Source organism: Ranitomeya imitator, chromosome 1, assembly GCF_032444005.1.
Source record: "Ranitomeya imitator isolate aRanImi1 chromosome 1, aRanImi1.pri, whole genome shotgun sequence".
Lineage (NCBI taxonomy): Eukaryota > Metazoa > Chordata > Amphibia > Anura > Dendrobatidae > Ranitomeya > Ranitomeya imitator.
The window spans coordinates 619,681,192-619,748,653 of record NC_091282.1 but is presented as its reverse complement, the minus strand read 5'-3'; positions in this window follow the sequence as shown (position 1 = coordinate 619,748,653).

The window sequence follows — 67,462 nt, the reverse complement described above, 5'->3', positions numbered from 1 at the left end:
AAGCCTAGCCTGAAATAGTGCCCAGGCCTTAAGCCTAGCCCGAAATAGTGCCCAGGCCTTAAGCCTAGCCCGCACTTGTGCCCCGGCTTTAAGCCTAGCCCGCACTTGTGCCCAGGCCTTAAGCCTAGCCCGCAATTGTGCCCAGGCCTTAAGCCTAGCCCGCAATTGTGCCCAGGCCTTAAGCCTAGCCCGCACTTGTGCCAATGCCTTAAGCCTAGCCCCCACTTGTGCCCAGGCCTAAAGCCTAGCCCGCACTTGTGCCCAGGCCTTAAGCCTAGCCCGCACTTGTGCCCAGGCCTTAAGCCTAGCCCGCACTTGTGCCCAGGCCTTAAGCCTAGCCCGCACTTGTGCCCAGGCCTTAAGCCTAGCCCGCACTTGTGCCCAGGCCTTAAGCCTAGCCCGCACTTGTGCCCAGGCCTTAAGCCTAGCCCGCACTTGTGCCCAGGCCTTAAGCCTAGCCCGCACTTGTGCCCAGGCCTTAAGCCTAGCCCGCACTTGTGCCCAGGCCTTAAGCCTAGCCCGCACTTGTGCCCAGGCCTTAAGCCTAGCCCGCACTTGTGCCCCGGCCTTAAGCCCAGCCCGTACTTGTGCCCAGGCCTTAAGCCCAGCCCGCACTTGTGCCCAGGCCTTAAGCCTAGCCCGCACTTGTGCCCAGGCCTTAAGCCTAGCCCGCACTTGTGCCCAGGCCTTAAGCCTAGCCCGCACTTGTGCCCAGGCCTTAAGCCTAGCCCACACTTTTGAGCCCCTTGAATGCTTGTTTGTTTGTTTTTGTCTTCAGCTTCATGTTGGTTATGCACATAGGGCCAGCTTTACGCTCTTCGCTCTTGTCCCGTCTGAATGCGCATGCACGACTGTAATTGGTGAAGAAGGCATTACCCATTTACGGAGGACAGACAAGAAGTGCCTGGTCGCTTGGAGCATGGGGTTATGGAGAGGCTCTGCACTGTACAACAAAGGATCTAGTCCTAAATGTCCAAGTACAGAGTAGAGGGGTGAAAGCTAGCTCTTCACCCCTATGGGTGCTTAACCCTTTGTGCAAAGAGTTGGCTGTATGCCTTAAGCCTAGCCAGCACTTGTGCCCATGCCTTAAGCCTAGCCAGCACTGCACTTGTGCCCAGGCCTTAAGCCTAGCCCGCACTTGTGCCCAGGCCTTAAGCCTAGCCCGCACTTGTGCCCCGGCCTTAAGCCTAGCCCGCACTTGTGCCCCGGCCTTAAGCCTAGCCCGCACTTGTGCCCAGGCCTTAAGCCTAGCCCGCACTTGTGCCCAGGCCTTAAGCCTAGCCCGCACTTGTGCCCAGGCCTTAAGCCTAGCCCGCACTTGTGCCCAGGCCTTAAGCCTAGCCCGCACTTGTGCCCAGGCCTTAAGCCTAGCCCGCACTTGTGCCCAGGCCTTAAGCCTAGCCCGCACTTGTGCCCAGGCCTTAAGCCTAGCCCGCACTTGTGCCCAGGCCTTAAGCCTAGCCCGCACTTGTGCCCAGGCCTTAAGCCTAGCCCGCACTTGTGCCCAGGCCTTAAGCCTAGCCCGCACTTGTGCCCAGGCCTTAAGCCTAGCCCGCACTTGTGCCCAGGCCTTAAGCCTAGCCCGCACTTGTGCCCAGGCCTTAAGCCTAGCCCGCACTTGTGCCCCGGCCTTAAACCTAGCCCGCACTTGTGCCCAGGCCTTAAGCCTAGCCCGCACTTGTGCCCCGGCCTTAAGCCTAGCCCGCACTTGTGCCCCGGCCTTAAGCCTAGCCCGCACTTGTGCCCCGGCCTTAAGACTAGCCCGCACTTGTGCCCCGGCCTTAAGCCTAGCCCGCACTTGTGCCCCGGCCTTAAGCCTAGCCCGCACTTGTGCCCCGGCCTTAAGCCTAGCCCGCACTTGTGCCCCGGCCTTAAGCCTAGCCCGCACTTGTGCCCCGGCCTTAAGCCTAGCCCGCACTTGTGCCCCGGCCTTAAGCCTAGCCCGCACTTGTGCCCCGGCCTTAAGCCTAGCCCGCAATTGTGCCCCGGCCTTAAGCCTAGCCCGCACTTGTGCCCCGGCCTTAAGCCTAGCCCGCACTTGTGCCCCGGCCTTAAGCCTAGCCGGCACTTGTGCCCTGGCCTTAAGCCTAGCCGGCACTTGTTCCCCGGCCTTAAGCCTAGCCCGCACTTGTGCCCAGGCCTTAAGCCTAGCCCGCACTTGTGCCCAGGCCTTAAGCCTAGCCCGCACTTGTGCCCAGGCCTTAAGCCTAGCCCGCACTTGTGCCCAGGCCTTAAGCCTAGCCCTCACTTGTGCCCAGGCCTTAAGCCTAGCCCGCACTTTTGAGCCCCTTGAATGCTTGTTTGTTTGTTTTTGTCTTCAGCTTCATGTTGGTTATGCACATAGGGCCAGCGACACATAAGAAACAGAAGCCACCAGAGATGTCCGCACACCACCAAGATAATATGTAAAAATTACAAAAGCTTTATTGGTAACATAATTTAAAAGCATTTAAAATCGTGTACAACACCCTCCGTACATACATAGTTATAGTTATGCCCACTGCGTGCAGCAAAGAACCATACAATAATGGAACGCATACACAACCGTGCATGAATCCTAAGTACAATATCAGTATAATATACAAGACACCATATATACTAACATGTTGTGCACAATACAAAATAATGAAAACCTGGTAGCAAAAGCCACCCCTACATAATGCATAGCCCCCGCACAATATCCCTATGGATCCAGGGAGTGCGTAGTGGAATAATATCTGAGCCAAAAAAGCAAGTGTGTCCACAATGAACCAACATACCCAGTAAGATCGTGAGCCAAGGATATACAAGGACCCAAGGGTATGTACTAAAGAGGCACCAAGAGGCCGCGACTCAGCTATGAGGCTAAGCTACCGCAGGGCAGTGATGACCGGAGGGAAAGCCCAACGCGTGTCACTTGTGCCCCGGCCTTAAGCCTTGCCCGCACTTGTGCCCCGGCCTTAAGCCTAGCCCGCACTTGTGCCCCGGCCTTAAGCCTAGCCCGCACTTGTGCCCAGGCCTTAAGCCTAGCCCGCACTTGTGCCCCGGCCTTAAGCCTAGCCCGCACTTGTGCCCCGGCCTTAAGCCTAGCCCGCACTTGTGCCCAGGTCTTAAGCCTAGCCCGCACTTGTGCCCAGGCTTTAAGCTTAGCCCGCACTTGTGCCCAGGCCTTAAGCCTAGCCCGCACTTGTGCCCAGGCCTTAAGCCTAGCCCGCACTTGTGCCCAGGCCTTAAGCCTAGCCCGCACTTGTGCCCAGGCCTTAAGCCTAGCCCGCACTTGTGCCCAGGCCTTAAGCCTAGCCCGCACTTGTGCCCAGGCCTTAAGCCTAGCCCGCACTTGTGCCCAGGCCTTAAGCCTAGCCCGCACTTGTGCCCAGGCCTTAAGCCTAGCCCGCACTTGTGCCCAGGCCTTAAGCCTAGCCCACACTTGTGCCCAGGCCTTAAGGCTAGCCCGCACTTGTGCCCAGGCCTTAAGCCTAGCCCGCACTTGTGCCCAGGCCTTAAGCCTAGCCCGCACTTGTGCCCAGGCCTTAAGCCTAGCCCGCACTTGTGCTCAGGCCTTAAGCCTAGCCCGCACTTGTGCCCCGGCCTTAAGCCTAGCCCGCACTTGTGCCCCGGCCTTAAGCCTAGCCGGCACTTGTGCCCCGGCCTTAAGCCTAGCCCGCACTTGTGCCCCGGCCTTAAGCCTAGCCGGCACTTGTGCCCCGGCCTTAAGCCTAGCCGGCACTTGTGCCCCGGCCTTAAGCCTAGCCCGCACTTGTGCCCCGGCCTTAAGCCTAGCCCGCACTTGTGCCCCGGCCTTAAGCCTAGCCCGCACTTGTGCCCCGGCCTTAAGCCTAGCCCGCACTCTTGCCCAGGCCTTAAGCCTAGCCCTCTCTTGTGCCAAGGCCTTAAGCCTAGCCCGCACTTGTGCCCAGGCCTTAAGCCTAGCCCGCACTTTTGAGCCCCTTGAATGCTTGTTTGTTTGTTTTTGTCTTCAGCTTCATGTTGGTTATGCACATAGGGCCAGCGACACATAAGAAACAGAAGCCACCAGAGATGTCCGCACACCACCAAGATAATATGTAAAAATTACAAAAGCTTTATTGGTAACATAATTTAAAAGCATTTAAAATCGTGTACAACACCCTCCGTACATACATAGTTATAGTTATGCCCACTGCGTGCAGCAAAGAACCATACAATAATGGAACGCATACACAACCGTGCATGAATCCTAAGTACAATATCAGTATAATATACAAGACACCATATCATATACTAACATGTTGTGCACAATACAAAATAATGAAAACCTGGTAGCAAAAGCCACCCCTACATAATGCATAGCCCCCGCACAATATCCCTATGGATCCAGGGAGTGCATAGTGGAATAATATCTTAGACAAAAAAGCAAGTGTGTCCACAATGAACCAACATACCCAGTAAGATCGTGAGCCAAGGATATACAAGGACCCAAGGGTATGTACTAAAGAGGCACCAAGAGGCCGCGACTCAGCTATGAGGCTAAGCTACCGCAGGGCAGTGATGACCGGAGGGAAAGCCCAACGCGTGTCACTTGTGCCCCGGCCTTAAGCCTTGCCCGCACTTGTGCCCCGGCCTTAAGCCTAGCCCGCACTTGTGCCCCGGCCTTAAGCCTAGCCCGCACTTGTGCCCAGGCCTTAAGCCTAGCCCGCACTTGTGCCCCGGCCTTAAGCCTAGCCCGCACTTGTGCCCCGGCCTTAAGCCTAGCCCGCACTTGTGCCCAGGCCTTAAGCCTAGCCCGCACTTGTGCCCAGGCTTTAAGCCTAGGCCGCACTTGTGCCCAGGCCTTAAGCCTAGCCCGCACTTGTGCCCAGGCCTTAAGCCTAGCCCGCACTTGTGCCCAGGCCTTAAGCCTAGCCCGCACTTGTGCCCAGGCCTTAAGCCTAGCCCGCACTTGTGCCCAGGCCTTAAGCCTAGCCCGCACTTGTGCCCAGGCCTTAAGCCTAGCCCGCACTTGTGCCCAGGCCTTAAGCCTAGCCCGCACTTGTGCCCAGGCCTTAAGCCTAGCCCGCACTTGTGCCCAGGCCTTAAGCCTAGCCCGCACTTGTGCCCAGGCCTTAAGCCTATCCCGCACTTGTGCCCAGGCCTTAAGCCTAGCCCGCACTTGTGCCCAGGCCTTAAGCCTAGCCCGCACTTGTGCCCAGGCCTTAAGCCTAGCCCGCACTTGTGCCCAGGCCTTAAGCCTAGCCCGCACTTGTGCCCCGGCCTTAAGCCTAGCCCGCACTTGTGCCCCGGCCTTAAGCCTAGCCCGCACTTGTGCCCCGGCCTTAAGCCTAGCCCGCACTTGTGCCCCGGCCTTAAGCCTAGCCCGCACTTGTGCCCCGGCCTTAAGCCTAGCCCGCACTTGTGCCCAGGCCTTAAGCCTAGCCCGCACTTGTGCCCAGGCCTTAAGCCTAGCCCGCACTTGTGCCCTGGCCTTAAGCCTAGCCCGCACTTTTGAGCCCCTTGAATGCTTGTTTGTTTGTTTTTGTCTTCAGCTTCATGTTGGTTATGCACATAGGGCCAGCTTTACGCTCTTCGCTCTTGTCCCGTCTGAATGCGCATGCACGACTGTAATTGGGGAAGAAGGCATTACCCATTTACGGAGGACAGACAAGAAGTGCCTGGTCGCTTGGAGCATGGGGTTATGGAGAGGCTCCGCACTGTACAACAAAGGATCTAGTCCTAAATGTCCAAGTACAGAGTAGAGGGGTGAAAGCTAGCTCTTCACCCCTATGGGTGCCTAACCCTTTATGCAAAGAGTGCAAAGAGTTAGCTGTATGCCTTAAGCCTAGCCAGCACTTGTGCCCATGCCTTAAGCCTAGCCAGCACTTGTGCCCCCTGCCTTATCCTAGCCAGCACTGCACTTGTGCCCAGGCCTTAAGCCTAGCCCGCACTTGTGCCCAGGCCTTAAGCCTAGCCCTCACTTGTGCCCAGGCCTTAAGCGTAGCCCGCACTTGTGCCCAGGCCTTAAGCCTAGCCCGCACTTGTGCCCAGGCCTTAAGCCTAGCCCGCACTTGTGCCCAGGCCTTAAGCCTAGCCCGCACTTGTGCCCAGGCCTTAAGCCTAGCCCGCACTTGTGCCAAGGCCTTAAGCCTAGCCCGCACTTGTGCCCAGGCCTTAAGCCTAGCCCGCACTTGTGCCCAGGCCTTAAGCCTAGCCCGCACTTGTGCCCCGGCCTTAAGCCTTGCCCGCACTTGTGCCCCGGCCTTAAGCCTAGCCCGCACTTGTGCCCCGGCCTTAAGCCTAGCCCGCACTTGTGCCCAGGCCTTAAGCCTAGCCCGCACTTGTGCCCAGGCCTTAAGCCTAGCCCGCACTTGTGCCCAGGCCTTAAGCCTAGCCCGCACTTGTGCCCAGTCCTTAATCCTAGCCCGCACTTGTGCCCAGGCCTTAAGCCTAGCCCGCACTTGTGCCCCAGTCTTAAGCCTAGCCCTCACTTGTGCCCCGGCCTTAAGCCTAGCCCGCACTTGTTTCCCGGCCTTAAGCCTAGCCCGCACTTGTGCCCCGGCCTTAAGCCTTGCCCGCACTTGTGCCCCGGCCTTAAGCCTTGCCCGCACTTGTGCCCCGGCCTTAAGCCTTGCCCGCACTTGTGCCCCGGCCTTAAGCCTAGCCCGCACTTGTGCCCCGGCCTTAAGCCTAGCCCGCACTTGTGCCCAGGCCTTAAGCCTAGCCCGCACTTGTGCCCAGGCCTTAAGCCTAGCCCGCACTTGTGCCCAGGCCTTAAGCCTAGCCCGCACTTGTGCCCAGTCCTTAATCCTAGCCCGCACTTGTGCCCAGGCTTTAAGCCTAGCCCGCACTTGTGCCCAGGCCTTAAGCCTAGCCTGCACTTGTGCCCAGGCCTTAAGCCTAGCCCGCACTTGTGCCCAGGCCTTAAGCCTAGCCCGCACTTGTGCCCAGGCCTTAAGCCTAGCCCGCACTTGTGCCCAGGCCTTAAGCCTAGCCCGCACTTGTGCCCAGGCCTTAAGCCTAGCCCGCACTTGTGCCCAGGCCTTAAGCCTAGCCCGCACTTGTGCCCAGGCCTTAAGCCTAGCCCGCACTTGTGCCCAGGCCTTAAGCCTAGCCCGCACTTGTGCCCAGGCCTTAAGCCTAGCCCGCACTTGTGCCCAGGCCTTAAGCCTAGACCGCACTTGTGCCCAGGCCTTAAGCCTAGCCCGCACTTGTGCCCCGGCCTTAAGCCTAGCCCGCACTTGTGCCCCGGCCTTAAGCCTAGCCCGCACTTGTGCCCCGGCCTTAAGCCTAGCCCGCACTTGTGCCCCGGACTTAAGCCTAGCCCGCACTTGTTTCCCGGCCTTAAGCCTAGCCCGCACTTGTGCCCAGCCCTTAAGCCTAGCCCGCACTTGTGCCCAGGCCTTAAGCCTAGCCCGCACTTGTGCCCAGGCCTTAAGCCTAGCCCGCACTTGTGCCCAGGCCTTAAGCCTAGCCCGCACTTGTGCCCAGGCCTTAAGCCTAGCCCGCACTTGTGCCCAGGCCTTAAGCCTAGCCCGCACTTGTGCCCAGGCCTTAAGCCTAGCCCGCACTTGTGCCCAGGCCTTAAGCCTAGCCCGCACTTGTGCCCAGGCCTTAAGCCTAGCCCGCACTTGTGCCCAGGCCTTAAGCCTAGCCCGCACTTGTGCCCAGGCCTTAAGCCTAGCCCGCACTTGTGCCCAGGCCTTAAGCCTAGCCCGCACTTGTGCCCAGGCCTTAAGCCTAGCCCGCACTTGTGCCCAGGCCTTAAGCCTAGCCCGCACTTGTTTCCCGGCCTTAAGCCTAGCCCGCACTTGTGCCCAGCCCTTAAGCCTAGCCCGCACTTGTGCCCAGGCCTTAAGCCTAGCCCGCACTTGTGCCCAGGCCTTAAGCCTAGCCCGCACTTGTGCCCAGGCCTTAAGCCTAGCCCGCACTTGTGCCCAGGCCTTAAGCCTAGCCCGCACTTGTGCCCAGGCCTTAAGCCTAGCCCGCACTTGTGCCCAGGCCTTAAGCCTAGCCCGCACTTGTGCCCAGGCCTTAAGCCTAGCCCGCACTTGTGCCCAGGCCTTAAGCCTAGCCCGCACTTGTGCCCAGGCCTTAAGCCTAGCCCGCACTTGTGCCCAGGCCTTAAGCCTAGCCCGCCCTTGTGCCCCGGCCTTAAGCCTTGACCGCACTTGTGCCCCGGCCTTAAGCCTAGCCCGCACTTGTGCCCAGGCCTTAAGCCTAGCCCGCACTTGTGCCCAGGCCTTAAGCCTAGCCCGCACTTGTGCCCAGGCCTTAAGCCTAGCCCGCACTTGTGCCCAGGCCTTAAGCCTAGCCCGCACTTGTGCCCAGGCCTTAAGCCTAGCCCGCACTTGTGCCCAGGCCTTAAGCCTAGCCCGCACTTGTGCCCAGGCCTTAAGCCTAGCCCGCCCTTGTGCCCCGGCCTTAAGCCTTGACCGCACTTGTGCCCCGGCCTTAAGCCTAGCCCGCACTTGTGCCCCGGCCTTAAGCCTAGCCCGCACTTGTGCCCAGGCCTTAAGTTTAGCCCGCACTTGTGCCCAGGCCTTAAGCCTAGCCCGCACTTGTGCCCAGGCCTTAAGCCTAGCCCGCACCTGTGCCCCGGCCTTAAGCCTAGCCCGCACCTGTGCCCCGGCCTTAAGCCTAGCCCGCACTTGTGCCCAGTCCTGAATCCTAGCCCGCACCTGTGCCCCGGCCTTAAGCCTAGCCCGCACCTGTGCCCCGGCCTTAAGCCTAGCCCGCACTTGTGCCCCGACCTTAAGCCCAGCACGCACTTGTGCCCCGGCCTTAAGCCCAGCCCGCACTTGTGCCCCGGCCTTAAGCCTAGCCCGCACTTAAGCCTAGCCCGCACTTGTGCCCCGGCCTTAAGCCTAGCCCGCACTTGTGCCCCGGCCTTAAGCCTAGCCCGCACTTGTGCCCCGGCCTTAAGCCTAGCCCGCACTTGTGCCCCGGCCTTAAGCCTAGCCCGCACTTGTGCCCAGGCCTTAAGCCTAGCCCGCACTTGTGCCCAGGCCTTAAGCCTAGCCCGCACTTGTGCCCAGGCCTTAAGCCTAGCCCGCACTTGTGCCCTGGCCTTAAGCCTAGCCCGCACTTTTGAGCCCCTTGAATGCTTGTTTGTTTGTTTTTGTCTTCAGCTTCATGTTGGTTATGCACATAGGGCCAGCTTTACGCTCTTCGCTCTTGTCCCGTCTGAATGCGCATGCACGACTGTAATTGGGGAAGAAGGCATTACCCATTTACGGAGGACAGACAAGAAGTGCCTGGTCGCTTGGAGCATGGGGTTATGGAGAGGCTCCGCACTGTACAACAAAGGATCTAGTCCTAAATGTCCAAGTACAGAGTAGAGGGGTGAAAGCTAGCTCTTCACCCCTATGGGTGCCTAACCCTTTATGCAAAGAGTGCAAAGAGTTAGCTGTATGCCTTAAGCCTAGCCAGCACTTGTGCCCATGCCTTAAGCCTAGCCAGCACTTGTGCCCCCTGCCTTATCCTAGCCAGCACTGCACTTGTGCCCAGGCCTTAAGCCTAGCCCGCACTTGTGCCCAGGCCTTAAGCCTAGCCCGCACTTGTGCCCAGGCCTTAAGCGTAGCCCGCACTTGTGCCCAGGCCTTAAGCCTAGCCCGCACTTGTGCCCAGGCCTTAAGCCTAGCCCGCACTTGTGCCCAGGCCTTAAGCCTAGCCCGCACTTGTGCCCCAGTCTTAAGCCTAGCCCTCACTTGTGCCCCGGCCTTAAGCCTAGCCCGCACTTGTTTCCCGGCCTTAAGCCTAGCCCGCACTTGTGCCCCGGCCTTAAGCCTTGCCCGTACTTGTGCCCCGGCCTTAAGCCTAGCCCGCACTTGTGCCCTGGCCTTAAGCCTAGCCCGCACTTGTGCCCCGGCCTTAAGCCTAGCCCGCACTTGTGCCCCGGCCTTAAGCCTTGCCCGCACTTGTGCCCCGGCCTTAAGCCTAGCCCGCACTTGTGCCCAGGCCTTAAGCCTAGCCCGCACTTGTGCCCCGGCCTTAAGCCTAGCCCGCACTTGTGCCCCGGCCTTAAGCCTAGCCAGCACTTGTGCCCAGGCCTTAAGCCTAGCCCGCACTTGTGCCCAGGCGTTAAGCCTAGCCCGCACTTGTGCCCAGGCCTTAAGCCTAGCCCGCACTTGTGCCCAGGCCTTAAGCCTAGCCCGCACTTGTGCCCAGGCCTTAAGCCTAGCCCGCACTTGTGCCCAGGCCTTAAGCCTAGCCCGCACTTTCGAGCCCCTTGAATGCTTGTTTGTTTGTTTTTGTCTTCAGCTTCATGTTGGTTATGCACAGGGCCAGCTTTACGCTCTTCGCTCTTGTCCCGTCTGAATGCGCATGCACGACTGTAATTGGGGAAGAAGGCATTACCCATTTACGGAGGACAGACAAGAAGTGCCTGGTCGCTTGGAGCATGGGGTTATGGAGAGGCTCCGCACTGTACAACAAAGGATCTAGTCCTAAATGTCCAAGTACAGAGTAGAGGGGTGAAAGCTAGCTCTTCACCCCTATGGGTGCCTAACCCTTTATGCAAAGAGTGCAAAGAGTTAGCTGTATGCCTTAAGCCTAGCCAGCACTTGTGCCCATGCCTTAAGCCTAGCCAGCACTGCACTTGTGCCCAGGCCTTAAGCCTAGCCCGCACTTGTGCCCAGGCCTTAAGCCTAGCCCGCACTTGTGCCCAGGCCTTAAGCCTAGCCCGCACTTGTGCCCCGGCCTTAAGCCTAGCCCGCACTTGTGCCCCGGCCTTAAGCCTAGCCCGCACTTGTGCCCCGGCCTTAAGCCTAGCCCGCACTTGTGCCCCGGCCTTAAGCCTAGCCCGCACTTGTGCCCAGGCCTTAAGCCTAGCCCGCACTTGTGCCCAGGCCTTAAGCCTAGCCAGCACTTGTGCCCAGGCCTTAAGCCTAGCCCGCACTTGTGCCCCGGCCTTAAGCCTAGCCCGCACTTGTGCCCCGGCCTTAAGCCTAGCCCGCACTTGTGCCCCGGCCTTAAGCCTAGCCCGCACTTGTGCCCCGGCCTTAAGCCTAGCCCGCACTTGTGCCCAGGCCTTAAGCCTAGCCCGCACTTGTGCCCAGGCCTTAAGCCTAGCCAGCACTTGTGCCCAGACCTTAAGCCTAGCCCGCACTTGTGCCCAGGCCTTAAGCCTAGCCCGCACTTGTGCCCAGGCCTTAAGCCTAACCCGCACTTGTGCCCAGGCCTTAAGCCTAGCCCGCACTTGTGCCCAGGCCTTAAGCCTAGCCCGCACTTGTGCCCAGGCCTTAAGCCTAGCCCGCACTTGTGCCCCGGCTTTAAGCCTAGCCCGCACTTGTGCCCAGGCCTTAAGCCTAGCCAGCACTTGTGCCCAGGCCTTAAGCCTAGCCCGCACTTGTGCCCAGGCCTTAAGCCTAGCCCGCACTTGTGCCCAGGCCGTAAGCCTAACCCGCACTTGTGCCCAGGCCTTAAGCCTAGCCCGCACTTGTGCCCAGGCCTTAAGCCTAGCCCGCACTTGTGCCCAGGCCTTAAGCCTAGCCCGCACTTGTGCCCAGGCCTTAAGCCTAGCCCGCACTTGTGCCCCGGCTTTAAGCCTAGCCCGCACTTGTGCCCAGGCGTTAAGCCTAGCCCACACTTTTGCCCAGGCCTTAAGCCTAGCCCGCACTTGTGCCCAGGCCTTAAGCCTAGCCCGCACTTGTGCCCAGGCCTTAAGCCTAGCTCGCAATTGTGCCCATGCCTTAAGCCTAGCCAGCACTAGTGCCCCCTGCCTTGATCCTAGCCAGCACTGCACTTTTACCCAGGCCTTAAGCCTAGCCCGCACTTGTGCCCAGGCATTAAGCCTAGCCCGCACTTGTGCCCAGGCCTTAAGCCTAGCCCGCACTTGTGCCCAGGCCTTAAGCCTAGCCCGCACTTGTGCCCAGGCCTTAAGCCTAGCCCGCACTTGTGCCCAGGCCTTAAGCCTAGCCCGCACTTGTGCCCAGGCCTTAAGCCTAGCCCGCACTTGTGCCCAGGCTTTAAGCCTAGCCCGCACTTGTGCCCAGGCCTTAAGCCTAGCCCGCACTTGTGCCCAGGCCTTAAGCCTAGCCCGCACTTGTGCCCCGGCCTTAAGCCTAGCCCGCACTTGTGCCCCGGCCTTAAGCCTAGCCCGCACTTGTGCCCAGGCCTTAAGCCTAGCCCGCACTTGTGCCCAGGCCTTAAGCCTAGCCCGCACTTGTGCCCAGGCCTTAAGCCTAGCCCGCACTTGTGCCAAGGCCTTAAGCCTAGCCCGCACTTGTGCCCAGGCCTTAAGCCTAGCCCGCACTTGTGCCCAGGCCTTAAGCCTAGCCCGCACTTGTGCCCAGGCCTTAAGCCTAGCCTGAAATAGTGCCCAGGCCTTAAGCCTAGCCCGCACTTGTGCCCAGTCCTTAAGCCTAGCCCGAAATAGTGCCCAGGCCTTAAGCCTAGCCCTCACTTGTGCCCCGGCCTTAAGCCTAGCCCGCAATTGTGCCCCGGCCTTAAGCCTAGCCCGCACTTGTGCCCCGGCCTTAAGCCTAGCCCGCACTTGTGCCCCGGCCTTAAGCCTAGCCCGCACTTGTGCCCAGGCCTTAAGCCTAGCCCGCACTTGTGCCCCGGCCTTAAGCCTAGCCCGCACTTGTGCCCCGGCCTTAAGCCTAGCCCGCACTTGTGCCCCGGCCTTAAGCCTAGCCCGCACTTGTGCCCCGGCCCTAAGCCTAGCCCGCACTTGTGCCCCGGCCTTAAGCCTAGCCCGCACTTGTGCCCCGGCCTTAAGCCTAGCCCGCACTTGTGCCCCGGCCTTAAGCCTAGCCTGCACTTGTGCCCCGGCCTTAAGCCTAGCCCGCACTTGTGCCCCGGCCTTAAGCCTAGCCCGCACTTGTGCCCAGGCCTTAAGCCCAGCCCGCACTTGTGCCCAGGCCTTAAGCCCAGCCCGCACTTGTGCCCAGGCCTTAAGCCCAGCCCGCACTTGTGCCCAGGCCTTAAGATCAGCCCGCACTTGTGCCCAGGCCTTAAGCCCAGCCCGCACTTGTGCCCAGGCCTTAAGCCCAGCCCGCACTTGTGCCCAGGCCTTATGCCCAGCCCGCACTTGTGCCCAGGCCTTAAGCCCAGCCCGCACTTGTGCCCAGGCCTTAAGCCCAGCCCGCACTTGTGCCCCGGCCTTAAGCCCAGCCCGCACTTGTGCCCAGGCCTTAAGCCTAGCCCGCACTTGTGCCCAGGCCTTAAGCCTAGCCCGCACTTGTGCCCAGGCCTTAAGCCTAGCCCGCACTTGTGCCCAGGCCTTAAGCCTAGCCCGCACTTGTGCCCAGGCCTTAAGCATAGCCCGCACTTTTGAGCCCCTTGAATGCTTGTTTGTTTGTTTTTGTCTTCAGCTTCATGTTGGTTATGCACATAGGGCCAGCTTTACGCTCTTCGCTCTTGTCCCATCTGAATGCGCATGCACGACTGTAATTGGTGAAGAAGGCATTACCCATTTACGGAGGACAGACAAGAAGTGCCTGGTCGCTTGGAGCATGGGGTTATGGAGAGGCTCCGCACTGTACAACAAAGGATCTAGTCCTAAATGTCCAAGTACAGAGTAGAGGGGTGAAAGCTAGCTCTTCACCCCTATGGGTGCTTAACCCTTTATGCAAAGAGTGCAAAGAGTTGGCTGTATGCCTTAAGCCTAGCCAGCACTTGTGCCCATGCCTTAAGCCTAGCCAGCACTTGTGCCCCCTGCCTTGATCCTAGCCAGCACTGCACTTGTGCCCAGGCCTTAAGCCTAGCCCGCACTTGTGCCCAGGCCTTAAGCCTAGCCCGCACTTGTGCCCAGGCCTTAAGCCTAGCCCGCACTTGTGCCCCGGCCTTAAGCCTAGCCCACACTTGTGCCCTGGCCTTAAGCCTAGCCCGCACTTGTGCCCCGGCCTTAAGTCTAGCCCGCACTTGTGCCCAGGCCTTAAGCCTAGCCCGAAATAGTGCCCAGGCCTTAAGCCTAGCCCGAAATAGTGCCCAGGCCTTAAGCCTAGCCCGCACTTGTGCCCAGGCCTTAAGCCTAGCCCGCACTTGTGCCCCGGCCTTAAGCCTAGCCCGCACTTGTGCCCAAGCCTTAAGCCTAGCCCGCACTTGTGCCCAGGCCTTAAGCCTAGCCCGCACTTGTGCCCAGGCCTTAAGCCTAGACGCACTTGTGCCCAGGCCTTAAGCCTAGCCCGTACTTGTGCCCCGGCCTTAAGCCTAGCCCGCACTTGTGCCCCGGCCTTAAGCCTAGCCCGCACTTGTGCCCCGGCCTTAAGCCTAGGCCGCACTTGTGCCCCGGCCTTAAGCCTAGCCCGCACTTGTGCCCCGGCCTTAAGCCTAGCCCGCACTTGTGCCCCGGCCTTAAGCCTAGCCCGCACTTGTGCCCCGGCCTTAAGCCTAGCCCGCACTTGTGCCCCGGCCTTAAGCCTAGCCCGCACTTGTGCCCCAGCTTTAAGCCTAGCCCGCACTTGTGCCCCGGCCTTCAGCCTAGCCCGCACTTGTGCCCAGGCCTTAAGCCTAGCCCGCACTTGTGCCCAGGCCTTAAGCCTAGCCCGCAATTGTGCCCAGGCCTTAAGCTTAGCCTGCACTTGTGCCCATGCCTTAAGCCTAGCCCGCACTTGTGCCCCGGCCTTAAGCCTAGCCCGCACTTGAGCCCCGGATTTAAGCCTAGCCCGCACTTGTGCCCCGGCCTTAAGCCTAGCCCGCACTTGTGCCCAGGCCTTAAGCCTAGCCCGCACTTGTGCCCAGGCCTTAAGCCTAGCCCGAAATAGTGCCCAGGCCTTAAGCCTAGCCCGCACTTGTGCCCAGGCCTTAAGCCTAGCCCGCACTTGTGCCCAGGCCTTAAGCCTAGCCCGCACTTGTGCCCCGGCCTTAAGCCTAGCCCGCAATTGTGCCCCGGCCTTAAACCTAGCCCGCAATTTTGCCCCGGCCTTAAGCCTAGCCCGCACTTGTGCCCCGGCCTTAAGCCTAGCCCGCACTTGTGCCCCGGCCTTAAGCCTAGCCCGCACTTGTGCCCCGGCCTTAAGCCTAGTCCGCACTTGTGCCCCGGCCTTAAGCCTAGCCCGCACTTGTGCCCCGGCCTTAAGCCTAGCCCGCACTTGTGCCCCGGCCTTAAGCCTAGCCAGCACTTGTGCCCAGGCCTTAAGCCTAGCCCGCACTTGTGCCCAGGCGTTAAGCCTAGCCCGCACTTGTGCCCAGGCATTAAGCCTAGCCCGCACTTGTGCCCAGGCCTTAAGCCTAGCCCGCACTTGTGCCCAGGCCTTAAGCCTAGCCCGCACTTGTGCCCAGGCCTTAAGCCTAGCCCGCACTTTCGAGCCCCTTGAATGCTTGTTTGTTTGTTTTTGTCTTCAGCTTCATGTTGGTTATGCACAGGGCCAGCTTTACGCTCTTCGCTCTTGTCCCGTCTGAATGCGCATGCACGACTGTAATTGGGGAAGAAGGCATTACCCATTTACGGAGGACAGACAAGAAGTGCCTGGTCGCTTGGAGCATGGGGTTATGGAGAGGCTCCGCACTGTACAACAAAGGATCTAGTCCTAAATGTCCAAGTACAGAGTAGAGGGGTGAAAGCTAGCTCTTCACCCCTATGGGTGCCTAACCCTTTATGCAAAGAGTGCAAAGAGTTAGCTGTATGCCTTAAGCCTAGCCAGCACTTGTGCCCATGCCTTAAGCCTAGCCAGCACTGCACTTGTGCCCAGGCCTTAAGCCTAGCCCGCACTTGTGCCCAGGCCTTAAGCCTAGCCCGCACTTGTGCCCAGGCCTTAAGCCTAGCCCGCACTTGTGCCCCGGCCTTAAGCCTAGCCCGCACTTGTGCCCCGGCCTTAAGCCTAGCCCGCACTTGTGCCCCGGCCTTAAGCCTAGCCCGCACTTGTGCCCCGGCCTTAAGCCTAGCCCGCACTTGTGCCCAGGCCTTAAGCCTAGCCCGCACTTGTGCCCAGGCCTTAAGCCTAGCCAGCACTTGTGCCCAGGCCTTAAGCCTAGCCCGCACTTGTGCCCCGGCCTTAAGCCTAGCCCGCACTTGTGCCCCGGCCTTAAGCCTAGCCCGCACTTGTGCCCCGGCCTTAAGCCTAGCCCGCACTTGTGCCCCGGCCTTAAGCCTAGCCCGCACTTGTGCCCAGGCCTTAAGCCTAGCCCGCACTTGTGCCCAGGCCTTAAGCCTAGCCAGCACTTGTGCCCAGGCCTTAAGCCTAGCCCGCACTTGTGCCCAGGCCTTAAGCCTAGCCCGCACTTGTGCCCAGGCCTTAAGCCTAACCCGCACTTGTGCCCAGGCCTTAAGCCTAGCCCGCACTTGTGCCCAGGCCTTAAGCCTAGCCCGCACTTGTGCCCAGGCCTTAAGCCTAGCCCGCACTTGTGCCCCGGCTTTAAGCCTAGCCCGCACTTGTGCCCAGGCCTTAAGCCTAGCCAGCACTTGTGCCCAGGCCTTAAGCCTAGCCCGCACTTGTGCCCAGGCCTTAAGCCTAGCCCGCACTTGTGCCCAGGCCGTAAGCCTAACCCGCACTTGTGCCCAGGCCTTAAGCCTAGCCCGCACTTGTGCCCAGGCCTTAAGCCTAGCCCGCACTTGTGCCCAGGCCTTAAGCCTAGCCCGCACTTGTGCCCAGGCCTTAAGCCTAGCCCGCACTTGTGCCCCGGCTTTAAGCCTAGCCCGCACTTGTGCCCAGGCGTTAAGCCTAGCCCACACTTTTGCCCAGGCCTTAAGCCTAGCCCGCACTTGTGCCCAGGCCTTAAGCCTAGCCCGCACTTGTGCCCAGGCCTTAAGCCTAGCTCGCAATTGTGCCCATGCCTTAAGCCTAGCCAGCACTAGTGCCCCCTGCCTTGATCCTAGCCAGCACTGCACTTTTACCCAGGCCTTAAGCCTAGCCCGCACTTGTGCCCAGGCATTAAGCCTAGCCCGCACTTGTGCCCAGGCCTTAAGCCTAGCCCGCACTTGTGCCCAGGCCTTAAGCCTAGCCCGCACTTGTGCCCAGGCCTTAAGCCTAGCCCGCACTTGTGCCCAGGCCTTAAGCCTAGCCCGCACTTGTGCCCAGGCCTTAAGCCTAGCCCGCACTTGTGCCCAGGCTTTAAGCCTAGCCCGCACTTGTGCCCAGGCCTTAAGCCTAGCCCGCACTTGTGCCCAGGCCTTAAGCCTAGCCCGCACTTGTGCCCCGGCCTTAAGCCTAGCCCGCACTTGTGCCCCGGCCTTAAGCCTAGCCCGCACTTGTGCCCAGGCCTTAAGCCTAGCCCGCACTTGTGCCCAGGCCTTAAGCCTAGCCCGCACTTGTGCCCAGGCCTTAAGCCTAGCCCGCACTTGTGCCAAGGCCTTAAGCCTAGCCCGCACTTGTGCCCAGGCCTTAAGCCTAGCCCGCACTTGTGCCCAGGCCTTAAGCCTAGCCCGCACTTGTGCCCAGGCCTTAAGCCTAGCCTGAAATAGTGCCCAGGTCTTAAGCCTAGCCCGCACTTGTGCCCAGTCCTTAAGCCTAGCCCGAAATAGTGCCCAGGCCTTAAGCCTAGCCCTCACTTGTGCCCCGGCCTTAAGCCTAGCCCGCAATTGTGCCCCGGCCTTAAGCCTAGCCCGCACTTGTGCCCCGGCCTTAAGCCTAGCCCGCACTTGTGCCCCGGCCTTAAGCCTAGCCCGCACTTGTGCCCAGGCCTTAAGCCTAGCCCGCACTTGTGCCCCGGCCTTAAGCCTAGCCCGCACTTGTGCCCCGGCCTTAAGCCTAGCCCGCACTTGTGCCCCGGCCTTAAGCCTAGCCCGCACTTGTGCCCCGGCCCTAAGCCTAGCCCGCACTTGTGCCCCGGCCTTAAGCCTAGCCCGCACTTGTGCCCCGGCCTTAAGCCTAGCCCGCACTTGTGCCCCGGCCTTAAGCCTAGCCCGCACTTGTGCCCCGGCCTTAAGCCTAGCCCGCACTTGTGCCCAGGCCTTAAGCCTAGCCCGCACTTGTGCCCAGGCCTTAAGCCCAGCCCGCACTTGTGCCCAGGCCTTAAGCCCAGCCCGCACTTGTGCCCAGGCCTTAAGATCAGCCCGCACTTGTGCCCAGGCCTTAAGCCCAGCCCGCACTTGTGCCCAGGCCTTAAGCCCAGCCCGCACTTGTGCCCAGGCCTTATGCCCAGCCCGCACTTGTGCCCAGGCCTTAAGCCCAGCCCGCACTTGTGCCCAGGCCTTAAGCCCAGCCCGCACTTGTGCCCCGGCCTTAAGCCCAGCCCGCACTTGTGCCCAGGCCTTAAGCCTAGCCCGCACTTGTGCCCAGGCCTTAAGCCTAGCCCGCACTTGTGCCCAGGCCTTAAGCCTAGCCCGCACTTGTGCCCAGGCCTTAAGCCTAGCCCGCACTTGTGCCCAGGCCTTAAGCATAGCCCGCACTTTTGAGCCCCTTGAATGCTTGTTTGTTTGTTTTTGTCTTCAGCTTCATGTTGGTTATGCACATAGGGCCAGCTTTACGCTCTTCGCTCTTGTCCCATCTGAATGCGCATGCACGACTGTAATTGGTGAAGAAGGCATTACCCATTTACGGAGGACAGACAAGAAGTGCCTGGTCGCTTGGAGCATGGGGTTATGGAGAGGCTCCGCACTGTACAACAAAGGATCTAGTCCTAAATGTCCAAGTACAGAGTAGAGGGGTGAAAGCTAGCTCTTCACCCCTATGGGTGCTTAACCCTTTATGCAAAGAGTGCAAAGAGTTGGCTGTATGCCTTAAGCCTAGCCAGCACTTGTGCCCATGCCTTAAGCCTAGCCAGCACTTGTGCCCCCTGCCTTGATCCTAGCCAGCACTGCACTTGTGCCCAGGCCTTAAGCCTAGCCCGCACTTGTGCCCAGGCCTTAAGCCTAGCCCGCACTTGTGCCCAGGCCTTAAGCCTAGCCCGCACTTGTGCCCCGGCCTTAAGCCTAGCCCACACTTGTGCCCTGGCCTTAAGCCTAGCCCGCACTTGTGCCCCGGCCTTAAGTCTAGCCCGCACTTGTGCCCAGGCCTTAAGCCTAGCCCGAAATAGTGCCCAGGCCTTAAGCCTAGCCCGAAATAGTGCCCAGGCCTTAAGCCTAGCCCGCACTTGTGCCCAGGCCTTAAGCCTAGCCCGCACTTGTGCCCAGGCCTTAAGCCTAGCCCGCACTTGTGCCCAAGCCTTAAGCCTAGCCCGCACTTGTGCCCAGGCCTTAAGCCTAGCCCGCACTTGTGCCCAGGCCTTAAGCCTAGACGCACTTGTGCCCAGGCCTTAAGCCTAGCCCGTACTTGTGCCCCGGCCTTAAGCCTAGCCCGCACTTGTGCCCCGGCCTTAAGCCTAGCCCGCACTTGTGCCCCGGCCTTAAGCCTAGGCCGCACTTGTGCCCCGGCCTTAAGCCTAGCCCGCACTTGTGCCCCGGCCTTAAGCCTAGCCCGCACTTGTGCCCCGGCCTTAAGCCTAGCCCACACTTGTGCCCCGGCCTTAAGCCTAGCCCGCACTTGTGCCCCGGCCTTAAGCCTAGCCCGCACTTGTGCCCCAGCTTTAAGCCTAGCCCGCACTTGTGCCCCGGCCTTCAGCCTAGCCCGCACTTGTGCCCAGGCCTTAAGCCTAGCCCGCACTTGTGCCCAGGCCTTAAGCCTAGCCCGCAATTGTGCCCAGGCCTTAAGCTTAGCCTGCACTTGTGCCCATGCCTTAAGCCTAGCCCGCACTTGTGCCCCGGCCTTAAGCCTAGCCCGCACTTGAGCCCCGGATTTAAGCCTAGCCCGCACTTGTGCCCCGGCCTTAAGCCTAGCCCGCACTTGTGCCCAGGCCTTAAGCCTAGCCCACACTTGTGCCCAGGCCTTAAGCCTAGCCCGAAATAGTGCCCAGGCCTTAAGCCTAGCCCGCACTTGTGCCCAGGCCTTAAGCCTAGCCCGCACTTGTGCCCAGGCCTTAAGCCTAGCCCGCACTTGTGCCCCGGCCTTAAGCCTAGCCCGCAATTGTGCCCCGGCCTTAAACCTAGCCCGCAATTTTGCCCCGGCCTTAAGCCTAGCCCGCACTTGTGCCCCGGCCTTAAGCCTAGCCCGCACTTGTGCCCCGGCCTTAAGCCTAGCCCGCACTTGTGCCCCGGCCTTAAGCCTAGTCCGCACTTGTGCCCCGGCCTTAAGCCTAGCCCGCACTTGTGCCCCGGCCTTAAGCCTAGCCCGCACTTGTGCCCCGGCCTTAAGCCTAGCCCGCACTTGTGCCCGGCCTTAAGCCTAGCCCGCACTTGTGCCCCGGCCTTAAGCCTAGCCCGCACTTGTGCCCCGGCCTTAAGCCTAGCCCGCACTTGTGCCCCGGCCTTAAGCCTAGCCCGCACTTGTGCCCAGGCCTTAAGCCTAGCCCGCACTTGTGCCCAGGCCTTAAGCCTAGCCCGCACTTGTGCCCAGGCCTTAAGCCTAGCCCGCACTTGTGCCCAGGCCTTAAGCCTAGCCCGCACTTGTGCCCAGGCCTTAAGCCTAGCCCGCACTTGTGCCCAGGCCTTAAGCCTAGCCCGCACTTGTGCCCAGGCCTTAAGCCCATCCCGCACTTGTGCCCAGGCCTTAAGCCCATCCCGCACTTGTGCCCAGGCCTTAAGCCCAGCCCGCACTTGTGCCCAGGCCTTAAGCCCAGCCCGCACTTGTGCCCAGGCCTTAAGCCCAGCCCGCATTTGTGCCCAGGCCTTAAGCCCAGCCCGCACTTGTGCCCAGGCCTTAAGCCCAGCCCGCACTTGTGCCCAGGCCTTAAGCCCAGCCCGCACTTGTGCCCAGGCCTTAAGCCCAGCCCGCACTTGTGCCCAGGCCTTAATCCTAGCCCGCACTTGTGCCCAGGCCTTAAGCCTAGCCCGCACTTTTGAGCCCCTTGAATGCTTGTTTGTTTGTTTTTGTCTTCAGCTTCATGTTGGTTATGCACATAGGGCCAGCTTTACGCTCTTCGCTCTTGTCCCGTCTGAATGCGCATGCACGACTGTAATTGGTGAAGAAGGCATTACCCATTTACGGAGGACAGACAAGAAGTGCCTGGTCGCTTGGAGCATGGAGTTATGGAGAGGCTCCGCACTGTACAACAAAGGATCTAGTCCTAAATGTCCAAGTACAGAGTAGAGGGGTGAAAGATAGCTCTTCACCCCTATGGGTGCCTAACCCTTTATGCAAAAAGTGCAAAGAGTTGGCTGTATGCCTTAAGCCTAGCCAGCACTTGTGCCCCGGCCTTAAGCCTAGCCCGCAATTGTGCCCCGGCCTTAAGCCTAGCCCGCACTTGTGCCCCGGCCTTAAGCCTAGCCCGCACTTGTGCCCCGGCCTTAAGCCTAGCCTGCACTTGTGCCCCGGCCTTAAGCCTAGCCCGCACTTGTGCCCCGGCCTTAAGCCTAGCCCGCACTTGTGCCCCGGCCTTAAGCCTAGCCCGCACTTGTGCCCCGGCCTTAAGCCTAGCCCGCACTTGTGCCCCGGCCTTAAGCCTAGCCCGCACTTGTGCCCCGGCCTTAAGCCTAGCCCGCACTTGTGCCCCGGCCTTAAGCCTAGCCCGCACTTGTGCCCCGGCCTTAAGCCTAGCCCGCACTTGTGCCCCGGCCTTAAGCCTAGCCCGCACTTGTGCCCCGGCCTTAAGCCTAGCCCGCACTTGTGCCCCGGCCTTAAGCCTAGCCCGCACTTGTGCCCCGGCCTTAAGCCTAGCCCGCACTTGTGCCCCGGCCTTAAGCCTAGCCCGCACTTGTGCCCCGGCCTTAAGCCTAGCCCGCACTTGTGCCCCGGCCTTAAGCCTAGCCCGCACTTGTGCCCCGGCCTTAAGCCTAGCCCGCACTTGTGCCCCGGCCTTAAGCCTAGCCCGCACTTGTGCCCCGGCCTTAAGCCTAGCCCGCACTTGTGCCCCGGCCTTAAGCCTAGCCCGCACTTGTGCCCCGGCCTTAAGCCTAGCCCGCACTTGTGCCCCGGCCTTAAGCCTAGCCCGTACTTGTGCCCCGGCCTTAAGCCTAGCCCGCACTTGTGCCCCGGCCTTAAGCCTAGCCCGCACTTGTGCTCTGGCCTTAAGCCTAGCCCGCACTTGTGCCCAGGCCTTAAGCCTAGCCCGCACTTGTGCCCAAGCCTTAAGCCTAGCCCGCACTTGTGCCTAGGCCTTAAGCCTAGCCCGCACTTGTGCCCAGGCCTTAAGCCTAGCCCGCACTTGTGCCCAGGCCTTAAGCCTATCCCGCACTTGTGCCCAGGCCTTAAGTCTATCCCGCACTTGTGCCCAGGCCTTAAGTCTAGCCCGCACTTGTGCTCAGGCCTTAAGCCTAGCCCGCACTTGTGCCCAGGCCTTAAGCCTAGCCCGCACTTGTGCCCCGGCCTTAAGCCTAGCCCGCACTTGTGCCCAGGCCTTAAGCCTAGCCCGCACTTGTGCTTCGGCCTTAAGCCTAGCCCGCACTTGTGCCCCGGCCTTAAGCCTAGCCCGCACTTGTGCCCAGGCCTTAAGCCTAGCCCGCACTTGTGCCCAGGCCTTAAGCCTATCCCGCACTTGTGCCCAGGCCTTAAGCCTAGCCCGCACTTGTGCTCAGGCCTTAAGCCTAGCCCGCACTTGTGCCCAGGCCTTAAGCCTAGCCCGCACTTGTGCCCAGGCCTTAAGCCTAGCCCGCACTTGTGCTTCGGCCTTAAGCCTAGCCCGCACTTGTGCCCCGGCCTTAAGCCTAGCCCGCACTTGTGCCCAGGCCTTAAGCCTAGCCCGCACTTGTGCCCAGGCCTTAAGCCTAGCCCGCACTTGTGCCCCGGCCTTAAACCTAGCCCGCACTTGTGCCCCGGCCTTAAACCTAGCCCGCACTTGTGCCCCGGCCTTAAACCTAGCCCGCACTTGTGCCCCGGCCTTAAGCCTAGCCCGCACTTGTGCCCAGGCCTTAAGCCTAGCCCGCACTTGTTCCCAGGCCTTAAGCCTAGCCCGCACTTGTGCCCAGGCCTTAAGCCTAGCCCGCACTTGTGCCCAGGCCTTAAGCCTAGCCCGCACTTGTGCTCGGCCTTAAGCCTAGCCCGCACTTGTGCACCGGCCTTAAGCCTAGCCCGCACTTGTGCCCCGGCCTTAAGCCTAGCCCGCACTTGTGCCCCGGCCTTAAGCCTAGCCCGCACTTGTGCCCCGGCCTTAAGCCCAGCCCGCACTTGTGCCCCGGCCTTAAGCCCAGCCCGCACTTGTGCCCCGGCCTTAAGCCCAGCCCGCACTTGTGCCCCGGCCTTAAGCACAGCCCGCACTTGTGCCCCGGGCTTAAGCCCAGCCCGCACTTGTGCCCAGGCCTTAAGCCCAGCCCGCACTTGTGCCCCGGCCTTAAGCCTAGCCCGCACTTGTGCCCCGGCCTTAAGCCTAGCCCGCACTTGTGCCCCGGCCTTAAGCCTAGCCCGCACTTGTGCCCCGGCCTTAAGCCTAGCCCGCACTTGTGCCCAGGCCTTAAGCCTAGCCCACACTTGTGCCCAGGCCTTAAGCCTAGCCCGCACTTTTGAGCCCCTTGAATGCTTGTTTGTTTGTTTTTGTCTTCAGCTTCATGTTGGTTATGCACATAGGGCCAGCTTTACGCTCTTCGCTCTTGTCCCGTCTGAATGCGCATGCACGACTGTAATTGGGGAAGAAGGCATTACCCATTTACGGAGGACAGACAAGAAGTGCCTGGTCGCTTGGAGCATGGGGTTATGGAGAGGCTCCGCACTGTACAACAAAGGATCTAGTCCTAAATGTCCAAGTACAGAGTAGAGGGGTGAAAGCTAGCTCTTCACCCCTATGGGTGCCTAACCCTTTATGCAAAGAGTGCAAAGAGTTAGCTGTATGCCTTAAGCCTAGCCAGCACTTGTGCCCATGCCTTAAGCCTAGCCAGCACTTGTGCCCCCTGCCTTGATCCTAGCCAGCACTGCACTTGTGCCCAGGCCTTACGCCTAGCCCGCACTTGTGCCCAGGCCTTAAGCCTAGCCCGCACTTGTGCCCAGGCCTTAAGCCTAGCCCGCACTTGTGCCCAGGCCTTAAGCCTAGCCCGCACTTGTGCCCAGGCCTTAAGCCTAGCCCGCACTTGTGCCCCGGCCTTAAGCCTAGCCCGCACTTGTGCCCCGGCCTTAAGCCTTGCCCGCACTTGTGCCCCGGCCTTAAGCCTAGCCCGCACTTGTGCCCAGGCCTTAAGCCTTGCCCGCACTTGTGCCCCGGCCTTAAGCCTAGCCCGCACTTGTGCCCAGGCCTTAAGCCTAGCCCGCACTTGTGCCCCGGCCTTAAGCCTAGCCCGCACTTGTGCCCCGGCCTTAAGCCTAGCCCGCACTTGTGCCCAGGCCTTAAGCCTAGCCCGCACTTGTGCCCAGGCGTTAAGCCTAGCCCGCACTTGTGCCCAGGCCTTAAGCCTAGCCCGCACTTGTGCCCAGGCCTTAAGCCTAGCCCGCACTTGTGCCCAGGCCTTAAGCCTAGCCCGCACTTGTGCCCAGGCCTTAAGCCTAGCCCGCACTTTCGAGCCCCTTGAATGCTTGTTTGTTTGTTTTTGTCTTCAGCTTCATGTTGGTTATGCACAGGGCCAGCTTTACGCTCTTCGCTCTTGTCCCGTCTGAATGCGCATGCACGACTGTAATTGGGGAAGAAGGCATTACCCATTTACGGAGGACAGACAAGAAGTGCCTGGTCGCTTGGAGCATGGGGTTATGGAGAGGCTCCGCACTGTACAACAAAGGATCTAGTCCTAAATGTCCAAGTACAGAGTAGAGGGGTGAAAGCTAGCTCTTCACCCCTATGGGTGCCTAACCCTTTATGCAAAGAGTGCAAAGAGTTAGCTGTATGCCTTAAGCCTAGCCAGCACTTGTGCCCATGCCTTAAGCCTAGCCAGCACTGCACTTGTGCCCAGGCCTTAAGCCTAGCTCGCACTTGTGCCCAGGCCTTAAGCCTAGCCCGCACTTGTGCCCAGGCCTTAAGCCTAGCCCGCACTTGTGCCCCGTCCTTAAGCCTAGCCCGCACTTGTGCCCCGGCCTTAAGCCTAGCCCGCACTTGTGCCCCGGCCTTAAGCCTAGCCCGCACTTGTGCCCCGGCCTTAAGCCTAGCCCGCACTTGTGCCCAGGCCTTAAGCCTAGCCCGCACTTGTGCCCAGGCCTTAAGCCTAGCCAGCACTTGTGCCCAGGCCTTAAGCCTAGCCCGCACTTGTGCCCCGGCCTTAAGCCTAGCCCGCACTTGTGCCCCGGCCTTAAGCCTAGCCCGCACTTGTGCCCCGGCCTTAAGCCTAGCCCGCACTTGTGCCCCGGCCTTAAGCCTAGCCCGCACTTGTGCCCAGGCCTTAAGCCTAGCCCGCACTTGTGCCCAGGCCTTAAGCCTAGCCAGCACTTGTGCCCAGGCCTTAAGCCTAGCCCGCACTTGTGCCCAGGCCTTAAGCCTAGCCCGCACTTGTGCCCAGGCCTTAAGCCTAACCCGCACTTGTGCCCAGGCCTTAAGCCTAGCCCGCACTTGTGCCCAGGCCTTAAGCCTAGCCCGCACTTGTGCCCAGGCCTTAAGCCTAGCCCGCACTTGTGCCCCGGCTTTAAGCCTAGCCCGCACTTGTGCCCAGGCCTTAAGCCTAGCCAGCACTTGTGCCCAGGCCTTAAGCCTAGCCCGCACTTGTGCCCAGGCCTTAAGCCTAGCCCGCACTTGTGCCCAGGCCGTAAGCCTAACCCGCACTTGTGCCCAGGCCTTAAGCCTAGCCCGCACTTGTGCCCAGGCCTTAAGCCTAGCCCGCACTTGTGCCCAGGCCTTAAGCCTAGCCCGCACTTGTGCCCAGGCCTTAAGCCTAGCCCGCACTTGTGCCCCGGCTTTAAGCCTAGCCCGCACTTGTGCCCAGGCGTTAAGCCTAGCCCACACTTTTGCCCAGGCCTTAAGCCTAGCCCGCACTTGTGCCCAGGCCTTAAGCCTAGCCCGCACTTGTGCCCAGGCCTTAAGCCTAGCTCGCAATTGTGCCCATGCCTTAAGCCTAGCCAGCACTAGTGCCCCCTGCCTTGATCCTAGCCAGCACTGCACTTTTACCCAGGCCTTAAGCCTAGCCCGCACTTGTGCCCAGGCCTTAAGCCTAGCCCGCACTTGTGCCCAGGCCTTAAGCCTAGCCCGCACTTGTGCCCAGGCCTTAAGCCTAGCCCGCACTTGTGCCCAGGCCTTAAGCCTAGCCCGCACTTGTGCCCAGGCCTTAAGCCTAGCCCGCACTTGTGCCCAGGCCTTAAGCCTAGCCCGCACTTGTGCCCAGGCTTTAAGCCTAGCCCGCACTTGTGCCCAGGCCTTAAGCCTAGCCCGCACTTGTGCCCAGGCCTTAAGCCTAGCCCGCACTTGTGCCCCGGCCTTAAGCCTAGCCCGCACTTGTGCCCCGGCCTTAAGCCTAGCCCGCACTTGTGCCCAGGCCTTAAGCCTAGCCCGCACTTGTGCCCAGGCCTTAAGCCTAGCCCGCACTTGTGCCCAGGCCTTAAGCCTAGCCCGCACTTGTGCCAAGGCCTTAAGCCTAGCCCGCACTTGTGCCCAGGCCTTAAGCCTAGCCCGCACTTGTGCCCAGGCCTTAAGCCTAGCCCGCACTTGTGCCCAGGCCTTAAGCCTAGCCTGAAATAGTGCCCAGGCCTTAAGCCTAGCCCGCACTTGTGCCCAGTCCTTAAGCCTAGCCCGAAATAGTGCCCAGGCCTTAAGCCTAGCCCTCACTTGTGCCCCGGCCTTAAGCCTAGCCCGCAATTGTGCCCCGGCCTTAAGCCTAGCCCGCACTTGTGCCCCGGCCTTAAGCCTAGCCCGCACTTGTGCCCCGGCCTTAAGCCTAGCCCGCACTTGTGCCCAGGCCTTAAGCCTAGCCCGCACTTGTGCCCCGGCCTTAAGCCTAGCCCGCACTTGTGCCCCGGCCTTAAGCCTAGCCCGCACTTGTGCCCCGGCCTTAAGCCTAGCCCGCACTTGTGCCCCGGCCCTAAGCCTAGCCCGCACTTGTGCCCCGGCCTTAAGCCTAGCCCGCACTTGTGCCCCGGCCTTAAGCCTAGCCCGCACTTGTGCCCCGGCCTTAAGCCTAGCCCGCACTTGTGCCCCGGCCTTAAGCCTAGCCCGCACTTGTGCCCAGGCCTTAAGCCTAGCCCGCACTTGTGCCCAGGCCTTAAGCCCAGCCCGCACTTGTGCCCAGGCCTTAAGCCCAGCCCGCACTTGTGCCCAGGCCTTAAGATCAGCCCGCACTTGTGCCCAGGCCTTAAGCCCAGCCCGCACTTGTGCCCAGGCCTTAAGCCCAGCCCGCACTTGTGCCCAGGCCTTAAGCCCAGCCCGCACTTGTGCCCAGGCCTTATGCCCAGCCCGCACTTGTGCCCAGGCCTTAAGCCCAGCCCGCACTTGTGCCCAGGCCTTAAGCCCAGCCCGCACTTGTGCCCAGGCCTTAAGCCCAGCCCGCACTTGTGCCCCGGCCTTAAGCCCAGCCCGCACTTGTGCCCAGGCCTTAAGCCTAGCCCGCACTTGTGCCCAGGCCTTAAGCCTAGCCCGCACTTGTGCCCAGGCCTTAAGCCTAGCCCGCACTTGTGCCCAGGCCTTAAGCCTAGCCCGCACTTGTGCCCAGGCCTTAAGCATAGCCCGCACTTTTGAGCCCCTTGAATGCTTGTTTGTTTGTTTTTGTCTTCAGCTTCATGTTGGTTATGCACATAGGGCCAGCTTTACGCTCTTCGCTCTTGTCCCATCTGAATGCGCATGCACGACTGTAATTGGTGAAGAAGGCATTACCCATTTACGGAGGACAGACAAGAAGTGCCTGGTCGCTTGGAGCATGGGGTTATGGAGAGGCTCCGCACTGTACAACAAAGGATCTAGTCCTAAATGTCCAAGTACAGAGTAGAGGGGTGAAAGCTAGCTCTTCACCCCTATGGGTGCTTAACCCTTTATGCAAAGAGTGCAAAGAGTTGGCTGTATGCCTTAAGCCTAGCCAGCACTTGTGCCCATGCCTTAAGCCTAGCCAGCACTTGTGCCCCCTGCCTTGATCCTAGCCAGCACTGCACTTGTGCCCAGGCCTTAAGCCTAGCCCGCACTTGTGCCCAGGCCTTAAGCCTAGCCCGCACTTGTGCCCAGGCCTTAAGCCTAGCCCGCACTTGTGCCCCGGCCTTAAGCCTAGCCCACACTTGTGCCCTGGCCTTAAGCCTAGCCCGCACTTGTGCCCCGGCCTTAAGTCTAGCCCGCACTTGTGCCCAGGCCTTAAGCCTAGCCCGAAATAGTGCCCAGGCCTTAAGCCTAGCCCGAAATAGTGCCCAGGCCTTAAGCCTAGCCCGCACTTGTGCCCAGGCCTTAAGCCTAGCCCGCACTTGTGCCCAGGCCTTAAGCCTAGCCCGCACTTGTGCCCAAGCCTTAAGCCTAGCCCGCACTTGTGCCCAGGCCTTAAGCCTAGCCCGCACTTGTGCCCAGGCCTTAAGCCTAGCCCGCACTTGTGCCCAGGCCTTAAGCCTAGACGCACTTGTGCCCAGGCCTTAAGCCTAGCCCGTACTTGTGCCCCGGCCTTAAGCCTAGCCCGCACTTGTGCCCCGGCCTTAAGCCTAGCCCGCACTTGTGCCCCGGCCTTAAGCCTAGGCCGCACTTGTGCCCCGGCCTTAAGCCTAGCCCGCACTTGTGCCCCGGCCTTAAGCCTAGCCCGCACTTGTGCCCCGGCCTTAAGCCTAGCCCGCACTTGTGCCCCGGCCTTAAGCCTAGCCCGCACTTGTGCCCCGGCCTTAAGCCTAGCCCGCACTTGTGCCCCAGCTTTAAGCCTAGCCCGCACTTGTGCCCCGGCCTTCAGCCTAGCCCGCACTTGTGCCCAGGCCTTAAGCCTAGCCCGCACTTGTGCCCAGGCCTTAAGCCTAGCCCGCAATTGTGCCCAGGCCTTAAGCTTAGCCTGCACTTGTGCCCATGCCTTAAGCCTAGCCCGCACTTGTGCCCCGGCCTTAAGCCTAGTCCGCACTTGAGCCCCGGATTTAAGCCTAGCCCGCACTTGTGCCCCGGCCTTAAGCCTAGCCCGCACTTGTGCCCAGGCCTTAAGCCTAGCCCACACTTGTGCCCAGGCCTTAAGCCTAGCCCGAAATAGTGCCCAGGCCTTAAGCCTAGCCCGCACTTGTGCCCAGGCCTTAAGCCTAGCCCGCACTTGTGCCCAGGCCTTAAGCCTAGCCCGCACTTGTGCCCCGGCCTTAAGCCTAGCCCGCAATTGTGCCCCGGCCTTAAACCTAGCCCGCAATTTTGCCCCGGCCTTAAGCCTAGCCCGCACTTGTGCCCCGGCCTTAAGCCTAGCCCGCACTTGTGCCCCGGCCTTAAGCCTAGCCCGCACTTGTGCCCCGGCCTTAAGCCTAGTCCGCACTTGTGCCCCGGCCTTAAGCCTAGCCCGCACTTGTGCCCCGGCCTTAAGCCTAGCCCGCACTTGTGCCCCGGCCTTAAGCCTAGCCCGCACTTGTGCCCGGCCTTAAGCCTAGCCCGCACTTGTGCCCCGGCCTTAAGCCTAGCCCGCACTTGTGCCCCGGCCTTAAGCCTAGCCCGCACTTGTGCCCCGGCCTTAAGCCTAGCCCGCACTTGTGCCCAGGCCTTAAGCCTAGCCCGCACTTGTGCCCAGGCCTTAAGCCTAGCCCGCACTTGTGCCCAGGCCTTAAGCCTAGCCCGCACTTGTGCCCAGGCCTTAAGCCTAGCCCGCACTTGTGCCCAGGCCTTAAGCCTAGCCCGCACTTGTGCCCAGGCCTTAAGCCGAGCCCGCACTTGTGCCCAGGCCTTAAGCCCATCCCGCACTTGTGCCCAGGCCTTAAGCCCATCCCGCACTTGTGCCCAGGCCTTAAGCCCAGCCCGCACTTGTGCCCAGGCCTTAAGCCCAGCCCGCACTTGTGCCCAGGCCTTAAGCCCAGCCCGCATTTGTGCCCAGGCCTTAAGCCCAGCCCGCACTTGTGCCCAGGCCTTAAGCCCAGCCCGCACTTGTGCCCAGGCCTTAAGCCCAGCCCGCACTTGTGCCCAGGCCTTAAGCCCAGCCCGCACTTGTGCCCAGGCCTTAATCCTAGCCCGCACTTGTGCCCAGGCCTTAAGCCTAGCCCGCACTTTTGAGCCCCTTGAATGCTTGTTTGTTTGTTTTTGTCTTCAGCTTCATGTTGGTTATGCACATAGGGCCAGCTTTACGCTCTTCGCTCTTGTCCCGTCTGAATGCGCATGCACGACTGTAATTGGTGAAGAAGGCATTACCCATTTACGGAGGACAGACAAGAAGTGCCTGGTCGCTTGGAGCATGGAGTTATGGAGAGGCTCCGCACTGTACAACAAAGGATCTAGTCCTAAATGTCCAAGTACAGAGTAGAGGGGTGAAAGATAGCTCTTCACCCCTATGGGTGCCTAACCCTTTATGCAAAAAGTGCAAAGAGTTGGCTGTATGCCTTAAGCCTAGCCAGCACTTGTGCCCCGGCCTTAAGCCTAGCCCGCAATTGTGCCCCGGCCTTAAGCCTAGCCCGCACTTGTGCCCCGGCCTTAAGCCTAGCCCGCACTTGTGCCCCGGCCTTAAGCCTAGCCTGCACTTGTGCCCCGGCCTTAAGCCTAGCCCGCACTTGTGCCCCGGCCTTAAGCCTAGCCCGCACTTGTGCCCCGGCCTTAAGCCTAGCCCGCACTTGTGCCCCGGCCTTAAGCCTAGCCCGCACTTGTGCCCCGGCCTTAAGCCTAGCCCGCACTTGTGCCCCGGCCTTAAGCCTAGCCCGCACTTGTGCCCCGGCCTTAAGCCTAGCCCGCACTTGTGCCCCGGCCTTAAGCCTAGCCCGCACTTGTGCCCCGGCCTTAAGCCTAGCCCGCACTTGTGCCCCGGCCTTAAGCCTAGCCCGCACTTGTGCCCCGGCCTTAAGCCTAGCCCGCACTTGTGCCCCGGCCTTAAGCCTAGCCCGCACTTGTGCCCCGGCCTTAAGCCTAGCCCGCACTTGTGCCCCGGCCTTAAGCCTAGCCCGCACTTGTGCCCCGGCCTTAAGCCTAGCCCGCACTTGTGCCCCGGCCTTAAGCCTAGCCCGCACTTGTGCCCCGGCCTTAAGCCTAGCCCGCACTTGTGCCCCGGCCTTAAGCCTAGCCCGCACTTGTGCCCCGGCCTTAAGCCTAGCCCGCACTTGTGCCCCGGCCTTAAGCCTAGCCCGCACTTGTGCCCCGGCCTTAAGCCTAGCCCGCACTTGTGCCCCGGCCTTAAGCCTAGCCCGTACTTGTGCCCCGGCCTTAAGCCTAGCCCGCACTTGTGCCCCGGCCTTAAGCCTAGCCCGCACTTGTGCTCTGGCCTTAAGCCTAGCCCGCACTTGTGCCCAGGCCTTAAGCCTAGCCCGCACTTGTGCCCAAGCCTTAAGCCTAGCCCGCACTTGTGCCTAGGCCTTAAGCCTAGCCCGCACTTGTGCCCAGGCCTTAAGCCTAGCCCGCACTTGTGCCCCGGCCTTAAGCCTAGCCCGCACTTGTGCCCCGGCCTTAAGCCTAGCCCGCACTTGTGCCCCGGCCTTAAGCCTAGCCCGCACTTGTGCCCCGGCCTTAAGCCTAGCCCGCACTTGTGCCCCGGCCTTAAGCCTAGCCCGCACTTGTGCCCCGGCCTTAAGCCTAGCCCGCACTTGTGCCCCGGCCTTAAGCCTAGCCCGCACTTGTGCCCCGGCCTTAAGCCTAGCCCGCACTTGTGCCCCGGCCTTAAGCCTAGCCCGTACTTGTGCCCCGGCCTTAAGCCTAGCCCGCACTTGTGCCCCGGCCTTAAGCCTAGCCCGCACTTGTGCTCTGGCCTTAAGCCTAGCCCGCACTTGTGCCCAGGCCTTAAGCCTAGCCCGCACTTGTGCCCAAGCCTTAAGCCTAGCCCGCACTTGTGCCTAGGCCTTAAGCCTAGCCCGCACTTGTGCCCAGGCCTTAAGCCTAGCCCGCACTTGTGCCCAGGCCTTAAGCCTATCCCGCACTTGTGCCCAGGCCTTAAGTCTATCCCGCACTTGTGCCCAGGCCTTAAGTCTAGCCCGCACTTGTGCTCAGGCCTTAAGCCTAGCCCGCACTTGTGCCCAGGCCTTAAGCCTAGCCCGCACTTGTGCCCCGGCCTTAAGCCTAGCCCGCACTTGTGCCCAGGCCTTAAGCCTAGCCCGCACTTGTGCTTCGGCCTTAAGCCTAGCCCGCACTTGTGCCCCGGCCTTAAGCCTAGCCCGCACTTGTGCCCAGGCCTTAAGCCTAGCCCGCACTTGTGCCCAGGCCTTAAGCCTATCCCGCACTTGTGCCCAGGCCTTAAGCCTAGCCCGCACTTGTGCTCAGGCCTTAAGCCTAGCCCGCACTTGTGCCCAGGCCTTAAGCCTAGCCCGCACTTGTGCCCAGGCCTTAAGCCTAGCCCGCACTTGTGCTTCGGCCTTAAGCCTAGCCCGCACTTGTGCCCCGGCCTTAAGCCTAGCCCGCACTTGTGCCCAGGCCTTAAGCCTAGCCTGCACTTGTGCCCAGGCCTTAAGCCTAGCCCGCACTTGTGCCCCGGCCTTAAACCTAGCCCGCACTTGTGCCCCGGCCTTAAACCTAGCCCGCACTTGTGCCCCGGCCTTAAACCTAGCCCGCACTTGTGCCCCGGCCTTAAGCCTAGCCCGCACTTGTGCCCAGGCCTTAAGCCTAGCCCGCACTTGTTCCCAGGCCTTAAGCCTAGCCCGCACTTGTGCCCAGGCCTTAAGCCTAGCCCGCACTTGTGCCCAGGCCTTAAGCCTAGCCCGCACTTGTGCCCCGGCCTTAAGCCTAGCCCGCACTTGTGCTCGGCCTTAAGCCTAGCCCGCACTTGTGCACCGGCCTTAAGCCTAGCCCGCACTTGTGCCCCGGCCTTAAGCCTAGCCCGCACTTGTGCCCCGGCCTTAAGCCTAGCCCGCACTTGTGCCCCGGCCTTAAGCCCAGCCCGCACTTGTGCCCCGGCCTTAAGCCCAGCCCGCACTTGTGCCCCGGCCTTAAGCCCAGCCCGCACTTGTGCCCCGGCCTTAAGCCCAGCCCGCACTTGTGCCCCGGGCTTAAGCCCAGCCCGCACTTGTGCCCAGGCCTTAAGCCCAGCCCGCACTTGTGCCCCGGCCTTAAGCCTAGCCCGCACTTGTGCCCCGGCCTTAAGCCTAGCCCGCACTTGTGCCCCGGCCTTAAGCCTAGCCCGCACTTGTGCCCCGGCCTTAAGCCTAGCCCGCACTTGTGCCCAGGCCTTAAGCCTAGCCCACACTTGTGCCCAGGCCTTAAGCCTAGCCCGCACTTTTGAGCCCCTTGAATGCTTGTTTGTTTGTTTTTGTCTTCAGCTTCATGTTGGTTATGCACATAGGGCCAGCTTTACGCTCTTCGCTCTTGTCCCGTCTGAATGCGCATGCACGACTGTAATTGGGGAAGAAGGCATTACCCATTTACGGAGGACAGACAAGAAGTGCCTGGTCGCTTGGAGCATGGGGTTATGGAGAGGCTCCGCACTGTACAACAAAGGATCTAGTCCTAAATGTCCAAGTACAGAGTAGAGGGGTGAAAGCTAGCTCTTCACCCCTATGGGTGCCTAACCCTTTATGCAAAGAGTGCAAAGAGTTAGCTGTATGCCTTAAGCCTAGCCAGCACTTGTGCCCATGCCTTAAGCCTAGCCAGCACTTGTGCCCCCTGCCTTGATCCTAGCCAGCACTGCACTTGTGCCCAGGCCTTACGCCTAGCCCGCACTTGTGCCCAGGCCTTAAGCCTAGCCCGCACTTGTGCCCAGGCCTTAAGCCTAGCCCGCACTTGTGCCCAGGCCTTAAGCCTAGCCCGCACTTGTGCCCCGGCCTTAAGCCTAGCCCGCACTTGTGCCCCGGCCTTAAGCCTTGCCCGCACTTGTGCCCCGGCCTTAAGCCTAGCCCGCACTTGTGCCCAGGCCTTAAGCCTTGCCCGCACTTGTGCCCCGGCCTTAAGCCTAGCCCGCACTTGTGCCCAGGCCTTAAGCCTAGCCCGCACTTGTGCCCCGGCCTTAAGCCTAGCCCGCACTTGTGCCCCGGCCTTAAGCCTAGCCCGCACTTGTGCCCAGGCCTTAAGCCTAGCCCGCACTTGTGCCCAGGCGTTAAGCCTAGCCCGCACTTGTGCCCAGGCCTTAAGCCTAGCCCGCACTTGTGCCCAGGCCTTAAGCCTAGCCCGCACTTGTGCCCAGGCCTTAAGCCTAGCCCGCACTTGTGCCCAGGCCTTAAGCCTAGCCCGCACTTTCGAGCCCCTTGAATGCTTGTTTGTTTGTTTTTGTCTTCAGCTTCATGTTGGTTATGCACAGGGCCAGCTTTACGCTCTTCGCTCTTGTCCCGTCTGAATGCGCATGCACGACTGTAATTGGGGAAGAAGGCATTACCCATTTACGGAGGACAGACAAGAAGTGCCTGGTCGCTTGGAGCATGGGGTTATGGAGAGGCTCCGCACTGTACAACAAAGGATCTAGTCCTAAATGTCCAAGTACAGAGTAGAGGGGTGAAAGCTAGCTCTTCACCCCTATGGGTGCCTAACCCTTTATGCAAAGAGTGCAAAGAGTTAGCTGTATGCCTTAAGCCTAGCCAGCACTTGTGCCCATGCCTTAAGCCTAGCCAGCACTGCACTTGTGCCCAGGCCTTAAGCCTAGCCCGCACTTGTGCCCAGGCCTTAAGCCTAGCCCGCACTTGTGCCCAGGCCTTAAGCCTAGCCCGCACTTGTGCCCCGTCCTTAAGCCTAGCCCGCACTTGTGCCCCGGCCTTAAGCCTAGCCCGCACTTGTGCCCCGGCCTTAAGCCTAGCCCGCACTTGTGCCCCGGCCTTAAGCCTAGCCCGCACTTGTGCCCAGGCCTTAAGCCTAGCCCGCACTTGTGCCCAGGCCTTAAGCCTAGCCAGCACTTGTGCCCAGGCCTTAAGCCTAGCCCGCACTTGTGCCCCGGCCTTAAGCCTAGCCCGCACTTGTGCCCCGGCCTTAAGCCTAGCCCGCACTTGTGCCCCGGCCTTAAGCCTAGCCCGCACTTGTGCCCCGGCCTTAAGCCTAGCCCGCACTTGTGCCCAGGCCTTAAGCCTAGCCCGCACTTGTGCCCAGGCCTTAAGCCTAGCCAGCACTTGTGCCCAGGCCTTAAGCCTAGCCCGCACTTGTGCCCAGGCCTTAAGCCTAGCCCGCACTTGTGCCCAGGCCTTAAGCCTAACCCGCACTTGTGCCCAGGCCTTAAGCCTAGCCCGCACTTGTGCCCAGGCCTTAAGCCTAGCCCGCACTTGTGCCCAGGCCTTAAGCCTAGCCCGCACTTGTGCCCCGGCTTTAAGCCTAGCCCGCACTTGTGCCCAGGCCTTAAGCCTAGCCAGCACTTGTGCCCAGGCCTTAAGCCTAGCCCGCACTTGTGCCCAGGCCTTAAGCCTAGCCCGCACTTGTGCCCAGGCCGTAAGCCTAACCCGCACTTGTGCCCAGGCCTTAAGCCTAGCCCGCACTTGTGCCCAGGCCTTAAGCCTAGCCCGCACTTGTGCCCAGGCCTTAAGCCTAGCCCGCACTTGTGCCCAGGCCTTAAGCCTAGCCCGCACTTGTGCCCCGGCTTTAAGCCTAGCCCGCACTTGTGCCCAGGCGTTAAGCCTAGCCCACACTTTTGCCCAGGCCTTAAGCCTAGCCCGCACTTGTGCCCAGGCCTTAAGCCTAGCCCGCACTTGTGCCCAGGCCTTAAGCCTAGCTCGCAATTGTGCCCATGCCTTAAGCCTAGCCAGCACTAGTGCCCCCTGCCTTGATCCTAGCCAGCACTGCACTTTTACCCAGGCCTTAAGCCTAGCCCGCACTTGTGCCCAGGCATTAAGCCTAGCCCGCACTTGTGCCCAGGCCTTAAGCCTAGCCCGCACTTGTGCCCAGGCCTTAAGCCTAGCCCGCACTTGTGCCCAGGCCTTAAGCCTAGCCCGCACTTGTGCCCAGGCCTTAAGCCTAGCCCGCACTTGTGCCCAGGCCTTAAGCCTAGCCCGCACTTGTGCCCAGGCCTTAAGCCTAGCCCGCACTTGTGCCCAGGCCTTAAGCCTAACCCGCACTTGTGCCCAGGCCTTAAGCCTAGCCCGCACTTGTGCCCAGGCCTTAAGCCTAGCCCGCACTTGTGCCCAGGCCTTAAGCCTAGCCCGCACTTGTGCCCCGGCTTTAAGCCTAGCCCGCACTTGTGCCCAGGCCTTAAGCCTAGCCAGCACTTGTGCCCAGGTCTTAAGCCTAGCCCGCACTTGTGCCCAGGCCTTAAGCCTAGCCCGCACTTGTGCCCAGGCCGTAAGCCTAACCCGCACTTGTGCCCAGGCCTTAAGCCTAGCCCGCACTTGTGCCCAGGCCTTAAGCCTAGCCCGCACTTGTGCCCAGGCCTTAAGCCTAGCCCGCACTTGTGCCCAGGCCTTAAGCCTAGCCCGCACTTGTGCCCCGGCTTTAAGCCTAGCCCGCACTTGTGCCCAGGCGTTAAGCCTAGCCCACACTTTTGCCCAGGCCTTAAGCCTAGCCCGCACTTGTGCCCAGGCCTTAAGCCTAGCCCGCACTTGTGCCCAGGCCTTAAGCCTAGCTCGCAATTGTGCCCATGCCTTAAGCCTAGCCAGCACTAGTGCCCCCTGCCTTGATCCTAGCCAGCACTGCACTTTTACCCAGGCCTTAAGCCTAGCCCGCACTTGTGCCCAGGCATTAAGCCTAGCCCGCACTTGTGCCCAGGCCTTAAGCCTAGCCCGCACTTGTGCCCAGGCCTTAAGCCTAGCCCGCACTTGTGCCCAGGCCTTAAGCCTAGCCCGCACTTGTGCCCAGGCCTTAAGCCTAGCCCGCACTTGTGCCCAGGCCTTAAGCCTAGCCCGCACTTGTGCCCAGGCCTTAAGCCTAGCCCGCACTTGTGCCCAGGCTTTAAGCCTAGCCCGCACTTGTGCCCAGGCCTTAAGCCTAGCCCGCACTTGTGCCCAGGCCTTAAGCCTAGCCCGCACTTGTGCCCCGGCCTTAAGCCTAGCCCGCACTTGTGCCCCGGCCTTAAGCCTAGCCCGCACTTGTGCCCAGGCCTTAAGCCTAGCCCGCACTTGTGCCCAGGCCTTAAGCCTAGCCCGCACTTGTGCCCAGGCCTTAAGCCTAGCCCGCACTTGTGCCAAGGCCTTAAGCCTAGCCCGCACTTGTGCCCAGGCCTTAAGCCTAGCCCGCACTTGTGCCCAGGCCTTAAGCCTAGCCCGCACTTGTGCCCAGGCCTTAAGCCTAGCCTGAAATAGTGCCCAGGCCTTAAGCCTAGCCCGCACTTGTGCCCAGTCCTTAAGCCTAGCCCGAAATAGTGCCCAGGCCTTAAGCCTAGCCCTCACTTGTGCCCCGGCCTTAAGCCTAGCCCGCAATTGTGCCCCGGCCTTAAGCCTAGCCCGCACTTGTGCCCCGGCCTTAAGCCTAGCCCGCACTTGTGCCCCGGCCTTAAGCCTAGCCCGCACTTGTGCCCAGGCCTTAAGCCTAGCCCGCACTTGTGCCCCGGCCTTAAGCCTAGCCCGCACTTGTGCCCCGGCCTTAAGCCTAGCCCGCACTTGTGCCCCGGCCTTAAGCCTAGCCCGCACTTGTGCCCCGGCCCTAAGCCTAGCCCGCACTTGTGCCCCGGCCTTAAGCCTAGCCCGCACTTGTGCCCCGGCCTTAAGCCTAGCCCGCACTTGTGCCCCGGCCTTAAGCCTAGCCCGCACTTGTGCCCAGGCCTTAAGCCTAGCCCGCACTTGTGCCCAGGCCTTAAGCCCAGCCCGCACTTGTGCCCAGGCCTTAAGCCCAGCCCGCACTTGTGCCCAGGCCTTAAGATCAGCCCGCACTTGTGCCCAGGCCTTAAGCCCAGCCCGCACTTGTGCCCAGGCCTTAAGCCCAGCCCGCACTTGTGCCCTGGCCTTAAGCCTAGCCCGCACTTGTGCCCCGGCCTTAAGCCTAGCCCGCACTTGTGCCCCGGCCTTAAGCCTTGCCCGCACTTGTGCCCCGGCCTTAAGCCTAGCCCGCACTTGTGCCCCGGCCTTAAGCCTAGCCCGCACTTGTGCCCAGGCGTTAAGCCTAGCCCGCACTTGTGCCCAGGCGTTAAGCCTAGCCCGCACTTGTGCCCAGGCCTTAAGCCTAGCCCGCACTTGTGCCCAGGCCTTAAGCCTAGCCCGCACTTGTGCCCAGGCCTTAAGCCTAGCCCGCACTTGTGCCCAGGCCTTAAGTTTAGCCTGAAATAGTGCCCAGGCCTTAAGCCTAGCCCGCACTTGTGCCCAGTCCTTAAGCCTAGCCTGAAATAGTGCCCAGGCCTTAAGCCTAGCCCTCACTTGTACCCCGGCCTTAAGCCTAGCCCGCAATTGTGCCCCGGCCTTAAGCCTAGCCCGCACTTGTGCCCCGGCCTTAAGCCTAGCCCGCACTTGTGCCCCGGCCTTAAGCCTAGCCCGCACTTGTGCCCCGGCCTTAAGCCTAGCCCGCACTTGTGCCCAGGCCTTAAGCCTAGCCCGCACTTGTGCCCCGGCCTTAAGCCTAGCCCGCACTTGTGCCCCGGCCTTAAGCCTAGCCCGCACTTGTGCCCCGGCCTTAAGCCTAGCCCGCACTTGTGCCCCGGCCCTAAGCCTAGCCCGCACTTGTGCCCCGGCCTTAAGCCTAGCCCGCACTTGTGCCCCGGCCTTAAGCCTAGCCCGCACTTGTGCCCCGGCCTTAAGCCTAGCCCGCACTTGTGCCCCGGCCTTAAGCCTAGCCCGCACTTGTGCCCAGGCCTTAAGCCTAGCCTGCACTTGTGCCCAGGCCTTAAGCCCAGCCCGCACTTGTGCCCAGGCCTTAAGCCCAGCCCGCACTTGTGCCCAGGCCTTAAGATCAGCCCGCACTTGTGCCCAGGCCTTAAGCCCAGCCCGCACTTGTGCCCAGGCCTTAAGCCCAGCCCGCACTTGTGCCCAGGCCTTATGCCCAGCCCGCACTTGTGCCCAGGCCTTAAGCCCAGCCCGCACTTGTGCCCCGGCCTTAAGCCTAGCCCGCACTTGTGCCCCGGCCTTAAGCCTAGCCCGCACTTGTGCCCCGGCCTTAAGCCTAGCCCGCACTTGTGCCCCGGCCTTAAGCCTAGCCCGCACTTGTGCCCAGGCCTTAAGCCTAGCCCGCACTTGTGCCCAGGCCTTAAGCCTAGCCCGCACTTGTGCCCCGGCCTTAAGCCTAGCCCGCACTTGTGCCCCGGCCTTAAGCCTAGCCCGCACTTGTGCCCTGGCCTTAAGCCTAGCCCGCACTTGTGCCCCGGCCTTAAGCCTAGCCCGCACTTGTGCCCCGGCCTTAAGCCTAGCCCGCACTTGTGCCCCGGCCTTAAGCCTAGCCCGCACTTGTGCCCCGGCCTTAAGCCTAGCCCGCACTTGTGCCCCGGCCTTAAGCCTAGCCCGCACTTGTGCCCCGGCCTTAAGCCTAGCCCGCACTTGTGCCCCGGCCTTAAGCCTAGCCCGCACTTGTGCCCCGGCCTTAAGCCTAGCCCGCACTTGTGCCCCGGCCTTAAGCCTAGCCCGTATTTGTGCCCCGGCCTTAAGCCTAGCCCGCACTTGTGCCCCGGCCTTAAGCCTAGCCCGCACTTGTGCTCTGGCCTTAAGCCTAGCCCGCACTTGTGCCCAGGCCTTAAGCCTAGCCCGCACTTGTGCCCAAGCCTTAAGCCTAGCCCGCACTTGTGCCTAGGCCTTAAGCCTAGCCCGCACTTGTGCCCAGGCCTTAAGCCTAGCCCGCACTTGTGCCCAGGCCTTAAGCCTATCCCGCACTTGTGCCCAGGCCTTAAGTCTAGCCCGCACTTATGCTCAGGCCTTAAGCCTAGCCCGCACTTGTGCCCAGGCCTTAAGCCTAGCCCGCACTTGTGCCCCGGCCTTAAGCCTAGCCCGCACTTGTGCCCAGGCCTTAAGCCTAGCCCGCACTTGTGCTTCGGCCTTAAGCCTAGCCCGCACTTGTGCCCCGGCCTTAAGCCTAGCCCGCACTTGTGCCCAGGCCTTAAGCCTAGCCCGCACTTGTGCCCAGGCCTTAAGCCTATCCCGCACTTGTGCCCAGGCCTTAAGCCTAGCCCGCACTTGTGCTCAGGCCTTAAGCCTAGCCCGCACTTGTGCCCAGGCCTTAAGCCTAGCCCGCACTTGTGCCCAGGCCTTAAGCCTAGCCCGCACTTGTGCCCAGGCCTTAAGCCTAGCCCGCACTTGTGCCCCGGCCTTAAGCCTAGCCCGCACTTGTGCCCAGGCCTTAAGCCTAGCCCGCACTTGTGCCCAGGCCTTAAGCCTAGCCTGCACTTGTGCCCAGGCCTTAAGCCTAGCCCGCACTTGTGCCCCGGCCTTAAACCTAGCCCGCACTTGTGCCCCGGCCTTAAGCCTAGCCCGCACTTGTGCCCAGGCCTTAAGCCTAGCCCGCACTTGTTCCCAGGCCTTAAGCCTAGCCCGCACTTGTGCCCAGGCCTTAAGCCTAGCCCGCACTTGTGCCCAGGCCTTAAGCCTAGCCCGCACTTGTGCCCAGGCCTTAAGCCTAGCCCGCACTTGTGCTCGGCCTTAAGCCTAGCCCGCACTTGTGCCCCGGCCTTAAGCCTAGCCCGCACTTGTGCCCCGGCCTTAAGCCTAGCCCGCACTTGTGCCCCGGCCTTAAGCCTAGCCCGCACTTGTGCCCCGGCCTTAAGCCTAGCCCGCACTTGTGCCCCGGCCTTAAGCCTAGCCCGCACTTGTGCCCCGGCCTTAAGCCTAGCCCGCACTTGTGCCCCGGCCTTAAGCCTAGCCCGCACTTGTGCCCCGGCCTTAAGCCTAGCCCGCACTTGTGCCCCGGCCTTAAGCCTAGCCCGCACTTGTGCCCAGGCCTTAAGCCTAGCCCGCACTTGTGCCCAAGCCTTAAGCCTAGCCCGCACTTGTGCCTAGGCCTTAAGCCTAGCCCGCACTTGTGCCCAGGCCTTAAGCCTAGCCCGCACTTGTGCCCAGGCCTTAAGCCTATCCCGCACTTGTGCCCAGGCCTTAAGTCTAGCCCGCACTTATGCTCAGGCCTTAAGCCTAGCCCGCACTTGTGCCCAGGCCTTAAGCCTAGCCCGCACTTGTGCCCCGGCCTTAAGCCTAGCCCGCACTTGTGCCCAGGCCTTAAGCCTAGCCCGCACTTGTGCTTCGGCCTTAAGCCTAGCCCGCACTTGTGCCCCGGCCTTAAGCCTAGCCCGCACTTGTGCCCAGGCCTTAAGCCTAGCCCGCACTTGTGCCCAGGCCTTAAGCCTATCCCGCACTTGTGCCCAGGCCTTAAGCCTAGCCCGCACTTGTGCTCAGGCCTTAAGCCTAGCCCGCACTTGTGCCCAGGCCTTAAGCCTAGCCCGCACTTGTGCCCAGGCCTTAAGCCTAGCCCGCACTTGTGCTTCGGCCTTAAGCCTAGCCCGCACTTGTGCCCCGGCCTTAAGCCTAGCCCGCACTTGTGCCCAGGCCTTAAGCCTAGCCCGCACTTGTGCCCAGGCCTTAAGCCTAGCCTGCACTTGTGCCCAGGCCTTAAGCCTAGCCCGCACTTGTGCCCCGGCCTTAAACCTAGCCCGCACTTGTGCCCCGGCCTTAAGCCTAGCCCGCACTTGTGCCCAGGCCTTAAGCCTAGCCCGCACTTGTTCCCAGGCCTTAAGCCTAGCCCGCACTTGTGCCCAGGCCTTAAGCCTAGCCCGCACTTGTGCCCAGGCCTTAAGCCTAGCCCGCACTTGTGCCCAGGCCTTAAGCCTAGCCCGCACTTGTGCTCGGCCTTAAGCCTAGCCCGCACTTGTGCCCCGGCCTTAAGCCTAGCCCGCACTTGTGCCCCGGCCTTAAGCCTAGCCCGCACTTGTGCCCCGGCCTTAAGCCTAGCCCGCACTTGTGCCCCGGCCTTAAGCCTAGCCCGCACTTGTGCCCCGGCCTTAAGCCTAGCCCGCACTTGTGCCCCGGCCTTAAGCCCAGCCCGCACTTGTGCCCCGGCCTTAAGCCCAGCCCGCACTTGTGCCCCGGGCTTAAGCCTAGCCCGCACTTGTGCCCAGGCCTTAAGCCTAGCCCGCACTTGTGCCCCGGCCTTAAGCCTAGCCCGCACTTGTGCCCCGGCCTTAAGCCTAGCCCACACTTGTGCCCCGGCCTTAAGCCTAGCCCGCACTTGTGCCCCGGCCTTAAGACTAGCCCGCACTTGTGCCCAGGCCTTAAGCCTAGCCCGCACTTGTGCCCAGGCCTTAAGCCTAGCCCGCACTTTTGAGCCCCTTGAATGCTTGTTTGTTTGTTTTTGTCTTCAGCTTCATGTTGGTTATGCACATAGGGCCAGCTTTACGCTCTTCGCTCTTGTACCGTCTGAATGCGCATGCACGACTGTAATTGGGGAAGAAGGCATTACCCATTTACGGAGGACAGACAAGAAGTGCCTGGTCGCTTGGAGCATGGGGTTATGGAGAGGCTCCGCACTGTACAACAAAGGATCTAGTCCTAAATGTCCAAGTACAGAGTAGAGGGGTGAAAGCTAGCTCTTCACCCCTATGGGTGCCTAACCCTTTATGCAAAGAGTGCAAAGAGTTAGCTGTATGCCTTAAGCCTAGCCAGCACTTGTGCCCATGCCTTAAGCCTAGCCAGCACTTGTGCCCCCTGCCTTGATCCTAGCCAGCACTGCACTTGTGCCCAGGCCTTACGCCTAGCCCGCACTTGTGCCCAGGCCTTAAGCCTAGCCCGCACTTGTGCCCAGGCCTTAAGCCTAGCCCGCACTTGTGCCCAGGCCTTAAGCCTAGCCCGCACTTGTGCCCAGGCCTTAAGCCTAGCCCGCACTTGTGCCCAGGCCTTAAGCCTAGCCCGCACTTGTGCCCAGGCCTTAAGCCTAGCCCGCACTTGTGCCCAGGCCTTAAGCCTAGCCCGCACTTGTGCCCAGGCCTTAAGCCTAGCCCGCACTTGTGCCCAGGCCTTAAGCCTAGCCCGCACTTGTGCCCAGGCCTTAAGCCTAGCCCGCACTTGTGCCCAGGCCTTAAGCCTAGCCCGCACTTGTGCCCCGGCCTTAAGCCTTGCCCGCACTTGTGCCCCGGCCTTAAGCCTAGCCCGCACTTGTGGCCCGGCCTTAAGCCTAGCCCGCACTTGTGCCCAGGCCTTAAGCCTAGCCCGCACTTGTGCCCAGGCCTTAAGCCTAGCCCGCACTTGTGCCCAGGCCTTAAGCCTAGCCCGCACTTGTGCCCAGTCCTTAATCCTAGCCCGCACTTGTGCCCAGTCCTTAATCCTAGCCCGCACTTGTGCCCAGGCCTTAAGCCTAGCCCGCACTTGTGCCCAGGCCTTAAGCCTAGCCCGCACTTGTGCCCCGGCCTTAAGCCTAGCCCGCACTTGTGCCCCGGCCTTAATCCTAGCCCGCACTTGTGCCCCGGCATTAAGCCTAGCCCGCACTTGTGCCCCGGCCTTAAGCCTAGCCCGCACTTGTGCCCCGGCCTTAAGCCTAGCCCGCACTTGTGCCCAGGCGTTAAGCCTAGCCCGCACTTGTGCCCAGGCCTTAAGCCTAGCCCGCACTTGTGCCCAGGCCTTAAGCCTAGCCCGCACTTGTGCCCCGGCTTTAAGCCTAGCCCGCACTTGTGCCCCGGCTTTAAGCCTAGCCCGCACTTGTGCCCAGGCCTTAAGCCTAGCCAGCACTTGTGCCCAGGCCTTAAGCCTAGCCCGCACTTGTGCCCAGGCCTTAAGCCTAGCCCGCACTTGTGCCCAGGCCGTAAGCCTAACCCGCACTTGTGCCCAGGCCTTAAGCCTAGCCCGCACTTGTGCCCAGGCCTTAAGCCTAGCCCGCACTTGTGCCCAGGCCTTAAGCCTAGCCCGCACTTGTGCCCAGGCCTTAAGCCTAGCCCGCACTTGTGCCCCGGCTTTAAGCCTAGCCCGCACTTGTGCCCAGGCGTTAAGCCTAGCCCGCACTTTTGCCCAGGCCTTAAGCCTAGCCCGCACTTGTGCCCAGGCCTTAAGCCTATCCCGCACTTGTGCCCAGGCCTTAAGCCTAGCTCGCACTTGTGCCCATGCCTTCAGCCTAGCCAGCACTAGTGCCCCCTGCCTTGATCCTAGCCAGCACTGCACTTTTACCCAGGCCTTAAGCCTAGCCCGCACTTGTGCCCAGGCATTAAGCCTAGCCCGCACTTGTGCCCAGGCCTTAAGCCTAGCCCGCACTTGTGCCCAGGCCGTAAGCCTAGCCCGCACTTGTGCCCCGGCCTTAAGCCTAGCCCGCACTTGTGCCCCGGCCCTAAGCCTAGCCCGCACTTGTGCCCCGGCCTTAAGCCTAGCCCGCACTTGTGCCCCGGCCTTAAGCCTAGCCCGCACTTGTGCCCCGGCCTTAAGCCTAGCCCGCACTTGTGCCCCGGCCTTAAGCCTAGCCCGCACTTGTGCCCAGGCCTTAAGCCTAGCCCGCACTTGTGCCCAGGCCTTAAGCCCAGCCCGCACTTGTGCCCAGGCCTTAAGCCCAGCCCGCACTTGTGCCCAGGCCTTAAGCCCAGCCCGCACTTGTGCCCAGGCCTTAAGATCAGCCCGCACTTGTGCCCAGGCCTTAAGCCCAGCCCGCACTTGTGCCCAGGCCTTAAGCCCAGCCCGCACTTGTGCCCAGGCCTTATGCCCAGCCCGCACTTGTGCCCAGGCCTTAAGCCCAGCCCGCACTTGTGCCCCGGCCTTAAGCCTAGCCCGCACTTGTGCCCCGGCCTTAAGCCTAGCCCGCACTTGTGCCCCGGCCTTAAGCCTAGCCCGCACTTGTGCCCCGGCCTTAAGCCTAGCCCGCACTTGTGCCCAGGCCTTAAGCCTAGCCCGCACTTGTGCCCAGGCCTTAAGCCTAGCCCGCACTTGTGCCCCGGCCTTAAGCCTAGCCCGCACTTGTGCCCCGGCCTTAAGCCTAGCCCGCACTTGTGCCCCGGCCTTAAGCCTAGCCCGCACTTGTGCCCCGGCCTTAAGCCTAGCCCGCACTTGTGCCCCGGCCTTAAGCCTAGCCCGCACTTGTGCCCCGGCCTTAAGCCTAGCCCGCACTTGTGCCCCGGCCTTAAGCCTAGCCCGCACTTGTGCCCCGGCCTTAAGCCTAGCCCGCACTTGTGCCCCGGCCTTAAGCCTAGCCCGCACTTGTGCCCCGGCCTTAAGCCTAGCCCGCACTTGTGCCCCGGCCTTAAGCCTAGCCCGCACTTGTGCCCCGGCCTTAAGCCTAGCCCGTACTTGTGCCCCGGCCTTAAGCCTAGCCCGCACTTGTGCCCCGGCCTTAAGCCTAGCCCGCACTTGTGCTCTGGCCTTAAGCCTAGCCCGCACTTGTGCCCAGGCCTTAAGCCTAGCCCGCACTTGTGCCCAAGCCTTAAGCCTAGCCCGCACTTGTGCCTAGGCCTTAAGCCTAGCCCGCACTTGTGCCCAGGCCTTAAGCCTAGCCCGCACTTGTGCCCAGGCCTTAAGCCTATCCCGCACTTGTGCCCAGGCCTTAAGTCTAGCCCGCACTTGTGCTCAGGCCTTAAGCCTAGCCCGCACTTGTGCCCAGGCCTTAAGCCTAGCCCGCACTTGTGCCCCGGCCTTAAGCCTAGCCCGCACTTGTGCCCAGGCCTTAAGCCTAGCCCGCACTTGTGCTTCGGCCTTAAGCCTAGCCCGCACTTGTGCCCCGGCCTTAAGCCTAGCCCGCACTTGTGCCCAGGCCTTAAGCCTAGCCCGCACTTGTGCCCAGGCCTTAAGCCTAGCCCGCACTTGTGCCCAGGCCTTAAGCCTATCCCGCACTTGTGCCCAGGCCTTAAGCCTAGCCCGCACTTGTGCTCAGGCCTTAAGCCTAGCCCGCACTTGTGCCCAGGCCTTAAGCCTAGCCTGCACTTGTGCCCAGGCCTTAAGCCTAGCCCGCACTTGTGCTTCGGCCTTAAGCCTAGCCCGCACTTGTGCCCCGGCCTTAAGCCTAGCCCGCACTTGTGCCCAGGCCTTAAGCCTAGCCCGCACTTGTGCCCAGGCCTTAAGCCTAGCCTGCACTTGTGCCCAGGCCTTAAGCCTAGCCCGCACTTGTGCCCCGGCCTTAAACCTAGCCCGCACTTGTGCCCCGGCCTTAAGCCTAGCCCGCACTTGTGCCCAGGCCTTAAGCCTAGCCCGCACTTGTTCCCAGGCCTTAAGCCTAGCCCGCACTTGTGCCCAGGCCTTAAGCCTAGCCCGCACTTGTGCCCAGGCCTTAAGCCTAGCCCGCACTTGTGCCCCGGCCTTAAGCCTAGCCCGCACTTGTGCTCGGCCTTAAGCCTAGCCCGCACTTGTGCACCGGCCTTAAGCCTTGCCCGCACTTGTGCCCCGGCCTTAAGCCTAGCCCGCACTTGTGCCCCGGCCTTAAGCCTAGCCCGCACTTGTGCCCCGGCCTTAAGCCTAGCCCGCACTTGTGCCCCGGCCTTAAGCCTAGCCCGCACTTGTGCCCCGGCCTTAAGCCTAGCCCGCACTTGTGGCCCGGCCTTAAGCCCAGCCCGCACTTGTGCCCCGGCCTTAAGCCCAGCCCGCACTTGTGCCCCGGGCTTAAGCCTAGCCCGCACTTGTGCCCAGGCCTTAAGCCTAGCCCGCACTTGTGCCCCGGCCTTAAGCCTAGCCCGCACTTGTGCCCCGGCCTTAAGCCTAGCCCGCACTTGTGCCCCGGCCTTAAGCCTAGCCCGCACTTGTGCCCCGGCCTTAAGACTAGCCCGCACTTGTGCCCAGGCCTTAAGCCTAGCCCGCACTTGTGCCCAGGCCTTAAGCCTAGCCCGCACTTTTGAGCCCCTTGAATGCTTGTTTGTTTGTTTTTGTCTTCAGCTTCATGTTGGTTATGCACATAGGGCCAGCTTTACGCTCTTCGCTCTTGTACCGTCTGAATGCGCATGCACGACTGTAATTGGGGAAGAAGGCATTACCCATTTACGGAGGACAGACAAGAAGTGCCTGGTCGCTTGGAGCATGGGGTTATGGAGAGGCTCCGCACTGTACAACAAAGGATCTAGTCCTAAATGTCCAAGTACAGAGTAGAGGGGTGAAAGCTAGCTCTTCACCCCTATGGGTGCCTAACCCTTTATGCAAAGAGTGCAAAGAGTTAGCTGTATGCCTTAAGCCTAGCCAGCACTTGTGCCCATGCCTTAAGCCTAGCCAGCACTTGTGCCCCCTGCCTTGATCCTAGCCAGCACTGCACTTGTGCCCAGGCCTTACGCCTAGCCCGCACTTGTGCCCAGGCCTTAAGCCTAGCCCGCACTTGTGCCCAGGCCTTAAGCCTAGCCCGCACTTGTGCCCAGGCCTTAAGCCTAGCCCGCACTTGTGCCCAGGCCTTAAGCCTAGCCCGCACTTGTGCTCGGCCTTAAGCCTAGCCCGCACTTGTGCCCCGGCCTTAAGCCTAGCCCGCACTTGTGCCCCGGCCTTAAGCCTAGCCCGCACTTGTGCCCCGGCCTTAAGCCTAGCCCGCACTTGTGCCCCGGCCTTAAGCCTAGCCCGCACTTGTGCCCCGGCCTTAAGCCTAGCCCGCACTTGTGCCCCGGCCTTAAGCCCAGCCCGCACTTGTGCCCCGGCCTTAAGCCCAGCCCGCACTTGTGCCCCGGGCTTAAGCCTAGCCCGCACTTGTGCCCAGGCCTTAAGCCTAGCCCGCACTTGTGCCCCGGCCTTAAGCCTAGCCCGCACTTGTGCCCCGGCCTTAAGCCTAGCCCACACTTGTGCCCCGGCCTTAAGCCTAGCCCGCACTTGTGCCCCGGCCTTAAGACTAGCCCGCACTTGTGCCCAGGCCTTAAGCCTAGCCCGCACTTGTGCCCAGGCCTTAAGCCTAGCCCGCACTTTTGAGCCCCTTGAATGCTTGTTTGTTTGTTTTTGTCTTCAGCTTCATGTTGGTTATGCACATAGGGCCAGCTTTACGCTCTTCGCTCTTGTACCGTCTGAATGCGCATGCACGACTGTAATTGGGGAAGAAGGCATTACCCATTTACGGAGGACAGACAAGAAGTGCCTGGTCGCTTGGAGCATGGGGTTATGGAGAGGCTCCGCACTGTACAACAAAGGATCTAGTCCTAAATGTCCAAGTACAGAGTAGAGGGGTGAAAGCTAGCTCTTCACCCCTATGGGTGCCTAACCCTTTATGCAAAGAGTGCAAAGAGTTAGCTGTATGCCTTAAGCCTAGCCAGCACTTGTGCCCATGCCTTAAGCCTAGCCAGCACTTGTGCCCCCTGCCTTAATCCTAGCCAGCACTGCACTTGTGCCCAGGCCTTACGCCTAGCCCGCACTTGTGCCCAGGCCTTAAGCCTAGCCCGCACTTGTGCCCAGGCCTTAAGCCTAGCCCGCACTTGTGCCCAGGCCTTAAGCCTAGCCCGCACTTGTGCCCAGGCCTTAAGCCTAGCCCGCACTTGTGCCCAGGCCTTAAGCCTAGCCCGCACTTGTGCCCAGGCCTTAAGCCTAGCCCGCACTTGTGCCCAGGCCTTAAGCCTAGCCCGCACTTGTGCCCAGGCCTTAAGCCTAGCCCGCACTTGTGCCCAGGCCTTAAGCCTAGCCCGCACTTGTGCCCAGGCCTTAAGCCTAGCCCGCACTTGTGCCCAGGCCTTAAGCCTAGCCCGCACTTGTGCCCATGCCTTAAGCCTAGCCCGCACTTGTGCCCCGGCCTTAAGCCTTGCCCGCACTTGTGCCCCGGCCTTAAGCCTAGCCCGCACTTGTGGCCCGGCCTTAAGCCTAGCCCGCACTTGTGCCCAGGCCTTAAGCCTAGCCCGCACTTGTGCCCAGGCCTTACGCCTAGCCCGCACTTGTGCCCAGGCCTTAAGCCTAGCCCGCACTTGTGCCCAGTCCTTAATCCTAGCCCGCACTTGTGCCCAGTCCTTAATCCTAGCCCGCACTTGTGCCCAGGCCTTAAGCCTAGCCCGCACTTGTGCCCAGGCCTTAAGCCTAGCCCGCACTTGTGCCCCGGCCTTAAGCCTAGCCCGCACTTGTGCCCCGGCCTTAATCCTAGCCCGCACTTGTGCCCCGGCATTAAGCCTAGCCCGCACTTGTGCCCCGGCCTTAAGCCTAGCCCGCACTTGTGCCCCGGCCTTAAGCCTAGCCCGCACTTGTGCCCAGGCGTTAAGCCTAGCCCGCACTTGTGCCCAGGCCTTAAGCCTAGCCCGCACTTGTGCCCAGGCCTTAAGCCTAGCCCGCACTTGTGCCCCGGCTTTAAGCCTAGCCCGCACTTGTGCCCAGGCCTTAAGCCTAGCCAGCACTTGTGCCCAGGCCTTAAGCCTAGCCCGCACTTGTGCCCAGGCCTTAAGCCTAGCCCGCACTTGTGCCCAGGCCGTAAGCCTAACCCGCACTTGTGCCCAGGCCTTAAGCCTAGCCCGCACTTGTGCCCAGGCCTTAAGCCTAGCCCGCACTTGTGCCCAGGCCTTAAGCCTAGCCCGCACTTGTGCCCAGGCCTTAAGCCTAGCCCGCACTTGTGCCCCGGCTTTAAGCCTAGCCCGCACTTGTGCCCAGGCGTTAAGCCTAGCCCGCACTTTTGCCCAGGCCTTAAGCCTAGCCCGCACTTGTGCCCAGGCCTTAAGCCTATCCCGCACTTGTGCCCAGGCCTTAAGCCTAGCTCGCACTTGTGCCCATGCCTTCAGCCTAGCCAGCACTAGTGCCCCCTGCCTTGATCCTAGCCAGCACTGCACTTTTACCCAGGCCTTAAGCCTAGCCCGCACTTGTGCCCAGGCATTAAGCCTAGCCCGCACTTGTGCCCAGGCCTTAAGCCTAGCCCGCACTTGTGCCCAGGCCTTAAGCCTAGCCCGCACTTGTGCCCCGGCCTTAAGCCTAGCCCGCACTTGTGCCCCGGCCCTAAGCCTAGCCCGCACTTGTGCCCCGGCCTTAAGCCTAGCCCGCACTTGTGCCCCGGCCTTAAGCCTAGCCCGCACTTGTGCCCCGGCCTTAAGCCTAGCCCGCACTTGTGCCCCGGCCTTAAGCCTAGCCCGCACTTGTGCCCAGGCCTTAAGCCTAGCCCGCACTTGTGCCCAGGCCTTAAGCCCAGCCCGCACTTGTGCCCAGGCCTTAAGCCCAGCCCGCACTTGTGCCCAGGCCTTAAGCCCAGCCCGCACTTGTGCCCAGGCCTTAAGATCAGCCCGCACTTGTGCCCAGGCCTTAAGCCCAGCCCGCACTTGTGCCCAGGCCTTAAGCCCAGCCCGCACTTGTGCCCAGGCCTTATGCCCAGCCCGCACTTGTGCCCAGGCCTTAAGCCCAGCCCGCACTTGTGCCCCGGCCTTAAGCCTAGCCCGCACTTGTGCCCCGGCCTTAAGCCTAGCCCGCACTTGTGCCCCGGCCTTAAGCCTAGCCCGCACTTGTGCCCCGGCCTTAAGCCTAGCCCGCACTTGTGCCCAGGCCTTAAGCCTAGCCCGCACTTGTGCCCAGGCCTTAAGCCTAGCCCGCACTTGTGCCCAGGCCTTAAGCCTAGCCCGCACTTGTGCCCCGGCCTTAAGCCTAGCCCGCACTTGTGCCCCGGCCTTAAGCCTAGCCCGCACTTGTGCCCCGGCCTTAAGCCTAGCCCGCACTTGTGCCCCGGCCTTAAGCCTAGCCCGCACTTGTGCCCCGGCCTTAAGCCTAGCCCGCACTTGTGCCCCGGCCTTAAGCCTAGCCCGCACTTGTGCCCCGGCCTTAAGCCTAGCCCGCACTTGTGCCCCGGCCTTAAGCCTAGCCCGCACTTGTGCCCCGGCCTTAAGCCTAGCCCGCACTTGTGCCCCGGCCTTAAGCCTAGCCCGCACTTGTGCCCCGGCCTTAAGCCTAGCCCGCACTTGTGCCCCGGCCTTAAGCCTAGCCCGCACTTGTGCCCCGGCCTTAAGCCTAGCCCGCACTTGTGCCCCGGCCTTAAGCCTAGCCCGTACTTGTGCCCCGGCCTTAAGCCTAGCCCGCACTTGTGCCCCGGCCTTAAGCCTAGCCCGCACTTGTGCTCTGGCCTTAAGCCTAGCCCGCACTTGTGCCCAGGCCTTAAGCCTAGCCCGCACTTGTGCCCAAGCCTTAAGCCTAGCCCGCACTTGTGCCTAGGCCTTAAGCCTAGCCCGCACTTGTGCCCAGGCCTTAAGCCTAGCCCGCACTTGTGCCCAGGCCTTAAGCCTATCCCGCACTTGTGCCCAGGCCTTAAGTCTAGCCCGCACTTGTGCTCAGGCCTTAAGCCTAGCCCGCACTTGTGCCCAGGCCTTAAGCCTAGCCCGCACTTGTGCCCCGGCCTTAAGCCTAGCCCGCACTTGTGCCCAGGCCTTAAGCCTAGCCCGCACTTGTGCTTCGGCCTTAAGCCTAGCCCGCACTTGTGCCCCGGCCTTAAGCCTAGCCCGCACTTGTGCCCAGGCCTTAAGCCTAGCCCGCACTTGTGCCCAGGCCTTAAGCCTAGCCCGCACTTGTGCCCAGGCCTTAAGCCTATCCCGCACTTGTGCCCAGGCCTTAAGCCTAGCCCGCACTTGTGCTCAGGCCTTAAGCCTAGCCCGCACTTGTGCCCAGGCCTTAAGCCTAGCCTGCACTTGTGCCCAGGCCTTAAGCCTAGCCCGCACTTGTGCTTCGGCCTTAAGCCTAGCCCGCACTTGTGCCCCGGCCTTAAGCCTAGCCCGCACTTGTGCCCAGGCCTTAAGCCTAGCCCGCACTTGTGCCCAGGCCTTAAGCCTAGCCTGCACTTGTGCCCAGGCCTTAAGCCTAGCCCGCACTTGTGCCCCGGCCTTAAACCTAGCCCGCACTTGTGCCCCGGCCTTAAGCCTAGCCCGCACTTGTGCCCAGGCCTTAAGCCTAGCCCGCACTTGTTCCCAGGCCTTAAGCCTAGCCCGCACTTGTGCCCAGGCCTTAAGCCTAGCCCGCACTTGTGCCCAGGCCTTAAGCCTAGCCCGCACTTGTGCCCCGGCCTTAAGCCTAGCCCGCACTTGTGCTCGGCCTTAAGCCTAGCCCGCACTTGTGCACCGGCCTTAAGCCTTGCCCGCACTTGTGCCCCGGCCTTAAGCCTAGCCCGCACTTGTGCCCCGGCCTTAAGCCTAGCCCGCACTTGTGCCCCGGCCTTAAGCCTAGCCCGCACTTGTGCCCCGGCCTTAAGCCTAGCCCGCACTTGTGCCCCGGCCTTAAGCCTAGCCCGCACTTGTGGCCCGGCCTTAAGCCCAGCCCGCACTTGTGCCCCGGCCTTAAGCCCAGCCCGCACTTGTGCCCCGGGCTTAAGCCTAGCCCGCACTTGTGCCCAGGCCTTAAGCCTAGCCCGCACTTGTGCCCCGGCCTTAAGCCTAGCCCGCACTTGTGCCCCGGCCTTAAGCCTAGCCCGCACTTGTGCCCCGGCCTTAAGCCTAGCCCGCACTTGTGCCCCGGCCTTAAGACTAGCCCGCACTTGTGCCCAGGCCTTAAGCCTAGCCCGCACTTGTGCCCAGGCCTTAAGCCTAGCCCGCACTTTTGAGCCCCTTGAATGCTTGTTTGTTTGTTTTTGTCTTCAGCTTCATGTTGGTTATGCACATAGGGCCAGCTTTACGCTCTTCGCTCTTGTACCGTCTGAATGCGCATGCACGACTGTAATTGGGGAAGAAGGCATTACCCATTTAAGGAGGACAGACAAGAAGTGCCTGGTCGCTTGGAGCATGGGGTTATGGAGAGGCTCCGCACTGTACAACAAAGGATCTAGTCCTAAATGTCCAAGTACAGAGTAGAGGGGTGAAAGCTAGCTCTTCACCCCTATGGGTGCCTAACCCTTTATGCAAAGAGTGCAAAGAGTTAGCTGTATGCCTTAAGCCTAGCCAGCACTTGTGCCCATGCCTTAAGCCTAGCCAGCACTTGTGCCCCCTGCCTTGATCCTAGCCAGCACTGCACTTGTGCCCAGGCCTTACGCCTAGCCCGCACTTGTGCCCAGGCCTTAAGCCTAGCCCGCACTTGTGCCCAGGCCTTAAGCCTAGCCCGCACTTGTGCCCAGGCCTTAAGCCTAGCCCGCACTTGTGCCCAGGCCTTAAGCCTAGCCCGCACTTGTGCCCAGGCCTTAAGCCTAGCCCGCACTTGTGCCCAGGCCTTAAGCCTAGCCCGCACTTGTGCCCAGGCCTTAAGCCTAGCCCGCACTTGTGCCCAGGCCTTAAGCCTAGCCCGCACTTGTGCCCAGGCCTTAAGCCTAGCCCGCACTTGTGCCCATGCCTTAAGCCTAGCCCGCACTTGTGCCCCGGCCTTAAGCCTTGCCCGCACTTGTGCCCCGGCCTTAAGCCTAGCCCGCACTTGTGGCCCGGCCTTAAGCCTAGCCCGCACTTGTGCCCAGGCCTTAAGCCTAGCCCGCACTTGTGCCCAGGCCTTAAGCCTAGCCCGCACTTGTGCCCAGGCCTTAAGCCTAGCCCGCACTTGTGCCCAGTCCTTAATCCTAGCCCGCACTTGTGCCCAGTCCTTAATCCTAGCCCGCACTTGTGCCCAGGCCTTAAGCCTAGCCCGCACTTGTGCCCAGGCCTTAAGCCTAGCCCGCACTTGTGCCCCGGCCTTAAGCCTAGCCCGCACTTGTGCCCCGGCCTTAATCCTAGCCCGCACTTGTGCCCCGGCATTAAGCCTAGCCCGCACTTGTGCCCCGGCCTTAAGCCTAGCCCGCACTTGTGCCCCGGCCTTAAGCCTAGCCCGCACTTGTGCCCAGGCGTTAAGCCTAGCCCGCACTTGTGCCCAGGCCTTAAGCCTAGCCCGCACTTGTGCCCAGGCCTTAAGCCTAGCCCGCACTTGTGCCCAGGCCTTAAGCCTAGCCCGCACTTGTGCCCAGGCCTTAAGCCTAGCCCGCACTTGTGCCCAGGCCTTAAGCCTAGCCCGCACTTTTGAGCCCCTTGAATGCTTGTTTGTTTGTTTTTGTCTTCAGCTTCATGTTGGTTATGCACAGGGCCAGCTTTACGCTCTTCGCTCTTGTCCCGTCTGAATGCGCATGCACGACTGTAATTGGGGAAGAAGGCATTACCCATTTACGGAGGACAGACAAGAAGTGCCTGGTCGCTTGGAGCATGGGGTTATGGAGAGGCTCCGTACTGTACAACAAAGGATCTAGTCCTAAATGTCCAAGTACAGAGTAGAGGGGTGAAAGCTAGCTCTTCACCCCTATGGGTGCCTAACCCTTTATGCAAAGAGTGCAAAGAGTTAGCTGTATGCCTTAAGCCTAGCCAGCACTTGTGCCCATGCCTTAAGCCTAGCCAGCACTTGTGCCCCCTGCCTTGATCCTAGCCAGCACTGCACTTGTGCCCAGGCCTTAAGCCTAGCCCGCACTTGTGCCCAGGCCTTAAGCCTAGCCCGCACTTGTGCCCAGGCCTTAAGCCTAGCCCGCACTTGTGCCCCGGCCTTAAGCCTAGCCCGCACTTGTGCCCCGGCCTTAAGCCTAGCCCGCACTTGTGCCCCGGCCTTAAGCCTAGCTCGCACTTGTGCCCCGGCCTTAAGCCTAGCCCGCACTTGTGCCCAGGCCTTAAGCCTAGCCCGCACTTGTGCCCAGGCCTTAAGCCTAGCCCGCACTTGTGCCCAGGCCTTAAGCCTAGCCAGCACTTGTGCCCAGGCCTTAAGCCTAGCCCGCACTTGTGCCCCGGCCTTAAGCCTAGCCCGCACTTGTGCCCAGGCCTTAAGCCTAGCCCGCACTTGTGCCCCGGCCTTAAGCCTAGCCCGCACTTGTGCCCAGGCCTTAAGTCTAGCCCGCACTTGTGCCCCGACCTTAAGTCTAGCCCGCACTTGTGCCCAGGCCTTAAGCCTAGCCCGAAATAGTGCCCAGGCCTTAAGCCTAGCCCGAAATAGTGCCCAGGCCTTAAGCCTAGCCCGCACTTGTGCCCAGGCCTTAAGCCTAGCCCGCACTTGTGCCCAGGCCTTAAGCCTAGCCCGCACTTGTGCCCAAGCCTTAAGCCTAGCCCGCACTTGTGCCCAGGCCTTAAGCCTAGCCCGCACTTGTGCCCAGGCCTTAAGCCTAGCCCGCACTTGTGCCCAGGCCTTAAGCCTAGCCCGTACTTGTGCCCCGGCCTTAAGCCTAGCCCGCACTTGTGCCCCGGCCTTAAGCCTAGCCCGCACTTGTGCCCAGGCCTTAAGCCCAGCCCGCACTTGTGCCCAGGCCTTAAGCCCAGCCCGCACTTGTGCCCAGGCCTTAAGCCCAGCCCGCACTTGTGCCCAGGCCTTAAGCCCAGCCCGCACTTGTGCCCAGGCCTTAAGCCTAGCCCGCACTTGTGCCCAGGCCTTAAGCCTAGCCCGCACTTTTGAGCCCCTTGAATGCTTGTTTGTTTGTTTTTGTCTTCAGCTTCATGTAGGTTATGCACATAGGGCCAGCTTTACGCTCTTCGCTCTTGTCCCGTCTGAATGCGCATGCACGACTGTAATTGGTGAAGAAGGCATTACCCATTTACGGAGGACAGACAAGAAGTGCCTGGTCAATTGGAGCATGGGGTTATGGAGAGGCTCCGCACTGTACAACAAAGGATCTAGTCCTAAATGTCCAAGTACAAAGTAGAGGGGTGAAAGATAGCTCTTCACCCCTATGGGTGCCTAACCCTTTATGCAAAAAGTTCAAAGAGTTGGCTGTATGCCTTAAGCCTAGCCAGCACTTGTGCCCCGGCCTTAAGCCTAGCCCGCACTTGTGCCCAGGCCTTAAGCCTAGCCCGCACTTGTGCCCAGGCCTTAAGCCTAGCCCGCACTTGTGCCCAGGCCTTAAGTCTAGCCCGCACTTGTGCCCAGGCCTTAAGCCTAGCCCGCACTTGTGCCCAGGCCTTAAGCCTAGCCCGCACTTGTGCCCCGGCCTTAAGCCTAGCCCGCACTTGTGCCCCGGCCTTAAGCCTAGCCCGCACTTGTGCCCCGGCCTTAAGCCTAGCCCGCACTTGTGCCCCGGCCTTAAGCCTAGCCCGCACTTGTGCCCCGGCCTTAAGCCTAGCCCGCACTTGTGCCCCGGCCTTAAGCCTAGCCCGCACTTGTGCCCCGGCCTTAAGCCTAGCCCGCACTTGTGCCCCGGCTTTAAGCCTAGCCCGCACTTGTGCCCCGGCCTTAAGCCTAGCCCGCACTTGTGCCCAGGCCTTAAGCCTAGCCCGCACTTGTGCCCAGGCCTTAAGTCTAGCCCGCAATTGTGCCCAGGCCTTAAGCCTAGCCCGCACTTGTGCCCAGGCCTTAAGCCTAGCCCGCACTTGTGCCCAGGCCTTAAGCCTAGCCCGCAATTGTGCCCAGGCCTTAAGCCTAGCCCGCACTTGTGCCCAGGCCTTAAGCCTAGCCTGCACTTGTGCCCAGGCCTTAAGCCTAGCCCGCACTTGTGCCCCGGCCTTAAACCTAGCCCGCACTTGTGCCCCGGCCTTAAGCCTAGCCCGCACTTGTGCCCAGGCCTTAAGCCTAGCCCGCACTTGTTCCCAGGCCTTAAGCCTAGCCCGCACTTGTGCCCAGGCCTTAAGCCTAGCCCGCACTTGTGCCCAGGCCTTAAGCCTAGCCCGCACTTGTGCCCCGGCCTTAAGCCTAGCCCGCACTTGTGCCCCGGCCTTAAGCCTAGCCCGCACTTGTGCCCCGGCCTTAAGCCTAGCCCGCACTTGTGCCCCGGCCTTAAGCCTAGCCCGCACTTGTGCCCCGGCCTTAAGCCTAGCCCGCACTTGTGCCCCGGCCTTAAGCCCAGCCCGCACTTGTGCCCTGGCCTTAAGCCCAGCCCGCACTTGTGCCCCGGGCTTAAGCCTAGCCCGCACTTGTGCCCAGGCCTTAAGCCTAGCCCGCACTTGTGCCCCGGCCTTAAGCCTAGCCCGCACTTGTGCCCCGGCCTTAAGCCTAGCCCGCACTTGTGCCCCGGCCTTAAGCCTAGCCCGCACTTGTGCCCCGGCCTTAAGACTAGCCCGCACTTGTGCCCAGGCCTTAAGCCTAGCCCGCACTTGTGCCCAGGCCTTAAGCCTAGCCCGCACTTTTGAGCCCCTTGAATGCTTGTTTGTTTGTTTTTGTCTTCAGCTTCATGTTGGTTATGCACATAGGGCCAGCTTTACGCTCTTCGCTCTTGTACCGTCTGAATGCGCATGCACGACTGTAATTGGGGAAGAAGGCATTACCCATTTACGGAGGACAGACAAGAAGTGCCTGGTCGCTTGGAGCATGGGGTTATGGAGAGGCTCCGCACTGTACAACAAAGGATCTAGTCCTAAATGTCCAAGTACAGAGTAGAGGGGTGAAAGCTAGCTCTTCACCCCTATGGGTGCCTAACCCTTTATGCAAAGAGTGCAAAGAGTTAGCTGTATGCCTTAAGCCTAGCCAGCACTTGTGCCCATGCCTTAAGCCTAGCCAGCACTTGTGCCCCCTGCCTTGATCCTAGCCAGCACTGCACTTGTGCCCAGGCCTTACGCCTAGCCCGCACTTGTGCCCAGGCCTTAAGCCTAGCCCGCACTTGTGCCCAGGCCTTAAGCCTAGCCCGCACTTGTGCCCAGGCCTTAAGCCTAGCCCGCACTTGTGCCCAGGCCTTAAGCCTAGCCCGCACTTGTGCCCAGGCCTTAAGCCTAGCCCGCACTTGTGCCCAGGCCTTAAGCCTAGCCCGCACTTGTGCCCAGGCCTTAAGCCTAGCCCGCACTTGTGCCCAGGCCTTAAGCCTAGCCCGCACTTGTGCCCCGGCCTTAAGCCTTGCCCGCACTTGTGCCCCGGCCTTAAGCCTAGCCCGCACTTGTGGCCCGGCCTTAAGCCTAGCCCGCACTTGTGCCCAGGCCTTAAGCCTAGCCCGCACTTGTGCCCAGGCCTTAAGCCTAGCCCGCACTTGTGCCCAGGCCTTAAGCCTAGCCCGCACTTGTGCCCAGTCCTTAATCCTAGCCCGCACTTGTGCCCAGTCCTTAATCCTAGCCCGCACTTGTGCCCAGGCCTTAAGCCTAGCCCGCACTTGTGCCCAGGCCTTAAGCCTAGCCCGCACTTGTGCCCCGGCCTTAAGCCTAGCCCGCACTTGTGCCCCGGCCTTAATCCTAGCCCGCACTTGTGCCCCGGCATTAAGCCTAGCCCGCACTTGTGCCCCGGCCTTAAGCCTAGCCCGCACTTGTGCCCCGGCCTTAAGCCTAGCCCGCACTTGTGCCCAGGCGTTAAGCCTAGCCCGCACTTGTGCCCAGGCCTTAAGCCTAGCCCGCACTTGTGCCCAGGCCTTAAGCCTAGCCCGCACTTGTGCCCCGGCTTTAAGCCTAGCCCGCACTTGTGCCCAGGCCTTAAGCCTAGCCAGCACTTGTGCCCAGGCCTTAAGCCTAGCCCGCACTTGTGCCCAGGCCTTAAGCCTAGCCCGCACTTGTGCCCAGGCCGTAAGCCTAACCCGCACTTGTGCCCAGGCCTTAAGCCTAGCCCGCACTTGTGCCCAGGCCTTAAGCCTAGCCCGCACTTGTGCCCAGGCCTTAAGCCTAGCCCGCACTTGTACCCCGGCTTTAAGCCTAGCCCGCACTTGTGCCCAGGCGTTAAGCCTAGCCCGCACTTTTGCCCAGGCCTTAAGCCTAGCCCGCACTTGTGCCCAGGCCTTAAGCCTATCCCGCACTTGTGCCCAGGCCTTAAGCCTAGCTCGCACTTGTGCCCATGCCTTAAGCCTAGCCAGCACTAGTGCCCCCTGCCTTGATCCTAGCCAGCACTGCACTTTTACCCAGGCCTTAAGCCTAGCCCGCACTTGTGCCCAGGCATTAAGCCTAGCCCGCACTTGTGCCCAGGCCTTAAGCCTAGCCCGCACTTGTGCCCAGGCCTTAAGCCTAGCCCGCACTTGTGCCCCGGCCCTAAGCCTAGCCCGCACTTGTGCCCCGGCCTTAAGCCTAGCCCGCACTTGTGCCCCGGCCTTAAGCCTAGCCCGCACTTGTGCCCCGGCCTTAAGCCTAGCCCGCACTTGTGCCCCGGCCTTAAGCCTAGCCCGCACTTGTGCCCAGGCCTTAAGCCTAGCCCGCACTTGTGCCCAGGCCTTAAGCCCAGCCCGCACTTGTGCCCAGGCCTTAAGCCCAGCCCGCACTTGTGCCCAGGCCTTAAGATCAGCCCGCACTTGTGCCCAGGCCTTAAGCCCAGCCCGCACTTGTGCCCAGGCCTTAAGCCCAGCCCGCACTTGTGCCCAGGCCTTATGCCCAGCCCGCACTTGTGCCCAGGCCTTAAGCCCAGCCCGCACTTGTGCCCCGGCCTTAAGCCTAGCCCGCACTTGTGCCCCGGCCTTAAGCCTAGCCCGTACTTGTGCCCCGGCCTTAAGCCTAGCCCGCACTTGTGCCCCGGCCTTAAGCCTAGCCCGCACTTGTGCCCAGGCCTTAAGCCTAGCCCGCACTTGTGCCCCGGCCTTAAGCCTAGCCCGCACTTGTGCCCCGGCCTTAAGCCTAGCCCGCACTTGTGCCCCGGCCTTAAGCCTAGCCCGCACTTGTGCCCCGGCCTTAAGCCTAGCCCGCACTTGTGCCCCGGCCTTAAGCCTAGCCCGCACTTGTGCCCCGGCCTTAAGCCTAGCCCGCACTTGTGCCCCGGCCTTAAGCCTAGCCCGCACTTGTGCCCCGGCCTTAAGCCTAGCCCGCACTTGTGCCCCGGCCTTAAGCCTAGCCCGCACTTGTGCCCCGGCCTTAAGCCTAGCCCGCACTTGTGCCCCGGCCTTAAGCCTAGCCCGCACTTGTGCCCCGGCCTTAAGCCTAGCCCGCACTTGTGCCCCGGCCTTAAGCCTAGCCCGCACTTGTGCCCCGGCCTTAAGCCCAGCCCGCACTTGTGCCCCGGCCTTAAGCCTAGCCCGCACTTGTGCCCCGGCCTTAAGCCTAGCCCGCACTTGTGCCCCGGCCTTAAGCCTAGCCCGTACTTGTGCCCCGGCCTTAAGCCTAGCCCGCACTTGTGCCCCGGCCTTAAGCCTAGCCCGCACTTGTGCTCTGGCCTTAAGCCTAGCCCGCACTTGTGCCCAGGCCTTAAGCCTAGCCCGCACTTGTGCCCAAGCCTTAAGCCTAGCCCGCACTTGTGCCTAGGCCTTAAGCCTAGCCCGCACTTGTGCCCAGGCCTTAAGCCTATCCCGCACTTGTGCCCAGGCCTTAAGCCTATCCCGCACTTGTGCCCAGGCCTTAAGTCTAGCCCGCACTTGTGCTCAGGCCTTAAGCCTAGCCCGCACTTGTGCCCAGGCCTTAAGCCTAGCCCGCACTTGTGCCCCGGCCTTAAGCCTAGCCCGCACTTGTGCCCAGGCCTTAAGCCTAGCCCGCACTTGTGCTTCGGCCTTAAGCCTAGCCCGCACTTGTGCCCCGGCCTTAAGCCTAGCCCGCACTTGTGCCCAGGCCTTAAGCCTAGCCCGCACTTGTGCCCAGGCCTTAAGCCTATCCCGCACTTGTGCCCAGGCCTTAAGCCTAGCCCGCACTTGTGCTCAGGCCTTAAGCCTAGCCCGCACTTGTGCCCAGGCCTTAAGCCTAGCCCGCACTTGTGCCCAGGCCTTAAGCCTAGCCCGCACTTGTGCTTCGGCCTTAAGCCTAGCCCGCACTTGTGCCCAGGCCTTAAGCCTAGCCCGCACTTGTGCCCAGGCCTTAAGCCTAGCCTGCACTTGTGCCCAGGCCTTAAGCCTAGCCCGCACTTGTGCCCCGGCCTTAAACCTAGCCCGCACTTGTGCCCCGGCCTTAAGCCTAGCCCGCACTTGTGCCCAGGCCTTAAGCCTAGCCCGCACTTGTTCCCAGGCCTTAAGCCTAGCCCGCACTTGTGCCCAGGCCTTAAGCCTAGCCCGCACTTGTGCCTAGGCCTTAAGCCTAGCCCGCACTTGTGCCCCGGCCTTAAGCCTAGCCCGCACTTGTGCTCGGCCTTAAGCCTAGCCCGCACTTGTGCACCGGCCTTAAGCCTAGCCCGCACTTGTGCCCCGGCCTTAAGCCTAGCCCGCACTTGTGCCCCGGCCTTAAGCCTAGCCCGCACTTGTGCCCCGGCCTTAAGCCTAGCCCGCACTTGTGCCCCGGCCTTAAGCCTAGCCCGCACTTGTGCCCCGGCCTTAAGCCCAGCCCGCACTTGTGCCCCGGCCTTAAGCCCAGCCCGCACTTGTGCCCCGGCCTTAAGCCCAGCCCGCACTTGTGCCCCGGGCTTAAGCCTAGCCCGCACTTGTGCCCAGGCCTTAAGCCTAGCCCGCACTTGTGCCCCGGCCTTAAGCCTAGCCCGCACTTGTGCCCCGGCCTTAAGCCTAGCCCGCACTTGTGCCCCGGCCTTAAGCCTAGCCCGCACTTGTGCCCCGGCCTTAAGACTAGCCCGCACTTGTGCCCAGGCCTTAAGCCTAGCCCGCACTTGTGCCCAGGCCTTAAGCCTAGCCCGCACTTTTGAGCCCCTTGAATGCTTGTTTGTTTGTTTTTGTCTTCAGCTTCATGTTGGTTATGCACATAGGGCCAGCTTTACGCTCTTCGCTCTTGTACCGTCTGAATGCGCATGCACGACTGTAATTGGGGAAGAAGGCATTACCCATTTACGGAGGACAGACAAGAAGTGCCTGGTCGCTTGGAGCATGGGGTTATGGAGAGGCTCCGCACTGTACAACAAAGGATCTAGTCCTAAATGTCCAAGTACAGAGTAGAGGGGTGAAAGCTAGCTCTTCACCCCTATGGGTGCCTAACCCTTTATGCAAAGAGTGCAAAGAGTTAGCTGTATGCCTTAAGCCTAGCCAGCACTTGTGCCCATGCCTTAAGCCTAGCCAGCACTTGTGCCCCCTGCCTTGATCCTAGCCAGCACTGCACTTGTGCCCAGGCCTTACGCCTAGCCCGCACTTGTGCCCAGGCCTTAAGCCTAGCCCGCACTTGTGCCCAGGCCTTAAGCCTAGCCCGCACTTGTGCCCAGGCCTTAAGCCTAGCCCGCACTTGTGCCCAGGCCTTAAGCCTAGCCCGCACTTGTGCCCAGGCCTTAAGCCTAGCCCGCACTTGTGCCCAGGCCTTAAGCCTAGCCCGCACTTGTGCCCAGGCCTTAAGCCTAGCCCGCACTTGTGCCCAGGCCTTAAGCCTAGCCCGCACTTGTGCCCATGCCTTAAGCCTAGCCCGCACTTGTGCCCCGGCCTTAAGCCTTGCCCGCACTTGTGCCCCGGCCTTAAGCCTAGCCCGCACTTGTGGCCCGGCCTTAAGCCTAGCCCGCACTTGTGCCCAGGCCTTAAGCCTAGCCCGCACTTGTGCCCAGGCCTTAAGCCTAGCCCGCACTTGTGCCCAGGCCTTAAGCCTAGCCCGCACTTGTGCCCAGTCCTTAATCCTAGCCCGCACTTGTGCCCAGTCCTTAATCCTAGCCCGCACTTGTGCCCAGGCCTTAAGCCTAGCCCGCACTTGTGCCCAGGCCTTAAGCCTAGCCCGCACTTGTGCCCCGGCCTTAAGCCTAGCCCGCACTTGTGCCCCGGCCTTAAGCCTAGCCCGCACTTGTGCCCCGGCCTTAAGCCTAGCCCGCACTTGTGCCCCGGCCTTAATCCTAGCCCGCACTTGTGCCCCGGCATTAAGCCTAGCCCGCACTTGTGCCCAGGCCTTAAGCCTAGCCCGCACTTGTGCCCCGGCCTTAAGCCTAGCCCGCACTTGTGCCCAGGCGTTAAGCCTAGCCCGCACTTGTGCCCAGGCCTTAAGCCTAGCCCGCACTTGTGCCCAGGCCTTAAGCCTAGCCCGCACTTGTGCCCAGGCCTTAAGCCTAGCCCGCACTTGTGCCCAGGCCTTAAGCCTAGCCCGCACTTGTGCCCAGGCCTTAAGCCTAGCCCGCACTTTTGAGCCCCTTGAATGCTTGTTTGTTTGTTTTTGTCTTCAGCTTCATGTTGGTTATGCACAGGGCCAGCTTTACGCTCTTCGCTCTTGTCCCGTCTGAATGCGCATGCACGACTGTAATTGGGGAAGAAGGCATTACCCATTTACGGAGGACAGACAAGAAGTGCCTGGTCGCTTGGAGCATGGGGTTATGGAGAGGCTCCGCACTGTACAACAAAGGATCTAGTCCTAAATGTCCAAGTACAGAGTAGAGGGGTGAAAGCTAGCTCTTCACCCCTATGGGTGCCTAACCCTTTATGCAAAGAGTGCAAAGAGTTAGCTGTATGCCTTAAGCCTAGCCAGCACTTGTGCCCATGCCTTAAGCCTAGCCAGCACTTGTGCCCCCTGCCTTGATCCTAGCCAGCACTGCACTTGTGCCCAGGCCTTAAGCCTAGCCCGCACTTGTGCCCAGGCCTTAAGCCTAGCCCGCACTTGTGCCCAGGCCTTAAGCCTAGCCCGCACTTGTGCCCCGGCCTTAAGCCTAGCCCGCACTTGTGCCCCGGCCTTAAGCCTAGCCCGCACTTGTGCCCCGGCCTTAAGCCTAGCCCGCACTTGTGCCCCGGCCTTAAGCCTAGCTCGCACTTGTGCCCCGGCCTTAAGCCTAGCCCGCACTTGTGCCCAGGCCTTAAGCCTAGCCCGCACTTGTGCCCAGGCCTTAAGCCTAGCCCGCACTTGTGCCCAGGCCTTAAGCCTAGCCAGCACTTGTGCCCAGGCCTTAAGCCTAGCCCGCACTTGTGCCCAGGCCTTAAGCCTAGCCCGCACTTGTGCCCAGGCCTTAAGCCTAGCCCGCACTTGTGCCCCGGCCTTAAGCCTAGCCCGCACTTGTGCCCAGGCCTTAAGTCTAGCCCGCACTTGTGCCCCGGCCTTAAGTCTAGCCCGCACTTGTGCCCAGGCCTTAAGCCTAGCCCGAAATAGTGCCCAGGCCTTAAGCCTAGCCCGAAATAGTGCCCAGGCCTTAAGCCTAGCCCGCACTTGTGCCCAGGCCTTAAGCCTAGCCCGCACTTGTGCCCAGGCCTTAAGCCTAGCCCGCACTTGTGCCCAAGCCTTAAGCCTAGCCCGCACTTGTGCCCAGGCCTTAAGCCTAGCCCGCACTTGTGCCCAGGCCTTAAGCCTAGCCCGCACTTGTGCCCAGGCCTTAAGCCTAGCCCGTACTTGTGCCCCGGCCTTAAGCCTAGCCCGCACTTGTGCCCCGGCCTTAAGCCTAGTCCGCACTTGTGCCCAGGCCTTAAGCCCAGCCCGCACTTGTGCCCAGGCCTTAAGCCCAGCCCGCACTTGTGCCCAGGCCTTAAGCCCAGCCCGCACTTGTGCCCAGGCCTTAAGCCCAGCCCGCACTTGTGCCCAGGCCTTAAGCCTAGCCCGCACTTGTGCCCAGGCCTTAAGCCTAGCCCGCACTTTTGAGCCCCTTGAATGCTTGTTTGTTTGTTTTTGTCTTCAGCTTCATGTAGGTTATGCACATAGGGCCAGCTTTACGCTCTTCGCTCTTGTCCCATCTGAATGCGCATGCACGACTGTAATTGGTGAAGAAGGCATTACCCATTTACGGAGGACAGACAAGAAGTGCCTGGTCGCTTGGAGCATGGGGTTATGGAGAGGCTCCGCACTGTACAACAAAGGATCTAGTCCTAAATGTCCAAGTACAGAGTAGAGGGGTGAAAGATAGCTCTTCACCCCTATGGGTGCCTAACCCTTTATGCAAAAAGTTCAAAGAGTTGGCTGTATGCCTTAAGCGTAGCCAGCACTTGTGCCCCGGCCTTAAGCCTAGCCCGCACTTGTGCCCAGGCCTTAAGCCTAGCCCGCACTTGTGCCCAGGCCTTAAGCCTAGCCCGCACTTGTGCCCAGGCCTTAAGCCTAGCCCGCACTTGTGCCCAGGCCTTAAGCCTAGCCCGCACTTGTGCCCAGGCCTTAAGCCTAGCCCGCACTTGTGCCCAGGCCTTAAGCCTAGCCCGCACTTGTGCCCCGGCCTTAAGCCTAGCCCGCACTTGTGCCCCGGCCTTAAGCCTAGCCCGCACTTGTGCCCCGGCCTTAAGCCTAGCCCGCACTTGTGCCCCGGCCTTAAGCCTAGCCCGCACTTGTGCCCCGGCCTTAAGCCTAGCCCGCACTTGTGCCCCGGCCTTAAGCCTAGCCCGCACTTGTGCCCCGGCCTTAAGCCTAGCCCGCACTTGTGCCCCGGCCTTAAGCCTAGCCCGCACTTGTGCCCCGGCCTTAAGCCTAGCCCGCACTTGTGCCCCGGCCTTAAGCCTAGCCCGCACTTGTGCCCCGGCCTTAAGCCTAGCCCGCACTTGTGCCCCGGCCTTAAGCCTAGCCCGCACTTGTGGCCCGGCCTTAAGCCCAGCCCGCACTTGTGCCCCGGCCTTAAGCCCAGCCCGCACTTGTGCCCCGGGCTTAAGCCTAGCCCGCACTTGTGCCCAGGCCTTAAGCCTAGCCCGCACTTGTGCCCCGGCCTTAAGCCTAGCCCGCACTTGTGCCCCGGCCTTAAGCCTAGCCCGCACTTGTGCCCCGGCCTTAAGCCTAGCCCGCACTTGTGCCCCGGCCTTAAGACTAGCCCGCACTTGTGCCCAGGCCTTAAGCCTAGCCCGCACTTGTGCCCAGGCCTTAAGCCTAGCCCGCACTTTTGAGCCCCTTGAATGCTTGTTTGTTTGTTTTTGTCTTCAGCTTCATGTTGGTTATGCACATAGGGCCAGCTTTACGCTCTTCGCTCTTGTACCGTCTGAATGCGCATGCACGACTGTAATTGGGGAAGAAGGCATTACCCATTTAAGGAGGACAGACAAGAAGTGCCTGGTCGCTTGGAGCATGGGGTTATGGAGAGGCTCCGCACTGTACAACAAAGGATCTAGTCCTAAATGTCCAAGTACAGAGTAGAGGGGTGAAAGCTAGCTCTTCACCCCTATGGGTGCCTAACCCTTTATGCAAAGAGTGCAAAGAGTTAGCTGTATGCCTTAAGCCTAGCCAGCACTTGTGCCCATGCCTTAAGCCTAGCCAGCACTTGTGCCCCCTGCCTTGATCCTAGCCAGCACTGCACTTGTGCCCAGGCCTTACGCCTAGCCCGCACTTGTGCCCAGGCCTTAAGCCTAGCCCGCACTTGTGCCCAGGCCTTAAGCCTAGCCCGCACTTGTGCCCAGGCCTTAAGCCTAGCCCGCACTTGTGCCCAGGCCTTAAGCCTAGCCCGCACTTGTGCCCAGGCCTTAAGCCTAGCCCGCACTTGTGCCCAGGCCTTAAGCCTAGCCCGCATTTGTGCCCAGGCCTTAAGCCTAGCCCGCACTTGTGCCCAGGCCTTAAGCCTAGCCCGCACTTGTGCCCAGGCCTTAAGCCTAGCCCGCACTTGTGCCCATGCCTTAAGCCTAGCCCGCACTTGTGCCCCGGCCTTAAGCCTTGCCCGCACTTGTGCCCCGGCCTTAAGCCTAGCCCGCACTTGTGGCCCGGCCTTAAGCCTAGCCCGCACTTGTGCCCAGGCCTTAAGCCTAGCCCGCACTTGTGCCCAGGCCTTAAGCCTAGCCCGCACTTGTGCCCAGGCCTTAAGCCTAGCCCGCACTTGTGCCCAGGCCTTAAGCCTAGCCCGCACTTGTGCCCAGTCCTTAATCCTAGCCCGCACTTGTGCCCAGTCCTTAATCCTAGCCCGCACTTGTGCCCAGGCCTTAAGCCTAGCCCGCACTTGTGCCCAGGCCTTAAGCCTAGCCCGCACTTGTGCCCCGGCCTTAAGCCTAGCCCGCACTTGTGCCCCGGCCTTAATCCTAGCCCGCACTTGTGCCCCGGCATTAAGCCTAGCCCGCACTTGTGCCCCGGCCTTAAGCCTAGCCCGCACTTGTGCCCCGGCCTTAAGCCTAGCCCGCACTTGTGCCCAGGCGTTAAGCCTAGCCCGCACTTGTGCCCAGGCCTTAAGCCTAGCCCGCACTTGTGCCCAGGCCTTAAGCCTAGCCCGCACTTGTGCCCAGGCCTTAAGCCTAGCCCGCACTTGTGCCCAGGCCTTAAGCCTAGCCCGCACTTGTGCCCAGGCCTTAAGCCTAGCCCGCACTTTTGAGCCCCTTGAATGCTTGTTTGTTTGTTTTTGTCTTCAGCTTCATGTTGGTTATGCACAGGGCCAGCTTTACGCTCTTCGCTCTTGTCCCGTCTGAATGCGCATGCACGACTGTAATTGGGGAAGAAGGCATTACCCATTTACGGAGGACAGACAAGAAGTGCCTGGTCGCTTGGAGCATGGGGTTATGGAGAGGCTCCGTACTGTACAACAAAGGATCTAGTCCTAAATGTCCAAGTACAGAGTAGAGGGGTGAAAGCTAGCTCTTCACCCCTATGGGTGCCTAACCCTTTATGCAAAGAGTGCAAAGAGTTAGCTGTATGCCTTAAGCCTAGCCAGCACTTGTGCCCATGCCTTAAGCCTAGCCAGCACTTGTGCCCCCTGCCTTGATCCTAGCCAGCACTGCACTTGTGCCCAGGCCTTAAGCCTAGCCCGCACTTGTGCCCAGGCCTTAAGCCTAGCCCGCACTTGTGCCCAGGCCTTAAGCCTAGCCCGCACTTGTGCCCCGGCCTTAAGCCTAGCCCGCACTTGTGCCCCGGCCTTAAGCCTAGCCCGCACTTGTGCCCCGGCCTTAAGCCTAGCTCGCACTTGTGCCCCGGCCTTAAGCCTAGCCCGCACTTGTGCCCAGGCCTTAAGCCTAGCCCGCACTTGTGCCCAGGCCTTAAGCCTAGCCCGCACTTGTGCCCAGGCCTTAAGCCTAGCCAGCACTTGTGCCCAGGCCTTAAGCCTAGCCCGCACTTGTGCCCCGGCCTTAAGCCTAGCCCGCACTTGTGCCCAGGCCTTAAGCCTAGCCCGCACTTGTGCCCCGGCCTTAAGCCTAGCCCGCACTTGTGCCCAGGCCTTAAGTCTAGCCCGCACTTGTGCCCCGACCTTAAGTCTAGCCCGCACTTGTGCCCAGGCCTTAAGCCTAGCCCGAAATAGTGCCCAGGCCTTAAGCCTAGCCCGAAATAGTGCCCAGGCCTTAAGCCTAGCCCGCACTTGTGCCCAGGCCTTAAGCCTAGCCCGCACTTGTGCCCAGGCCTTAAGCCTAGCCCGCACTTGTGCCCAAGCCTTAAGCCTAGCCCGCACTTGTGCCCAGGCCTTAAGCCTAGCCCGCACTTGTGCCCAGGCCTTAAGCCTAGCCCGCACTTGTGCCCAGGCCTTAAGCCTAGCCCGTACTTGTGCCCCGGCCTTAAGCCTAGCCCGCACTTGTGCCCCGGCCTTAAGCCTAGCCCGCACTTGTGCCCAGGCCTTAAGCCCAGCCCGCACTTGTGCCCAGGCCTTAAGCCCAGCCCGCACTTGTGCCCAGGCCTTAAGCCCAGCCCGCACTTGTGCCCAGGCCTTAAGCCCAGCCCGCACTTGTGCCCAGGCCTTAAGCCTAGCCCGCACTTGTGCCCAGGCCTTAAGCCTAGCCCGCACTTTTGAGCCCCTTGAATGCTTGTTTGTTTGTTTTTGTCTTCAGCTTCATGTAGGTTATGCAC